The sequence below is a fragment of the Ptychodera flava genome, chromosome 7 (assembly GCF_041260155.1).
Source record: "Ptychodera flava strain L36383 chromosome 7, AS_Pfla_20210202, whole genome shotgun sequence".
NCBI classification, from domain to species: domain Eukaryota; kingdom Metazoa; phylum Hemichordata; class Enteropneusta; family Ptychoderidae; genus Ptychodera; species Ptychodera flava.
In genome coordinates, this window is record NC_091934.1 from 23,722,055 (window position 1) to 23,794,143 (window position 72,089).

The 72,089-nt window shown below is 38.1% G+C and overlaps 2 protein-coding genes across 2 annotated transcripts; both read right to left on the reverse strand.

Moving 5' to 3' along the window:
* Positions 1 to 8,721: 8,721 nt before the first annotated feature.
* LOC139136389 (trace amine-associated receptor 8b-like) lies at positions 8,722 to 9,573 on the reverse strand. Its single transcript, XM_070704113.1, has one exon. It carries the CDS (start codon positions 9,571 to 9,573, stop codon positions 8,722 to 8,724), a length of 852 nt encoding a protein of 283 aa, XP_070560214.1.
* Positions 9,574 to 27,605: 18,032 nt separating this feature from the next.
* Positions 27,606 to 28,640, reverse strand: LOC139136390 (protein trapped in endoderm-1-like). The gene has a single exon (XM_070704114.1). The coding sequence runs from the start codon at positions 28,638 to 28,640 to the stop codon at positions 27,606 to 27,608; it is 1,035 nt and encodes a 344-aa protein (XP_070560215.1).
* Between the last annotated feature and the right edge of the window lie 43,449 nt (positions 28,641 to 72,089).

The window sequence follows — 72,089 nt, forward strand, 5'->3', positions numbered from 1 at the left end:
AACGAAGGTCATGCACACCCGCTAAGGTCACGCGTACGCGTCGCTGTAAGTAGTTCGGTTACAGTGAAAATATAATTCGTATTTTCACTAGTTAAAATATGGGTTCATATCAGTACCGTCTGAACATTAGAAGAATGGCAATACAGGCATAGCATGTATGATAAAATACAATAGCTCTTTGTTATCCCAAAAATATGGGCAATTCTTTGTACGACAGCAGTCAGGTTAAAAAGTTACAAAAGATATACATAAAAACAGAAAAGGGGCAGAATACCCGAAAGCACTATGACTTTAAAAACAGTGGTCGATACAACACATTAAAAACAAAGATGACTAGTCGTTTCTCTTTGGTTCAGTACTGAAATTGCAGTGGAATGAACGAATGTTTTGATCTGTTTGTTCTACTTCTCGGGACCCTATAACGCCGACGAGATGGTAAAATATTAAATTCCTGGTAGAGTGGATGGTGATGGTTTCTAACTATAGAATTGGCTTTGTTTAAGACTTGTTTTTTTTTGTAAAATGTACTGAGACTGGTTTGTTGTGCTCCGATAATTTTACTACAAATGTTTACTATTCTACTAGTTTTTTATTGCACCATACAGTAAGGTTTCCAAACCAGCAATTAAAATGAGTGAAAACTTAAGACACTTTCAATACATGATCTATAAAAAAGCACCAACAACTTTCAGTCACCTTTGAAAAATTCAACTTCCTCAAGAAGAACAAGCGCTGTTAGCATTTACTTAAATCATATTTATGTTGTCCTGTAAGCGCAGCTTATTGTCCAACATAGAACCCAGATATTTGTATTTCTCAACAATTTCCACTTCTTTACCGTTTACAATTGTTACATCAACGGGTGGTGCATCTCTCCTAAAATCTATACACATATCCTTTGTCGTATTACTGTTAAGTTTGAGGAAAGGACTTTTACACCACTTCACAAAATCATCAACCACTGGCCCATGATTTCTTTCATGGTCTTAGAGTAGACTGACTATAGCAGAATCATCTGCAAAGTTTATTATAAATTTGTCATATCTTCACCAAGTTTGCACTTTCAAGGGTCTTCTTTATGGTGTGTTTTTCAGTTTGAAATTTCTGTCATCCACACGAGTTCGACTGCCGTGACATTTGCTTTAATAGTCAGGAGACTGCAACTGAATCTTGCCTGCAACATGATATTTGGAAGACTGTCTTTGCCCATCTGTAGTAAGACGGAATTAATATGAGATAGTGTTTCCCATTGGTAAAGACGCGCCACATGATTGACACTTTTGTGTCGCCAAACAGCATAAAAGGAGGTTACAAACGAAACCGTGGATATTAAGGTTGAATGTGCCACTAGGAAAGATATCGGACTATCAAAATTTTACAATTGTTTTCTGTTCTACAGCCAGTGAGACTCATTTTAAGGCGCTTGGAGAAAGAAACATTTTCAAAGGTTCACTTTTTCAAAAATATATTTTTTTCTCCACAGTGTTAACACAGGGATAGCGGCCATTTGAATTTCAAGAATCGCTAAATGTTATAGGTAATTTGTTTTTCTTTTTACCAAACTTTTGCACTGTCACCCCTGACTATTAAAGCAAATGTCAAGGCAGTCGAACTCGTGTGGATGACAGAAATTTCAAACTGAAAAACACACCATAAAGAAGACCCTTTGAAAGTGCAAACTTGATGAAGATATCTCCCCGTCCATTAAATCTGAAAATGTCACTCGTTGACGTTCTCGGGGATTATTCACTATTAATTCAATTCCTCTAATCCCCTTTTGCAAAAACATCGGTTAATCCAATTGTTAGTTCTCAATTACCAAAATAGTTCCTTATTTCACAATCAATCAACTTTTAAAATGCAGTACTGAGATTAGAAAATGCGACAACATTTCGATAGACAAGACTAAGTGCTTCACATATCCGATTACGTCGATGATATCTTAAACGACTTGATAGCAAGAAAAGTGGGCATAGAGGAATCAATCAGAAACATTTATTTGTAATAAGTATACCCATTTGACAAACCTCATTGATAAAGTCGTTTACATATTAAAATGAGATATTATCCTTGATCTTCTATCTTGGCGGTGCAGGCTTTGGGTGTTTTCGCCGTTCAGTTGTCCGCCCCTCTTAGATCTACAAAGCCTGTTTGGAGCCATCAAATTTTAAGGACACGTCTTACCGTTCAGTGCAGCAAGTAAAACTGGGATGGAGTAAACATTTATTTCAAACTTTCAAAAATGTATTCATTAGGAGTATATAATTGTTAAAATAAGGTATGATGACTGATAGAACAGAGTCTGTTGTGTTCTTTATACCCAAGTTCATGCTGTTGCTCACATATTGGCAGACAAAACGAAACATTTTAATAATTTTGTGATTTCACCCCTGCAAAACAATTAACCTAGCCTCGACTACAGTGTTCCTTTTCAAATATATGGTGAATTTTAAGTCTACAGAAAAACATATGCCACCTTGTTACACCAGAGTTTAGACTTTCACCGGCGGTATCAGGTTTGGAGATCAGGTATGCTTTTCTATAGTGTGCATTTTTGAGCAGTATCCTGCTTATTGTCAACGGAGATCATTATTAAAATTGTGGCTCTTTTCCATGTCCCTTGGGTGTAGTCTATCAAATAATCAAATCTTAAGCCAGGAAGAATAAATCATTTAAATTATACCTCGATTCTTCGGAATCGCCACTTCTACATTTGCCAATTTGGATTTTTATTTGAAAAAATATACTTATATACATATATACTATATATAAACATAAACTTCCACATTGCAATGATTTTAGTGATGTCGGTCAGTCTATCGAGTTTACGCGTCATCGAGACTTCGAATTAGACTTGTGTACGACTTGTAGAACGACCGTCAATAAATCAGTTCTTTCGGGTTTTTTTTTCGTGGTACAACGCAACAAGAGTCGACGTTCAGCGGTGATATCCTTCTTTTAGTGAAGAATAGTGCATCATGGGTATTGATTTGATCACCAGAATTAGACGTTACGGCCGCCAATTATTTCCAAAAATGTTAATCCGGATGATACATCCGGGGATTTGTCCAGCAAGTTACTGACATGTGATAAAGATGCATCGGTTTGAACGAGAAGTGCACCAAAAGCGTAAACAAAATTATCAAGATGGACAAACGAATGTTTTGGTCGATGACAAAGCTCGGTTGGAGGTGTCAGTCCGGAGCCAAATTTACGTACGGTGAAGTTGGTCATGTTCAATGTGTTTTTTTTCCGGCGGTGTGTGCAGCAATTAACAATCGGGCGAACAAAACGGGGAAAGCTCAAAATGTTAGACCCCACCCAGGGGTATTAAAAGACAATAACGACAGTACTGTAATTGTTTAACTCATATGGCATTTTTGTGTATGTTTTACTGTGTATTTTTTATTTATTTTTTTATTTCTTTTGGGAGCAAGAGTAACTGCTCAGGATTTATTTAGTTAACACTGCTTGTATACTATATATATAATGCTCATAATTATGAACAGTTTGTAAACTACCGACTATAAGTCATCAGGAAATGTAACTGGGTGAAATTTTGGTGCAAAATACACACAGACACACACAGACTAAACAAACGACTTACCTTGTGCCTCTGTAGCTTTGGCAAAAAATCCAAAGCATAAATCTCTCTCTCTCTCTCTCTCTCCTCTCTCTCTCTCTCTCTCTCTCTCTCTCTCTCTCTCTCTCTCTCTCTCTCTCCATATTATCAAACACCTCATCAGCTATATTTTGTATATTAAGGCCAAGAATTACTGTTCCTTTATTTTGCTCTAATTCAGCTGTATATTCGCTCATTATAATATGCTTGGCTGGAATCCGGCAATCTGATTGGCTGGAGCCGGGGTTATATTCTCAACAAGAAGACCTGCGCGCCGCGTAACATTTTTGAGCTCGCGCAAATTTTGAACGCCAACTTGAGAGCTTAACGCGCCATAATGTCGAACAAGTCTATGGCTTCAGACTGATTTTGATTGTTAAATTTTAGTCTAGTGCAGCTTGACGAACCAACAAATGAAGACTTTCTGTAAGGGAGCGTTCAGTTTTTACGGCCTGGGGGGGGGCGGCAAAATCTTGTCGCCGGTGTTCAAAAAAATATAGACCCCCCTGCATTTTTTGTGAAAAAAAGATGACCCCCCCTTTGTCAGACGAAAAAAATTGATGACCCCCCCCCCTGAAAAATAACCAAAACCCATATGTCAAAACCATATGTCAAATTTACCCGCATGGTTTGGATTTGAACTCCGGTACGCGGCGCACTTTATTCGTGTAGCAGAGATGCCAGTGCACAAACTTCTCAGCCACATCCATTGAAACGTCTGTTAATTAGGACGACTGTAAGGCAACTTTTAACTTCATTTCCATAGACAACTCATGTCTATGGACATTGTATAAAGTAAACTTTATTGGAGTGGTTCGCCAAAGGCAGCCCTCCGGTTAAGAGAGTCATGGGCCATTACGTAAAGTCAACTTTATTCTAGTGGGCCACCAAAGGTGGCACGCCGGTAAAGAGGGTCGATCATTGCTATTGCATAAAGTAGACTTTACTGGACAGGGCCGCTGAAGGCGCGCGGCCATTACCATTGTTTAGTGCGTGATCCCAGGGGTCCCTCAAAAATGTTTCTAATACAAGCTTCAATTGGTAATTTTACGGTAAGATTGCCGTGGGGAATTACGTAAAGTCAATTTATTGTAGTGGGCCGCCGCAGGCGGCCCGCCGGTAAAGAGGGTCAATCATGGCCATGGCATAAAGTGAACCTAATTGGAATGGGCCGCCAAAGGCGTCTGCCCGTTAAGAGGGTCATGGGTAATACATAATGTATATTTATGTAGTGGGCCGCCGAAGGCGGCCCGCCGGTAAAGAGGGTCGATCATGGCCATGGCATAAAGTGAACTTTATTGTTGGTATTATGTTTTTGAAAATGTGGTGACCCCCCCTTTCCTACCAGTGAAAAAGCGATGACCCCCCCTTTGCGGATTCAAAATTACAATGACCCCCCCCCTGGATTTTGCCGCCCCCCCCCCGGCCGTAAAAACTGAACGGTCCCTAAGCAGCGGAGGCTATGTAACAACAACATAATTTTTAAAAGATTTTTGAGCTTTTTTTGAAGTAAAATTCTTCAAGTTCGATATGTAATCGCGATATCTATGCGTTGCGTAACCGTATTTTATGAATTCAACTGTGCACGCGCGCGTGTTCTGAAACGTTCTATTTTAGAGTTTGTATGAGGCTGGGCGCTCCTGAACTCTCGTTCCAACTTCGGTCCTAAATAACGACATTGTCCACTTGTTTTTAACTTTAGCATATTATAATGAGGTTATAAACGGTGCGCTCGGGTATTTGGTTGCGGATATAAGACCTCTGGGGTGAAAATTAGCATATTTGGGTGAAATAATCACCTCGCTTCGCTCGGTGATTATTTCCCGCCAAATATGCTAATTTTCACCCCAGAGGTCTTATATCCGCAACCAAATACCCGAGCGCACCGTTTATAACCTCTAATTATAAAACCGGTACAAGAAACAGTATATACTGGTTACTCTTCAGTTGAGTTCTTTAATGCTCCCTATGTATTGCTGTATTGCATCGCTTCATCAAACTATTTATTTCATAGTGCCAGTCGATGAAGAGGTATTGTCCCAGTTAAAAACGTACGGCTGAAATACCCTTCTGCGCTTACTAACAAACCCAAAAGGAATGTTTATGGTTGTGTACAAAACGAAATGTAGTAAAGACTTGTGTACGGCAACCGAGGTGACCCACAAAACCATTTTTAATAGTTAAATAGTTCCCAGCTGTCATTTTTGTTTGCATATTAATTTGCAATGCCATTGTGACCTCATTGTCCATTTCATAATATTAAACGCACTTTTATTTTTATGACAATTTTGACTTAGGGGTTTCTTAACATTTTGATTTTCGTTTTGAACTCATTTTCGTTTGCAAAATTCAATTCAATTTTCTTTATAATCTTTGTTTTGATTTTAGTAAGTTTTGTTTGCAAAATAAAATTCATTCTTGTTCTAATTATCGTTCTGTACTTTCGCTCCGATTTTAAAATCAAAGTCTTGTTTATTTTAAATTTTGTTCTGATTTTCACTTCCATATTCATTTTGGTTCTCAAAAATAAATTCGTTTCCTTTTTCGATTTTCATTTGATTTTTGTTCTGATTTTCGATTTGTTTGTTTTTTTGTTCCTAAATTAAATTCACCCTCCTTTTTATTTTTATTTCAACAGACGTTTGTGCTTTTATTTTTCATCTTAAAATTGTATTCACGTTCATCATCATTTTCAACCCTGCGACCATCTGCCAATGTTACTGTCTCATGATATCTTTGCTCCACTGGTCATGACTGTGCAAGTTAATCTGACACCTCAACGTGCGTTTAGTCACTGGGTGCATAATGCGAGAATGCAAGGCGGTATGCACGGTAGCGACCTTTCTGCCTCCATGGTGCCTCCACAATAGCTGGGAATTTATATGACTGCGTCTTTAAATTACAAGGGTCACTCCTACAGCACCATTAACCCTTCCTACCAAAACTTTAGCGCAACATTTTACCAATTTTTGTGATTTTTTCTGTACATTTTGTCATAGTTTTGGACCAAATGGATATCACATTTCATTGACTACAGTTTCTTCTAAAACATTTGCAAAACACCCATTAACGGGGGTATACGTTATAAAGACGGCAAAAATTGGCTTTGCAGCGATTTGGAAGCTGTTATCCAAGTGGTTGGCACGATCTTACCATTTTTAATTAAATAATACAAATAAACTCCTTAAGTTGCTTTGAATAGTGACAATCGACCAATCAGATATAACCTCGCAAACACGCTGCAAGTCAATGCACTACAAAGGCCATACAGTTTGTTGCGGCAGGCGCTGCGTCTGTAGCGATGGGCTCAGTGAAGCTGCAGCATACAAACTCGCAATGGTGCGTACTGGCTTTGCTCGGATGTATTACGCATTGTCGATGTATCACTCTCGTAGCGTAGCTCTTGGCTTCCAAAAAAATGATTTGCGAATCTACAATCCTGGCATAATTGCCGAACTATGGCTGACAAGTGCATAGAGTGGATTGTTCTAGTCAGACCTCGCGTAATATTTACGTAACATTCTAAATACACACGAATTCGAAGTAAACAACAAAGGTTTTACGGTCTTGCCAACGGTGTGACAGTGATCACGAGGGTAGATAAGTCAAAGGTTTGAAAAAAAAATGGAATGAATATGAGTTTAAAAGGTTTAAACGCAATCGAAAGTTAAAATCAAAATGAACATTAAAACGACATGAAAGAATATCATTTTGCAATGGAATCGAAAACCAAAGTGAAAATCAATATGATTTTAATTTCGAAAGTTAAAATTCAAATCAGATCAATAGCAAAATGAATATAAATTAAATTTTTAAAACAGAAATCAATATCAAAATGAATATACAATATGAAATTCATTTCGATGATGAATATAAGAACAAAAAATGAAAATCAAAACGAATCATAACACGGAAATGGATTTACCTATCAAAACGAAAGTGGAAATGGGAAGTACACTATTAGTCAAAATAACTATTGAAAGTGAAGTTAGTTTGTGAAAGACAAAAAGTTACGAAGAAATGCAATCTAATATTTAAATTGAAATGAAAGATAGCGAAACTTAATTTTATGATATGAAATAATTATTTATAACAATGACTTGATGAACGTCCTCTTTTGCCGTACTTTTGGCTGAAAATGTCGGATAAATTTGGAATCGGTCATATTGTTTACAACAAACACGATTTGAATTAATTTGGGATAATAGGATGTTCATATTTTTCAAATATCCCAACAGAGTTAGGTGCTCTATAGCTGAATGTTGCAACATTACGAGTTACTCACAAAAACAAGCGTACAACTTAACAAGAAAAGCTGATAAGCTTACACTTGTAGATTAAACCGATATTACTTCACCATTAGTTCAAATCATGTTAACACAAGTTCTAAACGTAACGCCACTAAGGGATGCCTTGCTATGGATACACTTGTTGTATATTTCTCAAGGGGTAAATATTTGTAGGAAAAAAAAAACAATATATGACATTTTATCTGTGAAGAGTAAAACAGCTTTATCTGTTTGGTATTTGAGATGAAATATGAGGGAAATAGTATTTTTTTTTCTTTACAAAACAAAGATCCTATATATATTCTTCGGATCACTGCATACGCGAAACTAATGCTACACAGTGGTTACATCTCTCTCTCTCTCTCCTCCCCCTCTCTCTCTCTCTCCTCTCTCTCTCTCTCTCTCTCCGATGACGAAACTTAAGCATTATGACGTAATCAGCGAACAACTGCACAAAACGAAATAAAGTTTGTCTAAAACGCTTTGTCAAAATCAACCTCAGCTTTGCAAGTAAAAGTGATCATTGATATTACGCGGAGAAAAGCGGACTTGGTATTTCATGCAGGAATTATGACAGTAGTGAAGCTTGGGTTTGTTATCGTTCTGTGAGAAGAGTTCGCTAGGCCTGAGTTACGTTCAAATTGGTTGTGACTGTACGCAAACTTGAGTCTTCAGCTGCGCTTTGAGGGGACTGTTGTTTTCCGTTGCTGATAACCCTGAAAAGGATCTTGGCGTAAGCTTCCCGGAACCTGGTGTTCATGACGCCGTAGATGATCGGGTTGACGCAGCCGGCTACCAGATACAGAGCCGTCAGTACAGGTGTGTGTCCGGCGGAGCGCTGTGGCTAGTGTCGATCATGCGGAACATCGGATAAGGCAGGTAGCCAAGGAGGATAACCACGAAGACTACGGCGGTCATCTTACAGAGCTGAATTTCGTGCTTGCCGATGGCTGAGCTGCCCTGCCCGTGCTGTTGGATCTTAAGCCTTTTCCGGTGCACGAAGATAAATATGCGGCAATAGAGAACGATGGTGATGAGGCTCGGCAGTGCGATCAATAATACGATCAGCAATAACTGTTGTTTCATTCCCTGGGGTGGGAGGAGGGTGCAGCGGAGAGAGGAGGTGGAATAACCGATCATCGGCGTTGGGCTGACGAAGGACGGTATGAAGATCACTATAGGTAAAACCCAGGCCACCAGTATGGCGCCGACCGTGGATTTGGTAGTGGTCAATCGTTTGTAAGAGTTCTGCTGGACGATACGGAGGTAGCGGTTGAAAGATATGAAAGTGACGTGCCACAGCGAAGCACCGACCAGCCCTGGATTCAGGTAAAAGTGTAAGGCGCATAGCGTGTACGGCAGTCGCATACGGCAGTGGAGGTACGAGTCGAGGATGGGAATGATGACGCAGGTGATGAAGACGATATCTGTGTACGTCATGCTGAGCACGAAACTGTTGGCCAGAGTCCGTAGATTCTTGGTCATCAGCACGGCAAAGTTGACCAGAACGTTACCCAGGAGACCGATAATCACGAAAACGCTGCACAGAACGACCACCAATATCCTGCTCGGCGTTGAGATGGTGCAGGTGTACACCCCCTTGGCCGCCACGCCGTCGCTGTCTTCACCGCCGAGGGTGGAATTCTCAAACGTGCTGTTCATGCTAAAAGCTGGCTGTATGAACTTCTGATATGCTGTATGACATCAATAAATCATCTGTATCAGAGAAAGCAGGTCATCTTTTTTATAGCAGCAGGCAACGGATATATAGTTAATAAGCTGACTTGGTGTTCTCATCGTTTCGCATAATAAAGCAGTATCAATAATGCATATTATTGGCTCATACGTAGAATACGCCCGGGGGATTAGGATCCTCAATTTTTTTACTTGGATTTCTGATCTACAGCTTTTGTTTGCTGATTTGAAAGCTCTTGGGTAATTACAGTTACCACTTTTGCTTATTTTGAGAAAATCAAATTTTTATATTTTTCCCTTCAGTGTTAACAGAAAGATGGCGGCCATTTTGATTTTCAAATATCGGTAAACTGAATTGTGGTAACTAAATTTGCAAGGTGACCTGTGATTTTTATTTTTTATTTGATAAGAGAACTGATGAAAGTTTCATAGTTTTGTTAAGTTTGAGTAAAAGTTTGTCTTTCACATTCGAGGTGAATACTACCAGACGAATGTCGTGCGGTTCTTTTTCTTCGAACTGACCATACACGAGAGCGTTATTAGTTAAATCTTTATTCAAAGTCATCCTCACTTGCCGATAGAAACTGTTTAAATTTACTATATATTCTTGACTATCGTCACGCACTGAGTACATTCGGTGAAATTTACTCAGTTCTAGGGGGTCCCTTAAATCGACCAACCCCAGTCCAAATTATTCCGCACAGATCTTAATATGATGTCACAGACGATTTTTTTGGCGTTTTGAAGCTGGCAAAAATGTAGTATTATCAAAGAATAGGACTGTGAACAGATGTGCCTTATTAACTTTATACCGTCTCTTTTCCTGTAGGTTCAGAGATTTATGCAATAGTCGATGGGCGTCCATTCAAAGTCACGTGACACTACAATTCAATCATTGCCACAATTTATCGAAATCTCATTGTAGACCTTGATCAACAAAGCGGTCATACAGCAAATACTCTCGAAGCCGTATCATTTTCAACTAATTTTCAGAAGATTTCGCCCAAGTTATCAAACTCATCGTCCGTGACGTCGCGAAGCTGTTCGGAGTTCACAGCAGCAATTGGCTTTGTTTATGAACATGACAAAACGCTGAGAAGCTTATCAAAGTATCCGTAACCTTTCGTTTAAGCAGACGGCATGCAATGAACCCAATTTATCAGCCTAGATTTGCTGCCTAACCTGACTTTTTTGTTTGTTTCTTTAAATGATACTATCGTTGCAGTATTTTTATAAATGCCATGATTGACGTCAACAGTTAATATGCAACTATGAAATTATGGGCGGACCAGTAGCCCAACATAGATTGTTTCAAAACCTGATCTTTCATGGACGTGTCTGATTTTGATCGGCGGCAATCCATGGTGTGATATCGTTTAGTCAGGCACCATAGCCTTCTGGTAGGGCCTCGTCAATATTGCAGTAATAAGCACCATCTCTTTGGGGGAGCAATGAAAAATTGTTATCTGGCCCTTGCTATCACTTGTTATTATTTAACTATAAAGCGCCGCCATAACTAAAAGTTTAGAACTCCTTCGTCGTAGCTCTGAATACGAGGCCATCATTTTCGGAACTTGTAGGGTTATTCTAATGCTAACTTCTATCAAAATAAAGAAAAAGCTGTTGGATTTTCATCAATTTCGCGATATCCGCTCATGATTGCCAGATCACACTAGCCCCTCAATGAAATATTTCAATACAAGTAATTGATCAATAGTATCAAATAGATGAAATTGCATACGTATTACCAACTGGTCATTAACTGGTCATAAACTCTTTACTGGCCATAAACTCTGAACAAGGCATACTGTATGTCGTTTGCTCACATGACAAGTCACATGACCAGCCCGGCTAATGGAAAAGGCCTCTTGAAATGCTATTTTCATCAAGCAAAATTGATACTATACAATACTGAGCACTGTAAGTCTGAAAAGTTTGTACGACGCATAGCGATCCGAAAAAGTTGCACGTGCTTTTATCGAAAAGGTTATGGTGCTACTTGTACAATCAATCACGAAATGCTCGCATAACAAGTTTATCTTTTGTAGCGTACACGGCACAAATAAGTAGTCATGTCCCCGAGATTATTGTTTTTCGGTGATGAGTAAAATACTATGTTCGTGAAACCCCAGTGGATGACCGTCTTGTTGGATTTGATCGTAAGGTTTCATCTGCCATCAATCTCAGGAAGCGTCACAAGTTAGTCCAGGCAGTCCATGCATACCTATGTCACATAGATATAGCGCAATTACTGAAAAGAGTCGGGGTTAGATGGATCACATAGCTCAACTTACCGGTGAATCGTATGTTAGGCACGACTCGGACGCACTTTCACGAAAACGTTTGTACAATACCAGCTACCACGTTCTAACTAAGTTTGTTTCCGTAAATTAATGCTCAGCTTTCGATACATATAAAGTTTTGTAATAAACTCATAATATTGGATAGAATAGCGTATTGCGTTACTCTTTGAATGCTTTAAAATATGTCATTTCGGCCATTTGAAGAAAATTCTTTGTTTGCCGTGCTTGGATTTTTGAGAAACCTACCAGCCAGCCAAGGAAAACAACAAGCACAGACAAAAAACACACGTGTATTAACATAGAAGCTCATTTTTATTGGTTCTTTTCGAAAAATTATATAATACTTTTATTTGTTATAGTGTTAACATTGTGTTTGTTTTCTTAATTTTTTCTGAAAACTTGAACGCGTACGGCAAACAAAAAATTCATTTTAAGCGCCTCACCTACAAGTCTATGCGCTGTGTTTGGAAGGTCTGTGGTACAGATTCAAATCACAGGTAAGGTTAACGGTAGGTGTGGAAACGCAGCTGTCTGTCGCGGAGTAGGCTGCGTCTTTGCGGATCATAAAAAGGTCAACCCCGCAACGGACAACTGCGGGTCCGCCTTGTAGGAACCAGATATGAACTGAATTATGCTCACGTGTTTTACAACAGGTTCATTAATAGTAGTACGCTTCACTGAACAATGAGATATATGTTATCACTATATGTAGCAGGGTTTTTTTTAAACTTCGCACAGTACTCTCAGAGTTTAATCACTAATTACAACAATTTATTTAGTATGCGAATGAGCTGTCAATTAACTTGACACTGCTCGATGCTTTATGGGACAATGAGATATCCATCAGATCAACATTTGTAGCACGTTTTATTTAATTAATGCTGTAATTTTAGAGTAATGTCACTTATTACAAAGTTCATTAAATATGCAAATAAACCCTACATTAACTTGACGCTGTTCAATGATTCATATCACAATTAAATATTTATCAAGTCAATATCTGTAGCACGTTTCACCAAATTTTAGTGCCGAAATTTCAGAGTTATATACCTAATTACAAAGTTTATTAAATATGCAAATGAACCCTTAATTAACTTTATACTACTAAATGCTTTACAACACAGTTAGATATCTGTCGTATCAGTATGTGCAGCAGTGTTCATCACATTTGATGCAGTTATTTCGGAGTTATATGACTAATTATAAGACTTCATGGAATATGCAAATGAGCTAATTATTAACTTGACACTGCTCAATGCTTCTCAGTACAATTGGATATTTATCAGATCAACATCTGTAGCAAGTTTCATCAAATTTAATGCTTTAATTTTGGAGTAAAATCACTAATTACAAAGTTCATTAAATATGCAAATGAACCCTTAATTAACTTAACTACACAACTAAATGCTCTACACCACAATTAGATATCTGTCGGATTAGTATCTGCAGCAGATTACAGCACATTTGGTGCAGTTATTTTGGAGTTATATCACTAATTACTAAACTTCATAAAATATGCAAATGAGCTATTTGTTAACTTGACACTGCCAAATGCTTCTCAGTACAATTAGATATTTATCAAAACAATATCTGTACCCAATTTCACTGACTTGGGTGCTGTAATTTCAGAGTTATATACCTAATTACAAAGTTCATTAAATATGCAAATGAACCCTTAATTAATTTCACACTACTAAATACTTTACACTACAGTTAGATATCAGTCGGATCAGTATCTGCAGCAGATTTCATCACATTTGGTGAAGTTATATCGGAGTTATATGACTAATTACAAACCTTCATAAAATATGCAAATAAGCTATTTATTAACTTGACACTGCCTAATGCTTCTAACTATAATTAGATATATATTAGATCAATATTTGTTGCAAGTATCATCAAGTTTGGTGCAGGAATTTCAGAGTTATCTCACTAATAACAAAAGTTCATTAAATATGCAAATGAGAAGATAATTGACATGACACTCACAGTATCATCATAATGTCCTTAGATTGTCATCTGTGAAAAGTTTCATGAAATTTTGTGCAGTATTTCTTGATATATGTCTACACTGTCATTACCGTCTCCAAAGGGAAACCATTGTATGGAAAAAACGATATTGCATAACTTCATTAATATGCAAGCCACACTAACCAAAATCTAATCAGTTCTTGCAAGTAGCACATGGTACCCTTGTATTAAATCTGACTTGAATCTGTTCAGCCGTTTTGAGTTATCGTGTAAACAGACAGACAGACAGACACACACACACACACACTAACACACACACACACACACACACACGGACAGACAGACAGACATCGCTATGACAATAGCCCACGTGTTTACACACGTGAGCTAAAATGGGTAAATTACGACGACCCAACTTGGGCGGGGACTTTAAATGGCAAAATAAACCAAAGTGAAATGTAATTCGGTAAAATGATCCATACTTGCCTGAACTCTGATTTTTGCTCATTCTCTAATTCCTTTTGTGAACAAAATCTCAGGTCAAAGGTCATAGAAAATTCTGAAAAATAATACTTTAAAAAGCTTCTTCTCGAAATTGACAGGGCCTGTGACCTTGAAACTTGCCACATAAGAACCTGGCCCCTATGGTCTAAAAAAAATTTGTAAATAAATTTAATTGATAAATTTTAATAGGTATGAGGTCAACTTTAAAGTTGAAAAAAATCTGAGATGGCCGTAAGAGAAAGGGTCTAAACATTATTGATATGGATTGTGACACATAGGGGAGGGTCACTGTTTTCTGCTAATGGAAATTGGGGAGGGTCACTTTTTTCTTGCAAACACTTTTTAAGGGCCACTATTTTCAAATACACCTGCTCTCCTCCCTATAAATTTGTTTAGTGAATTGCCTCTTAAATGTCAGATCAACTGCTGAATGAGAATTCCTGCAAATGAGCGACGAAAATTCTCTGTTGTCGTGAAATACCGACTGATATTTCAAGCATCGAACAGGTCGCGTATCGGCACGACATAGACAACACATCAGCCCGACGAAAGACATCGTGTAAAGTAGAACTTACTGACAAATATGCTCGAGCTTTGCAACGTCATCGTGAAATTAGTATTTTCTCCTTTTGACATCGAAGGAAATTTGAATAAAATATACTTTCTTTCCGATTGTATTCGTCAATTAATCGAAATTATTTCATCCCTAATTTACCGACTCTTTGTCTTTGTCGATCGATCGAAGCACTTTCAACCTCAATGACCTGTCCTAATTTGTCTTATTACTGTATCGAATACCAGTAGCCTCTTGTGACATGTTCCGGCCAACTAACACACAGAGGCATGCCAGGGCCCATGCAGTATTTTACACTAAAACGGACAATTTGTTAGATTAACGACGAATAAATCAAGTGTCATTATGCCCCCGGCTACACCAGGTCATTCTCAAAATGAAGAGAGATACATACTTAAGACAACGTTTGCCTATTTCAAGACGGAGAAGTCGAGACGCTAGCAATGGTGGTAACCATAAACAAAACTGCTTGAATAATTAACATAACATAATTATGTTTTACGACAATATTTTGTCCACGTTAACCTTTACCTTGAGCTGATAATTTGTATCTTAAAAATTCAATATATTTTTTAAATAATTTCAAATATTTTTCGGAGTAAACTTCAAAAGTTTCCACGAATCATGCCATCATTTTCACGTTAGTCACCTCTGGTTACGTGTTCATAGTAACTTTAGGCAAACCTCAAAAATTCGAAGTTATTTTGTATTTATTTAAAATATACATCACTGTGTGCACTCGTGGGTGGGGAGGGGGTTCAATTTAAAGATCTTGATGTAAGAAAAAAAATTGACCGTCCTAGATTTTTTGAAAATGGAACATTTATGGCGTCCATTTTCAATTCAAATATCGGCAAATCTTGGTTAATTTGTATCTCTGGTAACAAAATTTGCATGGTGACCCCCCAATTTTTATCCTTGATTTTGAAAATGTATGGTTGAAAGATTCCTTGAGAAAAGTTTGAGCAAAAGTTTAAGTCCTTAACTTTCGAGGCGCGTACTGCCTTAAGGTGAAGGACTATCCGTTGGCCGAGAAGTACCATGAAATGCCATCAACCTGCAGGTACAAGTACAATTTAGACAACTGGACATTGACAATTTGATATTGTCGTTTTCTTGAAACCTGAAGAAATGACCATGCAAGAGAAACTATTTGTGACGGTTGTTCTAAATGCTTCAATTGAAGAATTTGTGTAAAGATAGTATGCGTCACAATTCCGTGGTTAGCAATCTTCTTGTGTCTTCAGACATTTGGAAGTCATTATATAAGGGGATTATTCCGTAAAAGGAAACGACAACAACAATAGTTAAGTATTAATGAGCTCCGTTCTTTGAAGACTGAAAGTTGTCAAATTCATGTCAAATTGATGTCAAATTGATGTGTTTCCATGTGATCTATCGCGGTAGTTCGCAACTCGAGGACTGAATTTGGACTTTCAAAATTTTACAATCCAAAATTTCTAGACTATCTCTTTTGAAGCTCGTGAAGTGTATGTATCTTTAAAGTATCGATAAATATATTTCTTTAGAACCAAATTTTGCAGAGTGCTCCCTGATATTTACTCCTGATTTCAAAAAGCTAAGCTTAAAACTCATAATCTCAAAATGTATACCAAATAAAAAGTACTGAACGATGTAATATTATAGGTTATCTTCTGTTTTGTCTAGTAGGCATTGCAATATAATACGCAGAATGGATCTGCCCGAAAGGGTGTTTTATCATTAAATGATAATCACGTCATATAGAATAACAAAAATATTAGATTTCTTACTTATAATGATAAGATGGTTTTTCCAGGCCTTTTAAGCAAGTCAACTTTCATTATTGTTTAGTTAATTCGGGAAAGGTAATTGTTTTACGAGTATTAGTGATCTTTGCAGGTGAAATGGTGGTAGTTACAACAACGATACAATAGGCTTGATTGCTTCAAATTAGCCAAGACGGTGGAAACATACGTCCAATCTTTAAAGACACTCAGTTCAAATTACGCATGAGAAGGCGATCAGGCGTAGTATATGTTTAGCATATATTGGTTCAACGTCATAGGTAATGAACTTTACAAGAAACTTGTGCCAGCGTTTGTTACAGACGGAATCCTCAGTACACTATGTGGTATATTTTAAGCCCAAGACCGCATCTGTGTCTCCTCTGACTTAAAACGTGAATTATCAAGTTTCGTCGTCGAATTTAAGGGGCAAAATAATATACGATCGACTAAAGGTGGACGCCTCGTGATAAAGAAAACAGTAGGATACAAAGTAAAGAAGTCCCAAATATATAACGTTCACAGTAGATTAAAACTTAATCGATGGACGGAAAATTATCAAAAAGATGACATAATATGCAAGATCTTATTTGTCATTGAGTAATGTGGTGACATAATGCAAATACTAAAACGGTATAAATGAAATTATCTAGTCTATTAAAAACGTACTTTGACCGGGAAATGAAAAAATTCTCTATTGTAAAATGAGTATTATTTTGTATCTGTGTCATGCGCACCAGAGCGCCATTTAGCTCAGACGAAAGCTCTCGCCTGCTGTGAGTTTTTCAAGATATCATAAGTCCCTCAACTAGCATATGCAAGCATGTACTCCCCAGCTGGGAATACGGGAAAGCCAACGACCAGCGTTTCATTTTTGGAAACCATTGGCCACCAAAATGCAAACTGCTGGCAAACAGATCTGAGTTTGTTATCAATTTCGCAAGATACGCTCATAATTTCCAGATCACGAAATCAAATCTTTACATTATTTCAATATACGGGATGGTATATTAATAAAAAATAAATCAATGAAATTGTTAAGGTATTTACAAACTGCAGACAGTTTTCATCATCGCCGTTTGTTCACATGACATGTCACATTACTGGCAAAGTTATGAAAATAGCCTCATGAATGATATTTCGATAGAACAAAATTCATTAAGAAGAAGTTTGTATGACATAAAAAATTCGTAAAAGTTGCACATGCGTTTCTTAAAACCGATCATGAAACGATGCGATCTTAATTGAGGCGGGCAATGCCTTGCCCTTTTCTGATTTCAAACATTTCATATCGATAATCATGAAATACTAGCAAAACAGCAATTTTTATGAGTTTGTGACACAACGACGTATACATCACCTCGAGGCTGTAATGTTGCGGCTATTGGTAAATTAAATGACAACAGACTGATTATTAACCATTTCATTCGATCCAATCGTATGGATTCAGCTGAAATAAACCCCAGGAAACTACGCAAGTAAAATGATCAGTTGGGCAGTCAACGTATTACATATAGTACTCAAAAGGGATCACATCTCTGACGTAAATCGTCTTCCCTTGCTCAGTGAATGGCATGTCACATTCGATGTCGCTTATATAATCTTACAAAAAACTCTTGTACAAATATTATGGCATCTAAAAGTTTTTGTTTACGAATTTCATGGAATCTACCAGCCAAAAAAGGTTGGTTTGCTGTCTTATACTATAAAGCACCTCAGATTGCACTGACAGTGTTGGCAGCGTCTCGATTTAGACAATATGTCCAGTTCGTCTAATGCCAATGCGTCAACGCAAACCACTGTATACTCGAACGAGTACGGTATATACCTATCATAACTCATAACTTATGTTCACTCATGTTATATCTTGGTTTAATGAAGAATGCTTTCCAGTGGAAAAACCCCTGTCGCAAATTATTCTATGGCACTATGATACTTATAAGTGACTTTGGGTACACTCTGTACCCCTCATACAGCCAGATCACATATCAAGTTTGAGGTGAATTACACAAGTGCTTTGTTAACTACTGATCAAAGTCTCAATATTATCAGTGAACTTGCTGGGTAATTAGCAAGCTTTTCTGTCTTGATAACACGGATAAACTCTGTAAGAGTCTGAAAGAAAACAAATGCAAGGCCAAAAATTCTATAAAACAACTAAAGTACCGACAAAAAAGTCGAAAACAATACACAGTCATTAACATTTAACAACAGTGAGCAACCAAGTCCTGATAGCATTATGTTCCTAACCGTCATGTAGAAAATATAAAATATCTCACTAACTTCTCAAGACATGTGCTAGTTGAGTTCAAGTTTTAGGCAAAGCGTCACATGTTGCAGGTGCTGGGTATGAGTCCTAGTAAGGCTAGCGGTCACAATCGCCTGGTCAACAGACTAAATGCCACTTGTATAACAACTGTTGTAACACTTAACACTTACCGCCACTTGTATAACAACTGTACTTAACACTTAGTGTTACTGGTATAACAATGACCCTAACACTGAACACCTACTCCTACTTTTATAACAACTGTCCTAACACTTAACACTTACTCCTACTTTTATAACAACTGTCCTAACACTTAACACTTATACTTACTTGTATAACAACTGTCCTAACATTTAACACTTACCCTTACTTGTATAACAACTTTCCTTACACTTAAAACTTTACTGCTACTTGTATAACAACTGTCCTAACACTTAACGCTTACCTCTTCTTGTATGACAACTGTTCTAGCGCTTAACACTTAGCCCTTCTCGTATAATAGCTATTCTTTCCACACATGCATAACGATGTCAGAACACGGGTTGGATAAAGCTAGTGGGAGTAAAGTGGAAATCGTGCAAAATTGTGACCAACCTTTTAAATTATTTCTCCCTAGGGTTCAAAGCCACAATTCGTAAACTTTTAAATCCCAAACTTATATCATCCCTTTTAGAAGGTAACCTTTGACCCATTTCCACAACTCCGCTAATTTTTGACGTAATCAGTTTGTGGGCATACCACATCTGGAATGTTGCCCTCTTCTGTAATGTTGCAAAGCCGAGTCATCCAAACACACCAATTTCAAATTGCAGACCTCAAACCACCAACAATAAACACTGTCATAACAGCTCACATAATACGGACTGAATATAATGCCATTTAAACCAAATACTGGCACAACGAAATCACAATCAGGATCACAAAGGAAGAGGAATTGTAATATTGAACAGAACAGATTAAATGTAACATTTGTGGCACAAAAACTTAAACATCACGTACCCCGAGGCTATTATTTTGCGGTTATTGGTAAAGTTAAATTACAACGGACTGATTATTATCCGTTTTATTCGATCCGACCATATGGTTTCAGCTGAAATCAACCCCAGGAAACGACGCAAGTAATCTGGCAGCATGTATCCCATCTCTGACGTAAATCTTCTTCGGTTGCGCAGTGAATGGCATGTTACCTGCGACACGGCTTATACTCTTACAAAAAAACTTTCGTTCGATGGCATGTACGTTATAAGTTTGTGTCTATGAATTTCGTGTATGTATCTACCTGCAAAGGTCGGTCTGCCGTCTTATGGTACATATAAAGCACTTCAGTAAACTCATAATAAACTAATTATGTTATACAGAATAACGTCTTACATTGATAATTTGATATTGTAAGCATTTTTACATAAAAATCATGTCCCGTGTTTGAAAAGCACATAGCACAGATTCAAATTCATATGACGAGTGTGCTTTGTAATGACAAGGGAAGTTTAATCTAGGTCTAAGCTTACTTACTCGTAAGTATGATCTGAACGCAGAAATTTGCAAATGGGCAGAAAAGATCAATGATCCCTTAGTTTGGTATCAAATAGATAGTAAACCACGATTTCAAGAATCAGTAGTGTGCACGATTTTCATCGATGGTTGCTCTATCGCGCCGGTGTCCTAGGCGACCTATCTGGGCACATGCGCGTAGCCAGGGATTAGTGCGCTCTCAACAGTTGAACTCGCCGAAACCATGACGTCTGTCGTGCAACTTATCAATGTCCCTTGCGTGAAGCATTCATTTTGTGCTTGTATTTTTATGTGTTTGGCAATACTGTAGGGCGGCAATAATCATCATTACCCTGCCGGGACTCCGACAGAGCATCTGCTACAGGTGAAACATTAAGTATACAATACAATACAATACAATACAATACAATACAATACAATACAATACAATACAATACAATACAATACAATACAATACAATACAATACAATACAATACAATACAATGCAATACAATGCAATGCAATGCAATGCAATGCAATGCAATGCAATGCAATGCAATGCAATGCAATGCAATACAATACAACACAACACAACACAACACAACACAACACAATACAATACAATACAATACAATACAATACAATACAATACAATACAATACAATAAATACAATACAATACAATACAATACAACACAATACAATACGATACAATACAATACAATACAACACAATACAATACAATACAATAGCTCTTTGTTATCCCAAAAATATGGGCAATTCTTTGTACGACAGCAGTCTGGTTAAAAAGTTACAAAAGATATACATAAAAACAGAAAAGGGGCAGAATACCCGAAAAGCACTATGACTTTAAAAACAGTGGTCGATACAACACATTAAAAACAAAGATGACTAGTCGTTTCTCTTTTGGTTCAGTACTGGAATTGCAGTGGGAATGTTTTGATGTTTTGATCTGTTTGTTCTACTTCTCGGGACCCTATAACGCCGACGAGATGGTAAAATATTAAATTCCTGGTAAAGTGGATGGTGATGGTTTCTAACTATAGAATTGGCTTTGTTTAAGACTTGTTTTTTTTTTGTAAAATGTACTGAGACTGGTTTGTTGTGCTCCGATAATTTTACAACAAATGTTTCTATTCTACTTAGTTTGTTATTGCACCATACAGTAAGGTTTCCAAACCAGCAATTAAAATGAGTGAAAAACTTAAGACACTTTCAATACATGATCTGTAAAAAAGCACCAACAACTTTCAGTCACCTTTGAAAAATTCAACTTCCTCAAGAAGAACAAGCGCTGTTAGCATTTACTTAAAATCATATTTATGTTGTCTTGTAAGCGCAGCTTATTGTCCAACATAGAACCCAGATATTTGTATTTCTCAACAATTTCCACTTCTTTACCGTTTACAATTGTTACATCAACGTGTGGTGCATCTCTCCTAAAATCTATACACATATCCTTTGTCGTATTACTGTTAAGTTTGAGGAAAGGACTTTTACACCACTTCACAAAATCATCAACCACTGGCCCATGATTTCTTTCACGGTCTTAGAGTAGACTGACTATAGCAGAATCATCTGCAAAGTTTATTATAAATTTGTCATATCTTCACCAAGTTTGCACTTTCAAAGGGTCTTCTTTATGGTGTGTTTTTCAGTTTGAAATTTCTGTCATCCACACGAGTTCGACTGCCGTGACATTTGCTTTAATAGTCAGGAGAGTGCAAATGAATCTTGCCTGCAACATGATATTTGGAAGACTGTCTTTGCCCATCTGTAGTAAGACGGAATTAATATGAGATAGTGTTTCCCATTGGTAAAGACGCGCCACATGATTGACACTTTTGTGTCGCCAAACAGCATAAAAGGAGGTTACAAACGAAACCGTGGATATTAAGGTTGCATGTGCCACTGGGAAAGATATCGGACTATCAAAATTTTACAATTGTTTTCTGTTCTACAGCCAGTGAGACTCATTTTAAGGCGCTTGGAGAAAGAAACATTTTCAAAGGTTCACTTTTTCAAAAATATATTTTTTTCTCCACAGAGTTAACACAGGGATGGCGGCCATTTTGAATTTCAAGAATCGCTAAATGTTATAGGTAATTTGTTTTTCTTTTTACCAAACTTTTGCACTGTCACCCCTGACTATTAAAGCAAATGTCAAGGCAGTCGAACTCGTGTGGATGACAGAAATTTCAAACTGAAAAACACACCATAAAGAAGACCCTTTGAAAGTGCAAACTTGATGAAGATATCTCCCCGTCCATTAAATCTGAAAATGTCACTCGTTGACGTTCTCGGGGATTATTCACTATTAATTCAATTCCTCTAATCCCCTTTTGCAAAAACATCGGTTAATCCAATTGTTAGTTCTCAATTACCAAAATAGTTCCTTATTTCACAATCAATCAACTTTTAAAATGCAGTACTGAGATTAGAAAATGCGACAACATTTCGATAGACAAGACTAAGTGCTTCACATATCCGATTACGTCGATGATATCTTAAACGACTTGATAGCAAGAAAAGTGGGCATAGAGGAATCAATCAGAAACATTTATTTGTAATAAATATACCCATTTGACAAATCTCATTGATAAAGTCGTTTACATATATTATCCTTGATCTTCTATCTTGGCCGTGCAGGCTTTGGGTGTTTTCGCCGTTCAGTTGTCCGCCCCTCTTAGATCTACAAAGCCTGTTTGGAGCCATCAAATTTTGTAAGGACACGTCTTACCGTTCAGTGCAGTAAGTGAAACTGGGATGGAGTAAACATTTATTTCAAACTTTCAAAAATTTATTCATTAGAAGTATATAATTGTTAAATTTTCAGATGCTATGTAATTACAGCTTGTTTCACATGTAAAAATAAAAAATAAGGTATGATGACTGACAGAACAGAGTCTGATGTGTTCTTTATACCCAAGTTTATGCCTTTTGCTCACAAACATATTGGCAGACAAAACGAGACATTTTAATAATTTTGTGATTTCACCTCTGCAAAAAAATTAACCTAGCCTCGACTACAGTGTTCCTTTTCAAATCTATGGTGAATTTTAAGTCTACAGAAAACATATGCCACCTTGTTACACCAGAGTTTAGACTTTCACCAGCGGTATCAGGTTTGGAGATCAGGTATGCTTTTCTATAGTGTGCATTTTTGAGCAGTATCCTGCTTATTGTCAGCGGAGATCATTAATAAAATTGTGGCTCTTTTTCATGTCCCTTGGGGTGTACTCTATCAAATACTCCAATCTTACGCCAGGAAGAATAAATCATTTAAATTATACCTCGATTCTTCGGAATCGCCACTTCTACATTAGCCAATTTGGATTTTTATTTAAAAAAAAATATACTTATATGCATATACACTATATATAAATATATACTTCCACATTGCAATGATTTTAGTGATGTCCGTTAGTCTATCGAGTTTACGCGTCATCGAGACTTCGAATTAGACTTGTGTACGACTTGTAGAACGACCGTCAATAAAATCAGATTTTTCGGGGGTTTTTTTCGTGGTACAACGCAACAAGAGTCGACGTTCAGCAGTGATATCCTTGTTTTAGTGAAGAATAGTGCATCATGGGTATTGATTTGATCACCAGAATTAGTACGTTACGGCCGTCAATTATTTCCAAAAATGTTAATCCGGATGATACATTCCGGGATTTGTCCAGCAAGTTACTGACATGTGATAAAAGATGCATCGGTTTGAACGAGAAGTGCACCAAAAGCATGAACAAAATTATCAAGATGGCCAAACGAATAGTTTGGTCGATGACAAAGCTCGGTTAGAGAGGTCAGTCCGGAGCCAAATTTACGTACGGTGAAGTTGGTCATGTTCAATGTGTTTTTTTCCGGCGGTGTGTGCAGCACTTTAACAATCGGGCGAACAAAACGTGGAAAGCTCAAATGTTAGACCCCACCCAGGGGATATTAAAAGACAATAACGACAGTACTGTAATTGTTTAACTCATACGGCATTTTTGTGTATGTTTTACTGTGTGTGTTTTATTTTTTATTTATTTTTTTGTTTTCTTTTGGGAGCATGAGTAACTGCTCAGGATTTGTTTAGTTAACACTGCTTGTATATGTAATGCTCATAATTATGAACAGTTTGTAAACTACCGACTATAAGTCATCAGGAAATGTAACTGGGTGAAATTTTGGTGCAAAATACACACAGACACACACAGACTAAACAAACGACTTACCTTGTGCCTCTGTAGCTTTGGCAAAAAATCCAAAGCATAAATCTCTCTCTCTCTCTCTCTCTCTCTCTCTCTCTCTCTCTCTCTCTCTCTCTCTCTTTCTCTCTCTCTCTCTCTCTCTTCTCTCTCTCTCTCTCTCTCTTTCTCTCTCTCCATATTATCAAACACCTCATCAGCTATATTTTGTATATTAAGGCCAAGAATTACTGTTCCTTTATTTTGCTCTAATTCAGCTGTATATTCGCTCATTATAAAACCGGTACAAGAAACAGTATATACTGGTTACTCTTCAGTTGAGTTCTTTAATGCTCCCTATGTATTGCTGTATTGCATCGCTTCATCAAACTATTTATTTCATAGTGCCAGTCGATGAAGAAGTATTGTCCCTAGTGTGTATTGCGAACCAGTTAAAAACGTACGGCTGAAATACCCTTCTGCGCTTACTAACAAACCCAAAAGGAATGTTTATGGTTGTGTACAAAACGAAATGTAGTAAAGACTTGTGTACGGCAACCGAGGTGACCCACAAAACCATTTTAAGGTCTTAAAGTCACCCTCTTTCTTATTTTTATTTCAACAGACGTTGTGCTTTTATTTTTTATTTTAAATTATATTCACGTTCATCGCCATTTCAAACCTGCGACCATCGGCCAATGTAACTGTCATATGATATCTTTGCTCCACTGATCATGACTGTGAAAGTTAATCAGACACCTCAACGTGCGTTGAGCACTGGGTGCTTCATGAGAGAATGCAAGGCGGTATGGTAGCGACTTTTCTGCCTCAATGGTGCCTCCACAATAGCTGGAAATTTATATGACTGCGTCTATAAATTACAAGGGTGACTCCTACAGCACCATTAACCCTTTCAGTGCTCTTATTTTTCTTGCCAAAACTTTAGTACAACATTTTACCAATTTTTATGATTTTTTCTGTACATTTTGTCATAGTTTTGGACCAAGTGGATATCACATTTCATTGATTACAGTTTCTTATAAAAAACTTGCAAAACACCAATTAACTGCGGTATACGTTATAAAGACGCAAAAGTTGGCTTTGCAGCGATTTGGAAGCTGTTATCCAAGTGGTTGGCACGATCTTACCATTTTAATTAAATAATACAAATAAACTCCTTAAGTTGCTTTGAATAGTGACAATCGACCAATCAGACATAACCTCGCAAACACGCTGCAAGTCAATGCACTATCACATAAAGGGCATACAGTTTGTTGCGGCAGGCGCTGCGTCTGTAGCGATGGGCTCAGTGAAGCTGCAGCATACAAACTCGCAATGGTGCGTACTGGCTTTGCTCGGATGTATTACGCATTGTCGATGTATCACTCTCGTAGCTTAGCTCTTGGCTTCCCCTAAAAATTGATTTGCGAATCTACAAACCAGGTATAATTGCCGAACTATGGCTGACAAGTGCATAGAGTGGATTGTTCTAGTCAGACCTCGCGTAATATTTACGTAACATTCTAAATACACACGAATTCGAAGTAAACAACAAAGGTTTTACGGTCTTGCCAACGGTGTGACAGTGATCACGAGGGTAGATAAGTCAAAGGTTTGAAAAAAAAATGGAATGAATATGAGTTTAAAAGGTTTAAACGCAATCGAAAGTTAAAATCAAAATGAACATTAAAACGACATGAAAGAATATCATTTTGCAATGGAATCGAAAACCAAAATGAAAATCGATATGATTTTAATTTCGAAACTCAAAATTCAAATCAGATCAATAGCAAAATGAATATAAATTCAAATTTTAAAACAGAAATCAATATCAAAATGAATATAAAATATGAATTTCATTTCGATGATAAATATAAGAACAAAAAATGAAAATCATAACGAATATGAATTAAGTTTTAATTTTAAAACACGGAAATGGATTTACCTTTCAAAACGAAAGTGAAAATACACTATCAGTCAAAATAACTATTGAAAGTGAAGTTAGTTTGTGAAAGGCAAAAAGTTACGAAGGAAATGCAATCTAATATTTAAATGGAGATGAAAGATAGCGAAACTTAATTTTATGATATGAAGTAATTATTTATAACAATGATTTGATGAACGACCTCTGTTGCCGTACTTTTGGCTGAAAAATGTCGGATAAATTTGGAATCGGTCAAATTGTTTGCAACAAACACGATTTGAACTAATTTGGGATAATAGGATCTTCATATTTTTCAAATATCCCATAGCTGAATGTTGCAATATTACGAGTTACTCACAAAAACAAGAGTACAACTTTAAAAAAAGCTGATAAGCTTACACTTGCAGATTAACCGACATTACTTCACCATCCAATTATCATAAATTAGTTCCAATCCACATGTTAACACAAGTTCTAAACGTAACGCCACTAACGGATGCCTTGCTCATATGGATACACTTGTTATATATTTCTCAAGGGGTAAATATTTGTACGAAAAAATAAACAATATATGACATTTTATCTGTGAAGAGTAAAACGGCTTCATCTGTTTGGTATTTGAGATGAAATATGAAGGAAATAGTATTTTTTTTCTTTACAACACAAAGATCCTATATTTTTCGGATCACTGCATACGCGAAACTAATGCTACACAGTGGTTACATCTCTCTCTCTCTCTCTCTCTCTCTCTCTCTCTCTCTCTCTCTCTCTCTCTCTCTCTCTCTCTCTCTCTCTCTCTCACACCGGTGACGAAACTTAAACATTATGACTTAATCGACAATAAATGCACAAAAAGAAATAAAGTTTGTCAAAATCAACGTCAGTTTTGCAAGTAAAAGTGATCATTGATATTACGCGGAGAAAAGCGGACGTGGTATTTCATGCAGGAATTATGACAGTAGTGAAGCTTGGGTTTGTTATCGTTCTGTGAGAAGAGTTCGCTAGGCCTGAGTTACGTTCAAATTGGTTGTGACTGTACGCAAACTTGAGTCTTCAGCTGCGCTTTGAGGGGACTGTTGTTTTCCGTTGCTGATAACCCTGAAAAGGATCTTGGCGTAAGCTTCCCGGAACCTGGTGTTCATGACGCCGTAGATGATCGGGTTGACGCAGCCGGCTACCAGATACAGAGCCGTCAGGTACAGGTGTGTGTCCGGCGGAGCGCTGTGGCTAGTGTCGATCATGCGGAACATCGGATAAGGCAGGTAGCCAAGGAGGATAACCACGAAGACTACGGCGGTCATCTTACAGAGCTGAATTTCGTGCTTGCCGATGGCTGAGCTGCCCTGCCCGTGCTGTTGGATCTTAAGCCTTTTCCGGTGCACGAAGATAAATATGCGGCAATAGAGAACGATGGTGATGAGGCTCGGCAGTGCGATCAATAATACGATCAGCAATAACTGTTGTTTCATTCCCTGGGGTGGGAGGAGGGTGCAGCGGAGAGAGGAGGTGGAATAACCGATCATCGGCGTTGGGCTGACGAAGGACGGTATGAAGATCACTATAGGTAAAACCCAGGCCACCAGTATAGTGGCCATTGTGGATTTGGTAGTTGTAAGTCGTTTGTAAGAGTTCTGCTGGACGATACGAAGGTAGCGGTTGAAAGATATGAAAGTGACGTGCCACAGCGAGATACCGACCAGCCCTGGATTCAGGTAGAAGTGTAAGGCGCATAGCGTGTACGGCAGTCGCATACGGCAGTGGAGGTACGAGTCGAGGATGGGAGTGATAACGCAGGTGATGAAGACGATATCCGTGTAAGTCATGCTGAGCACGAAGCTGTTGGCCAGGGTCCGTAGATTCTTGGTCATCAGCACGGCAAAGTTGACCAGAACGTTACCAAGGAGCCCGATGATCACGAAAACGCTGCACAGAACGACCACCAATATCTTGCTCGGCGCGGAGCTTGAACAACTATGGTCTTCATTTCTTACGCTACCAACGTCTCCACTGCTTGTATTCTCGATCGAGATATTCATTTACGAACGATGTGTATACGAACGTGAGCTCAAACCATCGAAGGTAGGAAGGATATAACTCAAACTCTTTTGTGAGATGATTTTGAGAGCAATGTAGATTTCTTCCATTTCATTGGCTGACAAACATTATATGCAAATGTACGATATACTTTCATAATTTATGCAAACAAATTGAGTGCTTCGTCACAACGGCGAGCGAATTGTAAGAATGATGTCGAAATGCTTATTGTGAGGGTGACTATTTTGTAGCAAATTAAAGATACCAAAGAAAATGTCGCAACTCACAACGAGGGACTTGATAGTGAAAATCGTAATCCCTTTCACTGCTGTGATACTTTGGCTCGTAAAATGATAAGTGAATTACTTTTCGAACTACTCTGACAAAAGGGGGCGGGTAAACGTGATAATGAGATTGACTATTCGCGCTTTTTTGCTGCGAACAACCGTCAGAAATGAGATTGGTTGCATAAAAAGAGATTCGAGTTTTTGGTAGTCCCGGAAAAGTGCCCTCTATACGGCGAAGATTGCAAATACGTGAAACGTAGTAGAATCACTCTTAATTCGTGTAATTTGAAACTTTACATCGATTAGAATTTAAGAAGCACGTCTCGGTAATTAAAACACACCGGCATTCAAATAAGATATACAAGGCTTACATGTAATAGTTTGTGCCCATAGCCTTTAGCGTTTTGATTTCAAGTTCGAACTGTTCCAAAACGTCGTATACTAATTACCGACAAGCCTCCCTCTCGGGCCGAGAAGTCTGTACCTGAGTCTGTGGGCACAAGATCCGAACCTGATGAGTTTTCCCTGTATGATCACTAAGTTACCCAAAATGCAATAGCGCCCGAATGCTCACGAAAATTGCTTGTGCGTGAGTAACTCAACGCAAAGTGGAGTCTGAGACAAACTAATATACGGCTGTACGTACTTCTTGTGTCTCCTCGAAACGCGTACTATATTTATATTCGAACTATATTTTGTCATTTTAAGCGTAACATTATGAAGCAAACACGCGTACAATGTGAGGATGTAAGCTGTAAGATCAAAATGCATAGAAAAGCGTCCATAATATCGCTAAAATGTTTGGGTTTTTTTAAAGGTTACCCATTGAACATTTTAGTCCGTGGGCTGGAGGGGCCCACCCTGCAACCCCCCCCCACATCCCTACTTCTTGGGTATTTTTTGTTCTTTAGGACCTGCTGAACAAGAAAAAAGATGTTAACATTGGATATTTTGGGATGCACTACCTATCTGGGCTGTTTTTTGATTTGCATGTACCGCAAAAAATGGCGAAAAATGGGTAGGGGTAGGGGGTACTATATCCTCCCCTACATTGAGTAAACTAGTATGAAATAGCACAAACCATACATTTTTGGAAAGCTGAGATTCTGCTCTTTATGAGAAACACCAACTTTAGCAAAATTAATTTGTGTACATAGAATAGGACGACTTTAAAATGAATTTTTTTGACAATTTTAAAATTTTTTACCCAAAATACCATGTAACAATTGTGATTTACTTGTTATTAAGCAAAATTTTGACAGCTTTTTGTGTTTGAATTATTTATTCCACATATTAAACAAGAAAAAAAGTGTTAACATTAGATATTTAACTATACACTACTTCTCTTGAGTCAATTTTGAATTGCGTGTATCTGTATGGGGTGTGCAAAAGCTAGGGGTAGGGGTACAACATTCTTTCCTTGATGAAGTAAACTGGCTTGAAATGCCATATACCTTATAGTTTTAGAAAGCTTAGATACTGGTCTTTCTAAAATGCATAAAGTTTTAGTGAAAAAATATGACGTCATAGAATTGGATAACTTTAAATCAATTTTTTCTGGTAATTCAGTATTTTTAACCGGAAGAAAATACGATAACTATTGTTTCCTCCTTATGAAGCAAATCAAACACATTTATGGATGTTATTTACTAATTGCAATGTGCTGAAGAAGAAAATAAATGTCAAAATTGGGTATTTACCATGCATTATTGTCTCTAGTCACTAAAATAGCAAGTTTTGCTACATTGGTATATCGTGAATGGGCATTTTATTGTTATGCAAAGAACTAATGCACAGCCTTAAAAAGAAGACTCGAAAACGTGCACACATAGTCATATTGCCATTTTCTCCTTCAAGTAAATAGATTATTGACGACTGTCTATTGTTATAATTAATTTTTAAATATTTTTCTATAAAATAATTTTGTTTAAGGCGTATTTGGAAAATTGCCTATGCCTCCTTATCTTACTTTATATACAGCAAGCATTACTAACAATCTGTTAGGCCGACGCTAGAGGGGGCGTCTACGTGCACCTCCCCCCTCACCCCACAGGATAACAAACCTGTAATTTTCAGAAGCCTTGGATCTCTAGCATAAGAAATGGGATTTTAACAGACAAAATATAGGGACTCAATAGCTGTTACGGTCATGTTTTGAAGGGTACCACAAAATCACGATTTTGTGACCCACGTGGATTTTGTCAAACCTGTCTTCTTGTACGTGATCTGCTGAGCTTACTGTTTAACATGACCTTAGTTATGGGGTATCATTAGATAGTTAATTTTTTTTTCTTGAAAATGGTATATAGCAATATGCAATATCTTCTACAGTTTTCATGAAAAAGGACCATAATTTACCCCATACCCCAAAGTTTTATGTCACAAATTACTGTCAAAACTAATCTAAATTCCACCAATTATTTACCTATACATAATACAAAAGGCAATACTGTTTATTAACTTTGTGTTATTTGCTACAGGTACATGTTAGAAACTTGGAATAAACTTTTAACAGAAAAAATATTGGGATCCTGTAGCTGTAACAGTCATATTTTGAAGGGTACCGAAAAATCACAGTATAACTGACTCGCATTCGTTTTTGTTAAACCTATCTTCTTGTAAGTCTTCTGCTGAGCTTATTTTGAACATAACGAGGCCAATGGGGTACCATTAGAAAGTTAATTTACTCTTCTTTAAAATGATATGTTGCAATATGCAATATCTTCTATAGTTTTCATGAAATAAGATCAAAACTTACCCCATACTCCAACGTTTTATGTCGCAAATTACCATCAAAACTAATCTCAAATTCTACCAATTATTTTCCTAGACACATTACAAAAGGCAATTCTTTGTATAAAATATATTTTATTTGGTACAGGGACATGTCAAAAATATGAGTTAGACTTTAAAGAGACAAAATATTGGTATTGAATAACTGTTACTGGCATGTTTTGAAGAGTACCGTGAAGTCAGAGTATTACCGACTCGCATATGTTTTTGTTAAATGTGTCGTCTTGTAAGTTTTCTGCTGAGCTTACTTTTTAGATAGCCTAGATTATGGGCTGCCATTGGAAAGACAATTTATTTGGCTTTAAAATGACATATTGTAATATGCTATATCTTCTATAGTTTTCATGAAATAGGACCAAACCTTACCCCATACCCCAAAGTTTTATGTTGTATATTACTATCAATACTAGCATTTAATTACGATAAATTCTATAAAAAAGAAAAACTTTGTATAAACCTATTTTATTTGTTACAGAGACATTTCCAACTATGAAAGATACCATTAACAGGATAATTATTGTGATTTAACAGCTGTTAGCATCATAGTTTGAAGGATAGGAGGATATATGTTGCTGAAACCCATGAAATTTTATTAACAAGTTTCCATGAAATTTATCTGCCAACCTTTATTTTATCCGTAACGCAGATTATAGGGTATCATTACAAAGCTTTTATCACTCTTTATTTTAGCATATGATTAAGTGCATTATCATCTGAAGTTGTAATGAAATGGCAAAAAACTTACCCAGCCCTTAGTTTTATGTGCAAACTACATCTGTTCGAAAACTTTGCAGTTTGCGAATTTGGGATATGGGGTAAGTCTGGTCCTATTTCATGAAAACTATTAAAGATATATCATATTACAATATGTCACCTAAAGGCAAAATAAATTTTCTTTCCAATGATAGTCTCTAAGATAGGTTAGAGTAAAAAGTAAGCTCAGCAGATGACTTACAAGATGACACATTTAACAAAAACACATACGAGTGGGCAAGACTGAGACTTTACAGTACCCTTCAAAACATGACAGCAATAACCATTCATTCCCAATATTTTGTCTGTTAAAAGTCTATCTAATATTTTTAACATGTCTCTGTAGCAAATAAAACAGATTTCATACAAATCATTGCCTTTTGTAGTATGTCTAGGTAAAAGTTTGGTAGAATTTGAGATTAGTAGTGATAGTAATTGCAATATAAACTTAGGGGTGTGGGTAAGTTTTGGTCTTATTTCCTGAATACTTAAGAAGATATTATATATTACAATATGTCATATCAAAGAAGAAATAATGACCTTTCTAACGATACCTCGATAGCCGGGTTATGTTAAAAAATAGGCTCAGCAGATGACTTTTAATAAGACAGGTTTAACCAAACGTATGCGAGTTGGCAATACTGTGAGTTTGTGGTACCCTTCAAAATAGGACTGTTACAGCTACAGCATCACAATATTTTTTCTTTTAAAAGTTCGTTTCAAGTTTCTAACATGAACCTAAAGCAAATATACTAAATGTATTACAAATCATTGCCCTTTATATTATGTCCTGGTCAATAGTTGTTAGAATTTGAGATGAGTTTTGACGGTAATTTGGAATATAAACTTTGGGGTATGGGGTAAGTTGTGGTCCTATTTCATGAAAACTATAAAAGATATTGCATATTGCAATATATTATTTTAAAGAAGAGTAAATTACCTTTCTAATGATGCCCAACTTGCTACATTATGTTAAAAAGTAAGCTCAGTAGAAGACTTACAAGAAGACAGGTTTAACAAAAATGTATGCAAGTTGGCAGTACTGTGATTTTGCAGTACCATTCAAAATATGACTGTTACAGCTAGAGCATCTGGATATTTTTCTGTCAAAAGTTTATTTCAAGTTACTAACATTTACCTGTATCAAATAAAACAAATTTGATACCAATCATTGCCCTTTGTATAATGTCTAGGTAAATAATTGGTAGAATTTAAGATTAGTTTTGACAGTAATTTGTGACATAAAACTTTGGGGTATGGGGTAAATTATGGCCCTATTTCATAAAAACTATAGAAGATATTGCATATTACAATATGTCATTTTAAAGCCAAATAAATTGTCTTTCCAATGGCAGCCCATAATCTAGGCTATCTAAAAAGTAAGCTCAGCAGAAAACTTACAAGACGACACATTTAACAAAAACATATGCGAGTCGGTAATACTCTGACTTCACGGTACCCTTCAAACATGCCAGTAACAGTTATTCAATACCAATATTTGTCTCTTTAAAGTCTAACTCATATTTTTGACATGTCCCTGTACCAAATAAAATATATTTATACAAAGAATTGCCTTCGTAATGTGTCTAGGAAAATAATTGGTAGAATTTGAGATTAGTTTTGATGGTAATTTGCGACATAAAACGTTGGAGTATGGGGTAAGTTTTGATCTTATTTCATGAAAACTATAGAAGATATTGCATATTGCAACATATCATTTTAAAGAAGAGTAAATTAACTTTCTAATGGTACCCATTGGCCTCGTTATGTTCAAAATAAGCTCAGCAGAAGACTTACAAGAAGATAGGTTTAACAAAAACGAATGCGAGTCAGTTATACTGTGATTTTTCGGTACCCTTCAAAATATGACTGTTACAGCTACAGGATCCCAATATTTTTCTGTTAAAAGTTTATTCCAAGTTTCTAACATGTACCTGTAGCAAATAACACAAAGTTAATACACAGTATTGCCTTTTGTATTATGTATAGGTAAATAATTGGTGGAATTTAGATTAGGTTTGACAGTAATTTGTGACATAAAACTTTGGGGTATGGGGTAAATTATGGTCCTTTTTCATGAAAACTGTAGAAGATATTGCATATTGCTATATACCATTTTCAAGAAAAAAAAAATTAACTTTCTAATGATACCCCATAACTTAGGTCATGTTAAACAGTAAGCTCAGCAGATCACGTACAAGAAGACAGGTTTGACAAAAATCCACGTGGGTCACAAAATCGTGATTTTGTGGTACCCTTCAAAACATGACCGTAACAGCTATTGAGTCCCTATATTTTGTCTGTTAAAATCCCATTTCTTATTCTAGGGATCCCAAGGCTTCTGAAAATTACAAGTTTGTTATCCTGTGGGGTGAGGGGGGAGGTGCACGTAGACGCCCCTCTAGCGTCGGCCTAACAGATTGTTAGTAATGCTTGCTGTATATAAAGTAAGATAAGGAGGCATAGGCAATTTTCCAAATACGCCATTAACAAAATTATTTTATAGAAAAATATTTAAAAATTAAATTATAACAATAGACAGTCGTCAATAATCTATTTACTTGAAGGAGAAAATGGCAATATGACTATGTGTGCACGTTTTCGAGTCTTCTTTTTAAGGCTGTGCATTAGTTCATTGCATAACAATAAAATGCCCATTCACGATATACCAATGTAGCAAAACTTGCTATTTTAGTGACTAGAGACAATAATGCATGGTAAATACCCAATTTTGACATTTATTTTCTTCTTCAGCACATTGCAATTAGTAAATAACATCCATAAATGTGTTTGATTTGCTTCATAAGGAGGAAACAATAGTTATCGTATTTTCTTCCGGTTAAAAATACTGAATTACCAGAAAAATCGATTTAAAGTTATCCAATTCTATGACGTCATATTTTTTCACTAAAACTTTATGCATTTTAGAAAGACCAGTATCTAAGCTTTCTAAAACTATAAGGTATATGGCATTTCAAGCCAGTTTACTTCATCAAGGAAAGAATGTTGTACCCCTACCCCTAGCTTTTGCACACCCCATACAGATACACGCAATTCAAAATTGACTCAGGAGAAGTAGTGTATAGTTAAATATCTAATGTTAACACTTTTTTTCTTGTTTAATATGTGGGAATAAATAATTCAAACACAAAAAGCTGTCAAAATTTTGCTTAATAACAAGTAAATCACAATTGTTACATGGTATTTTGGGTAAAACATTTCAAAATTGTCAAAAAATTCATTTTAAAGTCGTCCCATTCTATGTACACAAATTAATTTTGCTAAAGTTGGTGTTTTTCATAAAGAGCAGAATCTCAGCTTTCCAAAAATGTATGGTTTGTGCTATTTCATACTAGTTTACTCAATGTAGGGGAGGATATAGTACCCCCTACCCCTACCCATTTTTCGCCATTTTTGCGGTACATGCAAATCAAAAACCAGCCCAGATAGGTAGTGCATCCCAAAATATCTAATGTTAACATCTTTTTTCTTGTTCAGCAGGTCCTAAAGAAGAAAAAAAATACCCAAGAAGTAGGGATGTGGGGGGGGGGTGCTCGGTGGGCCCCTCCAGCCCACGGACTATTTGTATATCGTCCGTTTGTGTTTATAGATATATGCAGGAGTACAGGAGTGATATTTGAACGCAAAAGGGAGCGAAAACCCTTGGGTGCTTGGTCGCCATTACGAAATATTGCTGCTGATGTGCAGCATTGAATAAGCTCTTTCTCTGATTGGTCCATTGTCACTATTCACAGCGACTTAGGGAGTCTGTGTGTATTGTTTTAATTACATTGGTAAGATTCAGCTACCCAATTGGATAACAGCTTATTCAATGCTCAAAACTAGAAAACTTGAATTTCCACAATTCTTTTCCGATGTACCACTTGTGGGGGCTCATTTTAAAGCTCCTAAAGAAATGAAAACTTTAACCGTTTTAGTTTTTCGAAAATCTAAAATTTAATTCCCCCCCCCCCATAGAGTTAACACAGGAATGGCGGCCATTTTGAATTTCAAATATCGCAAAATGTTGAGTAATTTGTTTCGCTTGTTCCAAACTTTGCATGGTGACCCCCGATTTTTAATGTTGATTTGGTAAGCGAATGGTTGAAAGTTTCATTCAGGAAAGTTTGAGCAAAAGTTTAAGTCTTTCACTTTCAAGGCACCTTAATACAGATGTTGGATGACAAGCGTTTACCGCGACAATTAATATATTTATGTGCTGTATACTATAAAGGATGGACGGCTTTGTGCTGTATTTGCCCTCACGTCGTTGCTGTATTAGAATTAAATGAAACGCTTAGAAACGTATCCTGATTTCTTGTTAGGTTACTACGCTTTTATGTACAAAATCCTCTTACATGGTATCAAGTAAACAGCAAAGTTTGTAAACACTTTAAACCAAATTAGTTTTTACCACACTAATAACAACTTACTAAAATATCCTTTGAGCCGCTTCACTGACTGTCATATCTCTTCACAAGATGACTTCTCCGAACGCACGTTCTGACTGAGAATATGTCTAAATGTTCGTCATACGCTCGAGGAAGAATAATTTCTCTGAAAGCGTCGCGACTTTCTCAGACCCAATGTAACATTGAAGCAAGGACAGTACCCCGAAGAGTTCTCCCTTTCTGAAAAGATGCGCACCTTGCCCTCCGGTACCACTGAATGTCAACTTTTGACGCAAAATGCGAAGCCGCTAATGAGTTTTTTGAAAGTTTAAATCTCGTATTTCATATATATTGAAGACCTGGAATAAACCATTTGGGTTGAACCTGATGGTTTTTTTTGAAAATGACCGTGTTACTGTTTATCCCTTTAGCTAGCTATTAACAGGGAAAATAGCGACTGAAGTTTGTGACATTTTCACTGCTTTTATAGCATATGGATAGAAGAGCCAAGTCTTGCAAGATCAAAACGTGCAAAAGAGCCTCCTGTTTTGAACCAAGTTGTTTTAGTTTCACGAACTGCATTACCTATGGGCATGCCTTAGTCTTTGCGCACTCTCTAATGGACGATGCGATATTTACCAAGATGTTTGGTATCTGTGACGTCGAAAGATTTGTTAGAAACTTTTTATTCTTCGGCAAGTGCCAAAGTTTTAAATGAAGTCCAATTCTTCAGTCAAGAGACAGATAACAAGACATCACAGGCTGGAGACAATATTAAGGTAGTATGCGCCTCGAAAGAGAAAGACTTCAACTTTTGCTCTAACTTTCCTGAATGAAACTTTATTGCTTCAATTTCGTAATCACCTCACCACTAACACGGCAGTGTATGGTGATTGAAGTTTTAACTTTCAACCATTCTCTTACTAAATCAACAATAAAAATCGGGGGACGGGGTCACCGTGCAAAGTTTGGAACTAGAGAAACAAATTATCCAACATTGTGCGATATCTGAAATTCAAAAAGGGCCGCTATTCCTTTGTTATAACTATGAGGGAAAATTTATGTGGGGGTTTTCGAAAAAAAACTAAGAAGATGAAAGTTTTTCTTTCTCCAAGAGCTTTAAAATGAGCCAAAAAGTGGTAGATCAGAAAAGAACTGTGTAAATTTGAGAGTCCGACTATCTGTCCCCGAGGCGCATTCTACCTTAACAACAGTGTGTTACCTTATTGATATCATATAAGTCACTGTTACCCTAATGAAGTAAATTTATTTCAATGCAGCCAAAATTGTATGTGTTATTTGCCGAGACAAATATTCATCGGTTTCGGGTTAGATAGCACAGTCGGGGCCTGTGCAATCTTAGTACGTACCTGCAGCTCTAGGATTAAAAAGGGTAGATTGCACACTAAAGTAGGATGAATGGTAGATTGACTTCAGTCGCGCGGCTATTCTCTGCTGCAGTAACTGGCTGGCCTACTAGATCAACGCAACAGCCTGCCAGAGTTTTTTATAATCATCTCACCACTAACACGACAGTCTGTTGAAGTTTTATTTTTCCTTCAGTTTCCTCTCTTTGATATCTATATGCCCACGGACTTTGGGCAAGTCTAGAAGAATGGGTATTTCGATTTCATATTCATGAATATTTGGTCATGCAACTTCCAAGAATTACTTTTATCCATAAATCATACTGAATGACCCTACATCTCTGATGTGTTGCAGATTAGTAATTAGTCCGAAAATAATACTTAATTATTTTTTATCTAATTAGAGTCCTTGATTTCCTGAAAATTGGTATTACCTTTGTTCTTTGTGGGTTGTGAGTTCGAACACGATTGAAAACACCGTATTTTCTACCCTGGGTTGATGGCTCTTCTGGTGGACAGAATTGTCACCGAGGCTGTCTTTCGCCCAGTTTAAGAGATGTATTCATTGCATGTATAGGGTTCGTGTCGATGTGTGATAGTGAGACGAACGTGAGTGCTGCATGAACTCTACAGCGTGTGGATGGGTCGCAGGCAGAAAAATGTAACGACTTAGCCCCGTTATTGAACCACTCTTTTTTGAGAGTTGGGATTTGGCTGAGCTGTTCTGTCTGTTGTTTCTCCACTAGGTGACTGGATACCGTAGATTGTGAGTGCGAACCAAATTGAAAACACCGTATTCTATCGACTGCGGATGGACACTCAAATGTTGCCGAAATCACCGATGTTTCACCCCAATAAATTTGTCGAATAAATACTAAGACTTTATGAAGCCACCGCCCATATCAGTAAAAAAATTAGAAAACCAAAATCACCACTGCGTGTTAATAAATTGGCAATGTTGCCACGAACAGAGTGAATGAATAGTGAATATATCTGAAGGTTGACAACTTGAATGCTGTGCATGAAATCGAATACAAATTTGCATCGATAATAATAAGGCGCGTCTTTTTTGCGCACTGCTTGGGGCGTCCATTGGATAAATTGGGTGTGTCGCTTTCAACCAATCGATCTCGGTTAGGCCGATATCTCTTACACGTATGTGCACACAACCGCAACAGAAGAGCCACTCCGGCAACCAAATAAAACACACTGATTGTGTTTATTCTCAATGCAATGTAATGTTTACCCCTTGGCAGAAGTTCTTTATGAGTCCAGGCAAAAAAGCTAACAGCAGATATTTTTGATAAAATAATATCGTCAATACGAGAGAAAGAAAATTATTACCGCGCGTACGGAGTCAGCGCGGATAAGGGAATGATTGACAGGCAGTCGTATGAACACTGTTTGCGACTGATCGAGAGAGAGAGAGAGAGAGAGAGAGAGAGAGAGAGAGAGAGAGAGAGAGAGAGAGAGATTGTGTGTAAGCCCTGCAGGTCCATTTATTGGTCAACAAGTTTCATCTTTGTTTGGCCTTATCGAAATTTTAGATCCGTATTAGACGATTTCTTGCAAGGGTTGAAGGCTGATTCATCCACTACGATGTTTTCAAATATAGAAATATAGATGGTTTTAATGAAAACGATTCACACGAGGCACGATTTGGAAGACCAACATTCGACAACATAAAGTAGGGCGCACCATAGTTTTCCCTATAATGTCTGGTGGTTAGTTACATGTAGATAACAAGACACAGGGGCTTTTAAGGTATATGTAGTATGCGCCTCGAAAGTGAAAGACTTAAACTTTTGCTCAAACTTTCCTGACTGAAACTTTCGACCATTCTCTTACTAAATCAACAATAAAAATCGGGGGTCACCAGCAAAGTTTGGAACTAGCGAAACAAATTACCCAACTTTTGAAATTCAAAATGGCCGCGGAAAAATTTCAATTTTGGATTTTTGAAAAACTATTTTCTTTGATCAGGAGCTTTAAAACGAGTCCCAACAAATAGTAGATCAGAAAAAAATTGTAGAAATTTGAGAGTCTGACTATATGTCCTCGAGGCGCAGTTCTTTCTTCGCCCATGTGTCATCAAAACATTACACGCTTATATTGATTGTTGACAACATGCGGCAGTAGTGTCTGCTGATAGAAAACGGGCGGACGTGCAGCCTCTCTGATTGATCGATAGCTAGACGGATATGATGCATAAATGTAACATTTCCCGATAGCTTTTTTTACCATACGAGGAGACATTTCACAACAAACAGACAACATTCAAAACTCTATAGAAGCCTTGCCATAAAATTGTTGCATGTATTTACCAGTAATTAAATATTTGCGATGATATGCTTCGGGAATCATCCAGTGATGATGTTGACGCCGTTAATCGGTAAACCTTAAATGACGTCAAATACCGCGTTTCTTCATCATGCTGTGTGAGCTGTCAATTTTGAACGGTCTTACGATGTTAATGTTGACGTTCAAATGGACGACCATTCGGAGTTTTGGTGAAGCTAGAAGAACCAAGCAATGTATCTGCTATTTCAGTCTATCGGGCCGTGTGCACCATAAGAACATGACGTCGTTTAGTTAACATCTCCCGTCCCTTTGCGGATGACTGGTATTTATCGAGCGAAAGACCATCAAAGCTTTATTTCCCGTGATGAAAGTAGCTGTCCCCGTTCTTACTTAGTTCTTTCTTCGCTAAGCAAAGGAATCATACTGAGAGCGACGAAGTAAAATATCAATAGTGACGTATACTACCGATTTTTTCAAATTTCCGAAACCATGGCAACTGATCGAACAACCAAGTTAGCCGAGATTGTTTACTCAAAACTCTCACCATGCTCCTTGGCTGCCGACTGGTAATCTCACGTGTGCCTTAAACCTCAAATGTCAATTCTTTCCGATACGATGGTTTTTACCTTGGCGAGCATGCAGCCATTCAAGCCCCGGCTAAGTTCTCAAAGTCTGCGAAGCACAAATACGAAGTGTGGTATTTCAACAGATGGGTCCGGAGGATACGTCGAGGGAGAAAAAAGTGAATGAACCAGCGATTTGATGTAAATCCATTAGCTTTAACGAATTTTACAAATGCCTTTAAAAAGTGATGCTACTTTAAAACGTGCTATTTCAACATTCTTTTTTTCAACCATATAACATTCCAGATTAAGGTTTGCCTGATTTTTGTGCATGTTGTTTGCAAATCGGAGTTGGTTGTAATCACGTCGAAGGCCTTGTCATCATTAAAATGTCAATCAACACTCGTGTGATACAAAAAAAAAACAGGTCTGAAAGAAAATTACACCTGAATCAAACCAATTAATAGTTTATTGTGATATTTCCCCATCGCGTAGGGTTTCTCGATAATCTGTCATTCTTTGTACATGATGAGTTCTGATGATATTGTGCGAACACGAGATTTTTGATTTGTTGTTTTTCTTCAATTCAGAATGAATTATCTTCTAATATGGATTTAGTTGCATGATCAACAGATCTAAGACGACAATGATGTATGCAGCTCTCAGATCAATGTCTCATTAACATTCAGTATACAGGAATTATATTTCCCTGATTTTCAGACAAATTGCAGGCTGTAATAAAACGGTTGCCTTGAAAATACTTTAGCCTCTATGATTTTGTCGTTTCCTGTCAGTGACAGCGCATAAAGACTGAGTTGCAAGGATTAAACTTGTCCGGTTTAATCTATCCGCGGACGACCATGGGATATCGTCGACCGTCGGAAAGCCTGAAAGTCGTCAGGAGAACGTTGTACTGAAAAAAAATACCAATCATTTAGTTCACGTCTAGCGCCCTCAGGCAATTTAGCAATATCACTCCGCATTTCATTTGGCACAAATCAACGGCATCGCGATACCTCAACCATTGTCTTAAATCCGTGGAAAAGGCAATCATATGGCGTGGCTATACAGGTACCATTTCGTGCTTTGAAGGGTCCAATTTCCTCGTTTTTCCTAACCCATACAAAAATTGCATTCCCTGCGAAGCACCATCTTGAAAAATATAATGACGTAAGGGGGCCAATTTGACGCAGAAAAAAATGTTAAAGCTCGCTCTTTTAAAATGCTGGCTACTGTGGCGCAATGCAATAGTAGAAGCGAATCGTCCCACTAATCAATATACAATTTTTGCGTTGGAGCCGTGGTCGCTTTGATCAACATTTACTGTACCAAAGATCAAATTATCTAGAGTCGAAATAACAAATACCGTGCCATTTACGAAAATTTGACTGACTTCTTAGCTTTTTTACCGAATACCGAAATTGAAGCACGGTCAACAACAAACGAACGTCACAAAGAGTAAAAATAAACGTCGTTCGTGTAATTTTATAAGAAGCTTGATTTTTTGTTCGGTCTCTGCAATTACACGATTACGGTTTCGTGTGCGGCAATAAAATGATGCTAATGAAAGCTAAAGAGAATACTTTTCATATCACAATTCGCAATTATCCCATTTCTCCAGAATTGGTCGGTTCTTCTGAGAGCATTATTAGGAGCCTACGAATGCCGTACATTTCAGTGAGCAGGAGTAAGACGAACATGTCTTACCGAAACCTTGGTGCATGTCATTCATTATTTGTGAGGAGAGCGTCGTACTTGTAGATGTTGATCAACTTTGCAATAACAGAACGCATTGCGCTGTAATTCTCACCCACAGAGTACACCACTCAGCCTTCTAAATGACATGGAAGTTCCAAAATCTTTCGAATTCAACGAAGGGGGCACAAAAGCGCAGAATTATCTAATTTACGTAGTTTTCTAAATGGCATAAAAGCGGAGATATTACGGTAAGACGCAATATTTCATCCCTTTGTTCGTGGGTACTTTGCCAGCTTCAGGGCCAACGATCGTGATTCCGTTCCAGAATCCGCAAGACGGTGTGCGGAAGTTATGACGGGCAACACATTTTCCGATCCGAAGCAAGCCTTGTTTGACTTATTCTTGATAAAAAATGTGCGCGCTATTGAACGGCGGTAACTCTAGCTTCGACAGATGATTTAACCCAAGGTTAAACATTACAAATGAAACGTTTTCAGCTAAAGAGCTTTGATTGCTCTATCGTACAGGCACTAGAAATTTTCCATCTATTTCGTAAAACAAGAAAGTAAATAGTATTTGCCAAGAGCATATATAGCCTTTATGAGGGCTTTCTCAGCAGCTGCAGATTTGTCACAGTCTCCTTTGTAGAGTGTAAAGTGCGCTGTCTGAGTTGATTTGGAAGTATCACATTTGCAGTATACGGTTACGTCGTCTGTATTCCAAACCACTATTTGGTATCGAGCGTTGGATCTTGACATTAAGCAAACGTGGCAAATTTTGCGTGCATGGAAACGCTCAATCCGTTACTCATAGTAACATATGGTAACTCGCTGCAATACAGCTGAACATTTGAAAAAATCAATGCTCATCCGTTAGCATGATAGTTGGCTTCGATTTGTGGCAAACGTTAATGATAAAATGAATATTGCCAATGGAGTACTGATATAAACTTTACAACTGACTTAACTTTAGGAAGAACAAACGGCATGTCACGTGGGCTACAGCGTCCGAAACAAGATAAACCACTTCTTTAACTATGTGCAGTGCGTTAAGGTAGAACGCGCCTCGGAGACAGATATTCAAAATCTCAAATTTCTACAATTCCTTTCTAATCTACCACTTCTGGGGCTCGTTTTAAAGCTCCTGGAGAAATAAATTTTTCTCCGTCTAAGTATATCGAAAATCCAAAATTTAATTCCCCCCCATAGAGTTAACAAAGCGATGGCGCCCATTTTTTGAATTTCAAACATCGCAAAATGTTGAGTAATTTGTTTCCCAAGCTCCAAACTTTGCACAATGACCCCTGATTTTCATTCTTGATTTGGTAAAAGAATGGATGAAAGTTTCACTGAGGACTGTTTGAGCAAAAGTTGAAGTCTTTCACTTTCGAAGAGCATATTGCCTTAAAGGGATGGGGTTGTTAAAGGGAGGTTAATATGGACAAAGATGATGGGATACATTGTCGTTTGAGAAGGATCCATTTTGTGGGTCCCATACGCACTGCCGCTGACAGAACGATACCCTCCCTTTAATCGTAGCAAACAATCACAGAATAAGAATTAAGTGACACATACAGATTGTTTTATGTCAATTTCTACCGGATTCTCAAGTTATCAGATGATTAGTCCGAGTCCATTACATGCGTCGATCAGATTACATTTGCTTCCAGCAATACCGCGCTGCTTTATTTACCCTTTATCACGTGACGTAGAAATCCGGTCCGGTACTCAATGCCGGCGATGAGATATACAAAATACTGGGTGCACACTTTAGCAAGCGCTACATGACAGTCCCTCCATCACGCGAAAGTGGCTGTACGCAATAATGAAGGAACTAGTTGAATTCTATGATTGCAATCTGTTTTTCCTTCCTAGTGTCGCTGTTCTGAACATTTGTTGGGAAAAGAACTGTGGAAGTTCAAGGGAACGTACGTACGGATCAGGAAAACGAAATCAACTTGAACCTGCGGTCTGGCGACAGTGCAGAACTAGTACAAACGTCTACACGGAAGATTAAAGTGCTCAAAGGGGCAATTTTAAATCCCATGAAGTAGCTTGCTTCTCCGCGTGTCAGTTTAGCACGGACTAATGCGTGATGGTCGCTCGCTTCACTTTGAAATCTCGTTTCTCAGAATTTTACATGGTTGCCATAGTGGCCATAGACGACCGACCATAAGGGACCGTTCAGGTTTTCCAGGAGGGGGCTGCAAATTCAGAAGAACTATTTTAGTTTCTGATTTCAACTACAGTTCCTTGTTCTACTTCCCGAAGTATGTTGAGATACGCAGTATTAAGGTTGTCAACTCAGCCTGTATATGTTTTAGACTGCATTGTCATTGTTGACAAGTAAATTCTAGAACGGACTAGTATACAAACGTAAACAGTAACCGCAGTAACTCTACCCGCAGAGGAACTGTGCAATAAATAGCATGTTTTGAACCAGCGTGGGGGTTAGATCGAAAACTTGCAATCGACATACGAAACAAAACCATAAATAATGTCAAAAATTAAAGCCACTGGCTCTTTAAGGCGCTGTTATATGACACGTCGAGGTATTTCCTTCTTTTATGAGCAATGTCATAAAGCGAAGAATAATATGACCGACCATTTGTATAGTTCAGATGTGCAGAGAAAAAAGCGTGTACTTGGAGTAAAGAGACTGCCTGTTTTGTTACATAAATGACAAGCTATAAGCTAAGAAGATGCAGAAATGTGTCAAAGCAACCCATTCTGTCTCTACAATGTCAAGATCTAGACAGAAAGGTGCATCAAACACAAATAGTTTTCTCGGACGCGGTGAATTATTTGGCCAGGTCTGTAATACTGAGGCGTGGTCGTACTACAAATGACAGCTGAGAAAAGTATGTATTTCCAAAAACGACTCTTTCGAAAATCTGGCGACCCCTCCAGTAGTCAATGAAAAAGGCAACTCCCTTCTTGGTCTGGAATTAAAGATGGCACATCCCAATCAACCAGATTTTGCTCTGCCCCCTCACTCCCCCGCAGAAGAAGTGAACAGTCCCTAAGAAGCAATGATCGACACGTTGTATGATGGTATTTCTTACAAACACCTGGGCCATGTTTAAATGTGAATCTCTGTCTTTCCCAAGTCGACACAGTTTAGCTCAAAATAAGTATGATAGACAGGAACTAAGATTCTCTGGTCTTGTCGAGCCACGATGGATTTGCTCGGTCACAGAGCATTTACGTGAGTTACACGTCATTCCGCGTCCTATATGTTCACTACTTAAGCTGATTTACGTAAGCGCTCTATAGCTAGGGTCAAATTTCGGTTTGTAATTACAAAAATTTGAGACCTTCTGAGAAACCATATGATGAAAATAGTCATTTTGACATTTCGGTACCGGGCATTTTCCGTTGCACATTCTTATTACTTTGATCCCTGTCATACGCCATAATACGGAAAGTAGGTACAACAGTATTTCAGATTAAAAGATGTGCAGTTATTAAGGTTGACCGGAGGGGGGGGGGGCAGATAGTCGAACTCTCAATGCTGTACAATACTAGTACTTCTCCTATAAACTAATTATGTGGCCAGTCTTACTTTTTGTGAAATCAAAAGTTAACACAGGGATGGTAGCCACTTTGAATTTCAAGAATCGCTCATATAAGGCGATTTGACCCCCCCTCCCCCCGGTTTTTATTTTTGATTTCAAGAGGGGACGATCATTTAAAGTATCCTTACGGAAAGTTTGAGCAAAATTGTAAGTCTTTCACTTTCGAGGCGCGAACTTCGTTTTTAACTTTGATGGTGCGCACTGAGGTCACTGAGGTATAGTATGCACCTAGAAAGAGAAAGACATAAACTTTGCTCAAACTTTCTTCACTGTGACTGTCAACCAATCTCTCACAAAATCAAGAAAAAAATCAGCGGTTACCGTGCAAAGTTCGGTACTAGAGAAACAAATTACCAAACATTTATACCAATATTTGAAATTCTGAATGGCCTCTATCCGCGTGTTAACTCTATGGAGAAAAAATAAACTTTTCGATTTTCGAAAAACTGAGACTTTGAACAGTTTTCTTATTCCAAGAACTTTAAAATAAGTCCCTACAAGAAGTAGATCAGAAAAGAATTGTAAAAGTTTGAGAGTCTGAATATTTGTCCCCGAGGTGGATTCTTTTAAATATGTATGATTAGTGTAACTTTAATTATTATTCAAAAGCCATGGATTTACATTGAAATGAAAAGGGATACCGAACTTAAGAAATACGTATCAAGCCATTGAAGTATTAACTGTGCGAAAGAGTTGAGAACATCTTGTTAAAATCATATGTCAAATCTGCGGATCAGTGGAACGATCGTCATCATAAAAATCTAGCCCGTCACATGAAATATGAAATGAAGATAAACAAGTGACACAAGCATAAATAGGTCGTTAAATGATTATTTTTAGCATGCGTTTCACAGATGTGTACGGCAGATAAACAATATGTTCATGAGAAAAATAATCTAACCGTTACAACGAATACAATGTATGAAGTGAAATTATTAATTTTAATCTGAAGTGCTTGTGAATTTTATGAGGCACGCTTTCACTTTCCAAGCTGCGAAAACGTACCGTTTTTTGGCCACCTGCCACTTAGTGGAGGGAATGTGGTACGACTAAGGTTATCGCCAGCCTTCCCAATTGTGCGGTAACGCAATCGAGGGGATTAATATAGAATACAATACGACAGGGTACTGTCCCGGAGCTTGAATTGGAGTAAACGTGTTGACATGCGAACGGAACGTTTGTTTTCGTGGGATTGTTGGTGTTAAGGTAGACCGCGTCTCGGGGACAGAGGGTCGGACTTTCAAATTTTTTCAATTCTTTTCTGATCTACCACTTGTGGGGGCTCATTTAGGCTCTTGGAGAAAGAAAAAACTTTCACCGGCTTAGTTTTTCAAAAATCTAAAATTTTATTACTCCCTCATAGAGTTAATACAGGGATGGCGGCCATTTTGAATTTCAAATATCGCAAAATGTTGGGTAATTTATTTCGCAAGTTCCAAACTTTGCATGGTGACCCCTGATGTTTATTGTTGATTTGGTAAGAGAATGGTTGAAAGCTTCAGAAGGTTTGAGCAAAAGTTTAAGTCTTTCACTTTCCAGGCGCATACTGCCTTACATGTAAATGAGCACAGCGCGTTATCGCTTCGGTACGTGTCACGTTTCATGAGACAGAGTCGACAGGTTGGTAGAAGGCCATCCTGTTTTCAGGGCTACTTTTATGAATAAATTACTAGATGACGAACCTGTTGGTCTATAGTATGTAAGATACTGGTATGCTGGTATCGGTCCAGTATGTTCATGTGTGTGGGATATTTCCAGGCCCAATGTGGCTTTTCCACCTAAAAATTTTGCTCTCCATGGTCACGGTCAGATCATATTCACAAAACCGCGGTTACCAAATCACATAGAGGGACATGTACAATCATGGAACGAGCAAGTTAATCGAGAGCATTGGCGCCCTCTCGCGAGTGATGGTGAAAATCTTTCGCCGAATTACAATGAGCTCCGTTCATACCTGCTTTGCCAAGTACCGAAAACCCAACACATTTTACAGTGATTAAATTCTTACTGTCATGAAAAAGTCCAATTTCAAACACATCGTCAGTTTGTTTATTATCTTTTGTAATCTGACTATTAAGATAGGGGACTTGATTAAAATATAACAAAAATAGCTCTTGTCATTATTCATTTTAGATCCATATTGGTGGTATTAGTTAGTAAGCCAAACAATAATGATGTTTTTTTCTTACCAGAATTTTGATGTAAATCGGAAGAAAATACCTTACTCCATTGAATTAGGGTAGAATGCGACTCGGGGACACATATTGGAATATTTACCATTCTTTTCTGATCTACCACTTTTTCAATTGGGGCTCATTTTGAAGCTCTTGTTATCATAAGAAAACTTTTAACCTTCTTAATTTTTCGAAAATCCTAAATGTTATTTTTCTCTATAGAGTTATCATAGGGATGGCGGCCATTTCGAATTTCAAATATCGGTAAATGTAAGGATATGTGTTTCTCTGGTATCGAAATATCATTTCATGACAAACCCCGCCTTAAAAAAGCTAGGTGCAGAATAAGATTGAAGCACTGTTATTCTATTTTATTGTGACATTTAATTTCTGAATGTTCTTCCGTAAAAGGATTTTAATTGTATGAACATTCAAGTGATTTGCTAAGTACAGGAGATGCCATAGTTACATTTTCAAACTCTGGAGGGGCAGCACATTTTCAAACACTGGAGGGACGGTTTTTCAAAATAAAAGAAACATTAGCGAAAAGTGCGCAGTCAACATTGTTTGACAGGTTCTCTGCAATGAAAAAAAATTACCATTTAAGTCTCTTGCAATGGTTCATACTTTGAAAGTTTATATTTTTCAAAATGGCTGATGCCATTAAGTCTTTTTAATGACCTTGAACGCTTTTGCAATATGAAGGCAATAAAGAAGACCGGCGTTCACGCATTGACTTGTCGACAAATGAAATGTCATTTTGATGTGTATAATAATTTATGTGCCGCTTGCTTTAAACTGGTTTTACGACAAGGAATTGGATGAATTAATCCATCTTGACATTTATTTTATCTGCTACTATTAATTTCAAAACCAGTCGTTGACATCTGTTGACCCACTTAACGTGCGACGTATGTCATTGCCGACCGGCTTTGAATTTAAAATTGTCAGTGACTTGTCACCCACACTTGTCAATTTATTCACGTTGGCTATGTGGATTTAGATTAACTGCCAACTGGCGCATGACTCCCATTTTAATTTTTTTAAAGAGAATCGTCCGAAGACATAGTTTTATTAGCGTTTGTAGTGTTGTTTATTGTCGAACTCTTTTCCGTGTTCTGCTCATGTGATTTCATGAGAGGAGTTTAAACCGCCTAGTTAGATACTCTTATAAGTTATCAACGCATATTGACAATGAAACGAACAGCTTAAAACATGAAGAAAATGGTGAAACTGTAGAGAGGAAAGCCCCGCTTCTTTCCGGTTGAACTTGTATCTGAACTTGCTCGAACACTTTTGACAACGGCTGATAAAGCGGACTAATAAATCTATTTATATTTCACTGTCAGTAATCTCAATTTTCAATATCCTTGACCTTTTAACTTTTAAGAGTGAAAAACACGAACAGAGCGTCACTTTCATGGAAACATCATACTTTGTTTTGATTGATTGATCTAGAGAGATTGTGAAACCGTGAGACAGACAGACAGACAGACAGACAGACAGACAGACAGACAGAAGGGACAGAGAGAAGGGAGGAGAGACAGAGATAGATGGAGACGGAGATAGGAAAGCAAGGAGACTGGCAGAGAGAAAGAGAGACAGGCAAGCAGATCATATAGACAAAGCTTGAGGGAGAGATAGAAAGAAAGAGAATATGTAGAAAGACGCAGACAGGTGCGATCATCAGCATTCAATAACATAGACCATGAGAAGACCTCAAAATGTCGTCAAGAAACACTATAGGTCTAATATATACACTTTTGCATACACAATAAAACCATGAAATAATCATGCGAAAGCATCACTGCATTTCAAAAAGAAATGGAACGTATGTGACACCACATTGTCACGCCCACGACAAAATTTGAGAAGCCGATCATATTACAAGTTCCTATCATTTATGTTCACATCCGTCACCGGTGTCCCTTTTCTCAGGCGTGTTACCGTGAATAATTTATTGTTTCGTAGAGTATAAATCGAGAACTATTATCGACAGGTGATTGATTGCCTATTCGTTGACTTGGCAGTGGCAAAAAATGAATAACAAGATCCTTAAATTGTGAGTAGCTCAGTGCCGCAGGGTAATTTCGAAACCTGTTGAGGCATTGATTTCAAGCTTATGGCGAATAAATTGGAAAATGTTGGCTAAATAGCAAAACATTCCCTTAAAATTAATGGCATTCATCATGTTGTGTCAATATCGGCATTCGACCGATAACATATCGAATGTCTTCCGGTAAAAGCGTCGGAGAGATCGGGGACCAGTCCGTCGTATAGCATTGAGGTGCCAATGATCCAGCGATGTATGTCAGGCTGTTAGGTGTATCCCTGAGAAAAATTACAGTAACACATTCGCAATACTTTCGTTACTTTAATGACATCAAACAAGTTTTGATGCAGATCTTTTTTTCAAGTTTCGGTATTTATAAATCGGAAATTTCCAATATTCTTTTGTCTCTGAAAAGCTAATGTTATAGATTGTATTTGACGCTTGTGGGTTCGATTTTCTTATTTTCTGTGCTTGGTTTTCCGTTATCGTCTTTGTAGTATTGTCTTGTGGTTACTCGTTTTTATATATGAATACAGGTATTGGGTTTTGCGTATTGGATGCCATAATAAATAAACAAATGAGCAAATAACTAAGTTAATAAATAAATAAGTAGCGAATAAATAAATAATAAACAAACAAAAAACCAAAGTACTAAAGAAACAAATAATCAATCAATCAATAAGATAATAAGTAAATAAATTAATAATACATAACTAACTAACTTGATAATTAATTAATTAATTAATTAATAGATAATAAATAAATAAATAAATAAAAAGTACATTTTGATAATCTCATTATCTCTCAAATGGATGTTGAAACAGAAAGACTGCTCTCTGGAATACCTCTCATTTTATACAGTGTGCCATTTGTGTTCCAACTTTTGTTCACAAATACTGTCAACGATAAGAGCAGAGATGACGCTCATGGACACTTGCCATTCGGAAAAGACTTTCGCAGTTATTGTAGAAAAAGAAGATGTGTTTAAGGTAGTATTCGCCTTGAAAGAGTAAGACTTAGACTTTTGCTAAAATTTTCCTCATGGTTTTAACCATTCTTTTACAAAAATCAAGAATAAAAATCGGGGGTCACCTTGCAAATTTTGGTACTAGGGAAACAAATTACCCAAGATATTTGAAATTCAAAATGGTCGCAATCCCCGTGTTAACGTAATTCTAAGGACAAAAATAAATATTTTGATTTTCGAAAAACTAAGACGGTGAAAAGTATTACGTTGAAAAGTATTCTTTAAAATGAACCCCAACAAGTGGTATATCATAATAGAATTGATAAAATTAGAAAGCCCGAATATCTGCCAAGATATGGCCCAAATATATAGCGCGTTCCACCGGAAGAGCAAACGAAAATACTGGAAAATATATATAATTCCAATAGAACTTCGAAATTTCTGAAAACCATGTGAGTCAGCGTATAAATTTCGTGAAATTTAGTTTGACACAGCCCTATAAAAAAACAAGTAATGTGCAAAATGTCAAGTCAAAGAGAAACGTGGTATCGTCAGTGGCGCGTCAAATTGATTTACAAAGCACACTGATGCACGCATGACCCCAACCTTTGACTGAACCAAGGCACTTTCGGTTCAACGATCTACTTGAAAGTCTCAATTCTGCCGTTTAAACAAAAATCGTCTGAGAGTCGACAACGACCGATAGGCGATCAGAATTGCGCAAACGGCGTTAAAAAAAGAAGCAAACCTCAATTATGTGCGAGATCTTTATAACAAAACCCCTCGCCAACTCTCCCGTGACGCGCTCTCCTTGACTCTAAAATGGAAAATGTCACAGAGATTAAATCGCTGCCAAAGACTCCCAAGAAAATGTTCTCGTTGCGAGTCATCGTCTGGGTAATGACGTGCAATGTTTAGCGTAGCAAACACGAGAGATTGCATCTTTTCCATTCATCTTCTAATGTTTCGGTCATGAAGATTACCTATTGAATGTATACGATGCTTGAGACCTAACTTCAAAAAAAAAAAGAGAAAGGAGATCATACGACGTTACCTGGATACATCATCTTGGAAAGGAAGCCGTACTTGAACTTGGAGTCCTGTTATTCCGATTTAAAATAATTACGCTTAACACGCTACATATATTTACGCGAGCTTTTATTGCACTTTATCGCAGTATTGATGGAGTATTGTATTCCCAAGGAGAGACAGATATGGTAGATTTTTTATTGTTGGTCTGACATATTTAGGACATCTGTAATATTACATTTGTATAGGAAAACAGGCCTACTTACCGACAAAACCATCCTTGGCAGGGAGTGACTGAGGAAGTATGCGCCTCAAAATTGAAAGATAAACTTTTGCTCAAACTTTCCTCGTGGAATCTTTCAACCAATATCTTTCAAAATGAAGAACAAAAATTGGGGCTCACCGTGCAAATTTTGGTTGTACAGAAATAAATAACCCAAGATTTACCGATACTTAAAATTCAAAATCATCGCAATCCCTGTGTTAACTCTATGGAGAAAAATTAAATTTTCGATTTTCGAAAAACTAAAACGGTTATTTTTTTTCTTACACCAAGAGCTTTATAATGAACCCCCACAAGTGGTATATTAGAAAAGAATTTTAAAAGTTAGGGAGTCCGAATATCTGTCCCCGAGGCGCGTTCTACCTTAATACCATGCCGATCGATGTCATCGGTTAATGCTTCAAAACGGCTTCCCATGCAAGAGTTCCCTCTCATTGAAATATCGACACTATAGACATATATAAAGGTTATACTTCAAACCAAACTACAAACAAAGTAAAGCAACAAAAAAGCTGCAGCAACAACACCCCAGAAACAAACAAAAAGTCGAAACACGAAATTAAGTGACAAAACCCAACCAGATAATAAAAATATTGGACACCTGTCTCTGTTGCCATGCAAATTCTACGGTGAAGAACCCTATGTTAGAGCTTTTATGTTGTATCAGTATGGTAGCTTTGGTGATCACATGTGTGAAATGAAATGTGAGATCGCTTAATGCATCTCTAAATTAGTCATAAAAGAAGAGACATATTTACATTTAGTGTATGGCTTGTATAAAAATAAATTCGAAATTAAGACTAAATAAAACAAAAATATTGTCAATATTCCTAGAAACTGGAGCATTAAAGGTATACAGTCACCTGCAATATAAATATGCCCATATATGGTCAAAGGGGCGTTCCTTGGTATTTAAAATACCCATGTGAGGGCGCTGTTTTTAAAAAGCTGCCACCCGCTTAAAATCTGTGATTGGTTAGATTTTCTCTTTCAACGGTAACTGTGGCAAACTGGACTGGCACTTTCTGTAATGAGAGTTTTCAGTTTTCCCATCAGAGGTTCTTCTGAACTGATTTCCCCCTTTTTTAAAAGCAGGGCTCAGAACTCCTCATTTACTTATTCGACCCAGTCCTTGTAGTAAACATGAGATGCCCGGAAGTACAATGAAACAACTCATGCCTCAGCCTTTAGAAAATATAGCAGTGCGACAATTGCCTGTGAAACATGTAGTACGTGGTCACTGAACCTTCCTTCAACATGATTGGAACCTCAAACATTCGGTAGCCACGATGGCGCTACAAACCATCGTGGCTTCTTTCTGTACAATCCACCAATATTTAGCTTTGTGCTCTGTGCATCTCGAAAACTGAAAACATTTAGGTTTTGGCACGAAAAATCAGGACTGTTGTTTGATAGCAGTATTTTGATTGGTGGTGTCTGTACTCCACAGACACCTAGTTCTGCCGAGCATACGAACTGCTGACAAAATAACTCAAATTGCGACCATTTTCTTCTACTAACAGGCAGGAGGCCATCAGAGATAATACCCTGCTCACGGGAGCCATTTATGAAGAAATGTTAGCCTGGCGGACACTGTAAAACTCGATTTCGATTTCCCAATGCTCAATACGCATTATCCCTTGAAATTTTTAATTAAAACCTATCGTTTGACACTCCCAAGGGCCACTGCAAACTCTTAACCCATGATCAGATAAATCTCGCATCCACTGCACCTCGCTTTTCAGACTGACAGGTGTTATCGATTGTATAATCCTGAACCAATAATCGGCTATGCAGCGACTATCTCAAAGGGGGCCCGAACGTCACTGGAATTCGCAACATGAAGTACACCAAACATGGCAAACTAATATTGAATTCATCTGATACTTACGCCCGCATCAGACAGAATATATAATTTCGAAATATTTAAGGATATATAGAAAAGACATAATTCGGAACTTTCATGATGTGAGCACTAATCGAGCGCCTTTAAAAGATATATGTATAATCATCTCTGCTCATTTGAAGAGTTAGGGAAGGTTCGACAATATGTTTCCTTAATCTAGTCGACGAAACAGTCAACAAAAACAGGTGAAACCAAAAACGACTGAGGGCGTCCATGTGATCTTGATTAGATTAAAAGCAAAAAAATGTTTTAAAAGTTTAATACTGCAATATAGCTTGCAAAATGTCATTTAGACAAATCCACTTTTTGTCCCATTGTTTTCGTCAGCCGAGATTTACATCACGATGAAAGAATAGGGGCACCACAGTCCATAGACACAACGATTTTCAAAAATTAATCCCAGAGTGCTTTTCATCAATGAAGGAAGTAAATCTTGTATGTTCAGGAAAGGTGTGTTTCTTCAGATCATTACTTTTACAATATTGGAATAGGGAAAGCCAAATGACTTTAACGTTTATTTTCTGGAATCGAATATCAATGACTGCGCTTGCTTGCTGCATACCAATGCGGTACTTGCTGAATTCGTCGAAAAAAGGATTTGGTTTCAAACGTTGAGGCTGCGCTAGAAGAAAGATTGAGAAAATTTGGCAATTTTTCGTCTTTACTTTGTACTTTGCTATAAAAAGAATTATATTATATATATATATATATATATATATATATATATATATATATATATATATATATATTATGTATGTATGAATGTATGTATGTATGTATGTATGTATGTATGTATGTATGTATGTATGTATGTATGTATGTATGTATGTATGTATGTACTTTGTTGTATATATATATATATATATATATATATATATATTTATATATATATACATATATATTATGTATGTATGAATGTATGTATGTATGTATGTATGTATGTATGCATGTATGTATGTATGTATTATGTATTATGTATGTATGTATGTATGTATGTACTTTGTATATATATATATATATATATATATATATATATATATATATATATATATATATATATATATATATATATACATATATATTTAAAAACTACCTACTGTTGATTGACCAATCAGAGTGCTCAATTCAGGGTGTTTTATTTACTCATAAAGCCTTGGTCACCAAATTCCAGAAACGAATGACAGCGCCGTAGTAAAGTACTGTCCAATCAAAAGTGAACATGTCATATTCTGTAGACATCTGGTACGTTTTAATATTCAAATTTGGTAACACCGCGGAAACCAGCTGCAACACAAAATCTGCTGTGCCCTAGGGCATTTATATAATGTGCCCTAGGGCATTTGTGGGATGTTCCATTACATTGGAAGGCTATTTCACAAACAAAAATTTTAATTCATATCCTAAACATGTTACATTGACAAAGGGGACGGTTGACATAAACACATTGAAAACGAAAATATATCAGTTAGGGGCGATAGTTTTTAAGTCGGATAAAACCCTCGTACTCAGGCTCTTCTGGTATATAAAGTCCAACCCTACGATAAAATGTCTCGGCCTGCGGCCTCGACATTTTATCGTTGGGTTGGACTTTATATACCAGAAGAGCCCTCGTACTCGGGCTTTATCCTATACATATATTTGTACTATGTATATATATGTGTGTGTATATACATATATGTGTGTGTGTCTGTTTGTCTGCCTGTCTGTCTGCAAGAATATTTCTGTACAGTAAAAAGTTAAAGATTATTAGCCATGATTTTTAATCAGTATCAATTTTAACTGATTTATCTCTCGAGGATGAAATTTCATTCGCTATTCAGCCCGAGGCACTACTTTTTATAATTGCTTTATCTAAAGAGTTAGTTTTCTTCTAATTCCCAAAATGGTTTCTGGTCAATTGTCAATTGGTATCGTATTCTCATTCTACATGTAGGTTATAACTGATCTGAAAAAAAAAATGTTAGTGGATCCAACATAAACGTGTTGTATCTTTAATGAATATTTATTAAGTATGCACTCAGAAGTAATTTGCATGAGTTCGAATTTGTTTGATTTTTTAAAATTTTTTTATTAACAATCATAAGTCATCCGGACAAATTGTTTTTGTACAAGAGTAGTAAAATAAAGTGTGGTCAACTGTGATTAATAAGAATTTTACCACTCCCATTTTATTCATTATATCTACATGAAGCGAAGGAAAAATTAACCATCCATGTAACTAAAGTGTGACCCTGACCTATATACGAACTCACGCACGCTGCGCACAGTGCATTGTCCTGAACTAAGCGGGGAAATTCCCTGCTGAGCATTTTATACACGTTCCGAAGGTGTACGGGAAATTCCGTGTGAGTCATCACCATCAAACTAGCCTATATAAAGGAGCCCCGTTGTCAGTCCGGCCGGCCGGTCGCGGAGTCTAGCTGATGTTGAACACGAAGTTCCTATCGGGGCGAACTTGTTCACCTGATAGATAAAATTTTAGTAATTTCCTCTGAACTTAAAATGTGACGGAAGACCATTACTTCAAATAATATGAGACGTTTCAGATGAATGGTACTGATATCTAAAGTGTTCACTCTTTTATCTCTACGTACAAATGTAGTTCCTAAGTCGTTCTCTATTCTATTCCACCAACAAAACATTCAATACTCATTTCCCCTCCCCGATCTTTATCAATACTTATGATAATATCACAAGTTGTTCTGTTATCTGTTTTCATAGCATAATATCAACCAAATCGTCAAATTCATCTCCAGTAGCTAACTTTACACATCTAATGAGAACTGTACCATGTTGAAGTATTTTCATATTATCAGTCATCTGTTGATTTACTGTCTGTAAAGTGAGAACAGCTGCCTCATCACCGACACTTTTAAGACCCAGTTTCTTTAAAGTTGTGTCCCAAAATAATCTAACTGGAACTCCGCTAGCTGTATACGAGCAATAATTCTCCCCCTCGTTTATCCACCTTCTTAGTGTATTATCTGCCTTCATTATTGTATTAAGAGGACTAATTTTAAGGTGAATTGGTATACCAAGAAGTGCAATGTATGGATTTGTAGGAGTAAGCCAACTACGAAAATCTAACAATTTATATTTGTTTACATTGCTATCAAAATAAATCACATTCGGAGTTCTGGTGGTTCAGCAACACCTCCTGCAATTTCACTATCCAATATATCTAAGATGTTACGCGGCACATTATAAGGCATGAATTTCTGACTAGCCGAATCCCATGTCAGAGCAAAAGGAGTAGAATCATTCGAAGCCTTTGTGGCGTCAATTACAGTTTCATCAATGTCTTTAAGTTCGGAAAATTCTACAGCATGCTCGTGGGGTGGCGCCGCGGCATTGGCTAAAACGAAATATTTTCGCGGTCTTTATAACGAAGGACGTAATCCTTATTATGATTAGCAGCCATCTTAGTATTATTGTTAACTTTAACATCACTCAGATCTTCAAGCTCAAGATTTTGCATACGAATTGTACCTAGACCGAAGCCACTTGGATCAGACATACTCCGTAGGGACCTATATACAGTGAAAATTAAAATAATACCTTGTAATATACAATACACAGTCATGGCTTCAGCTATAGGAATGACAGTTCTCGGTGCTGTATTAAATGCAACGGCATTCACAGGAGGAAATATTATCGGACAAAAGCTTTCTGGTAATGGTGACGCTCTTATTGAAGAAAAGGTCCGACATGATAAAGCATTAGAAAATTGAACATGATCGCAACGTCTGGTCAGAAAAAAGATTACTACAGGCTGACTGGGAAAGAGAAAATCAGGCAAAGGATGCACATGCTGCGGCAGAATTAAGAGATACAGATGCAGAAATCCTGGAAGAAGCAGAAGCGGTGCAAAGCAACTCTACGTCAAGTCCAGCGCAAGCGTTAGCGCAATTCTCAGATTATTATCAACCCAGTCCTGAGCAAAAGAAATATGAGATGATATATATTGCTGGAGGATTGGTCGTGGGATGGTTTATCTTCCGATAGGGTTACACCGGCCCCGCTTCGGGACTACAATAATTCAATACAAAAGCTAATTGGCCAGTTATTGAAATCGATCATGTTCCCATCCTGATCTGTTATCCAGATACGCATTGAATTCATGTAATCTCCCCCTTTTCTCAATGGCATAGAAATTGCTCCGTTTTTAAAATCGTAAGTAACCTTTTCACTTATTTCTCTCGTATCCCGGATGGGAAGTATTTGTAAACAGTTCGATACTTTCCCCTGTATGTATCCTCCGGAGGCACCCGAACCAAATGAAACATAATTTCCAGTAACATCGACTACATCTGAATGAACTATATATTTAGTGACTGTTAAGAAATCCACTTTCTTCGGACTCATAGTACTTTTTATAACTGGGTTGTCCTCAGGTTTATCTGAAAAGCCGACGACGTTGGCGAAGCTACCTGTAGCATTGAAATAAACTTTAACATCTTTAGCCAAAGTTAGATAAACATGGTTTGTCGGCAGATGTTTTCAAAATTAATTTTTGCTTCAACCCGATTGCTTTGTTTAACGTATCGATATTGTAGTTACCTGGACGTATTGATTTAGTCTTCTTCGGTTGGTCACCTTCTTGATATTTTATTACATTATTCGTCGATGTTATGTTATGCCATGAATTATATAGTCCGCACTCTAGCAGTCTTATCTTCGTAAACTGTGTCGTGTCAATACAAGGGTAAAAATTAACAGTAACAGGTTCACCTGTTTTGCTTTCAATCCAAATGATCATCGTTGTACGTTGTATGTATATATTACTAAGTATAAATGTTCGATGAATATATTATTATTCCGAAGGTGCCCATTACGAAGTATAAGGTTCTGCAGGAATAATATTTTTCTGTTCAAGGAGATCTTTGGTCGCTACCGCGGCAGCAGTCGCACCGCCTAATTTTGCCAATCGAGTCAAATTTGGACGACTTGGATCGCCAACCTCTATTTCAGAAATTTGCTGGAGATCATAAGATATCCCATCGCAAGTCCTGCGATTACAATACCATCGTACATTGTGTTTACAACTGTTTTAATATCCATGATTGCTGACTAGTATATAAAATAAAAAATAAAAATAAAAAATATGGGGAGTTAATCCATCTCATACAATGTAGAGGAGCTGGGTCTCCCTCCCCCTCCCCCTCCCCCTCCCCTCTCGGAACTGTTCCGGATGGAGCTGCTACGTGCTCTGTTTTTTTCGCTTTCTGTGGAGGATCTTTCCGGACGGAACAATAATGTCGAGCACGCCCCCAATATAGCCCTAATGCAGTCAATGAAACTCCCACAATTCCTAAAACAAGATAACATTTATTATACCAGCGTGAATTATTATCACACTGTTCTTTCATTGTAGGCGGTAGGTCTGCTACCGCATCGCTCCCCCCTCTCCCCCCCTCCATTGCTTTTAGTTTCTTCTCCCTGTTTTGCCTGTTCCATTCCGCTAGTCGCTTCCCTGAAGCAACTCTCCCTGGATGCTTCGGCGGTAACGTCACTTTCTCTATGTTGCGCTGTGTCGGAGTCGGCGGAGCCGTTTGCGGTGTGGGGGTCGTCGGCGGGGCTTCTGACGGAGTCGTTTGCTGAGTCGGCGAAGTTGAATCCATTTATTTCAGGTACTATATTAAACCCGATTTTTTTAAAATTTAAATGTTTACCCGTAATTAAACCGGTGGAAATTAGAGCAATCAGGGGCCCCACTGTGTACGCTATCCGTCCTGATAATCGTTTTATTTCACTGTTTAGAATAAAATCCTTTTTAAGATCAGTGGCATAGTTATCTCGATCATCGATTGGAACTACCTGACTGATTGCGCGGGCTCCTAGATCTATGAAACTTTGAGTGATGGTATCACTTATAAGAGAACTGTATTTCGCTTCGTACATTTTGAAGGCTTTAACCACCGTTTCATCTTTCCATTTTTCTACGTCAGCAACTGTAATCTCCTTACCAAAAAATAACTTGCTTTGACCACTTGCGATGACACAGAGTATTTTTTCACGTTTGTCTCTATTATGGATTGATTATTGTCCGAAGGCGCGAAGGTGCCGAAGCCCCTTCGGAATGCGCTGCCATATTGCCGCTGCCGATGACTTTATTAAATTCTCCATTGTTTGCAGTATGTTATCTATTCTTAGTAAAAAATAAAAAATTCGTTTAAACCTGAATCCGAAATAAAGTATTAACATAGTCTGGAATGTTAGTACCCCTAACAGAACCGTACCGATACGGTAGATGGATTCCGACAGGGATTCCGGGAAAATTCTCCTCCATTTAAATCTATATGTATATAGAAACACGAATAATGAGTACAGACTTATTCCCAGTTGCTTTTCAATTGAATAAGACGAGCGTACCGACAGTACAGCATGCTGATATTCCTTCCAAACTGGACGGGGGAATAAAACCTATTCTCATGGACTTAGAAATATATGTAACGCCGACAGATAAATTTACTTTTCATCCCGGGATGTGTTCAAAGATAACGTAATCACTCATCGATCAGCGAAAGAAAGTAATGTCTGGCTGGGCAGTCCAAAGATGAAATACTGGGACCAGCAACTGAATTTCGCTGTATGGTGTAGCACTACTGGTTGTGGTATATCATTCGCCCATCTCTTCGATAAGAAATTTCCTCCGCAAATACGATCATTCTGCCGTTTCCATGTATACTTTTACAATACGTCGTATCCTTCACGAAATGGGCGTGCACTTCCAGACGATACCCCCACCTTCAAAGCGGGCGACAATCCTACAATCTCGTCCAATATGAACTTCTATGTACAGAATTTGGAAATATAAGTCCAACGAAGTCCGACTTTCGTTATCGAAAAGGTCAAAATAAAGGTCTTGGTTATGGTTATGAATATTACACTAATCGTGGTCCCGTTCGACAGCCAAAAGCGATATACAACGGTCATGACTTTTTCCTCTCCGCCGACGGAGGCGTTTTCTATACACATACCATTTTTGGAAAGAAAAAACATGTACTGCCCGACAAAGACAGACCACACTATTATTTCTTCCGAAATGATGGATCGGAGGGACAATACAATAGTTTCATTCCTCTGAAGGGAGACTCGGGACTAACAAAGGCCGGTCTCGCCCGCCTCAATGAAAGCCTTGAAGCCTACGTATATTGCATACTCGGCGCACAAGCAAATATTCGCAGTACCATTGTGGGCGATACTGGCAGTGCAGAGCAAGTCCGAAAAGAATTCGGTGTTCTCCTCGAAGATGAAATTCGTAATACCGACAAAGTAATTAGTTATAGGCGATATCAAGACACAATAATGAATACTGGTGTCAAACTTGATATGGCAGTCTCACCAAATTTACTTCTCTTACCGTCTGAGATGGTCATTCTTTCGGGCCCGGCAATCTCAGGTTATAATAATGAATTGCAATACGCAACAGAATCTATGGTCTTCGGGGTGAACGGTGATATAAACACGGAAGTTCGAGAAAGTGCTGTACACGAGATGGAAGGAGGGGGAGGGGGAATCCTGTGAAGTGGCAGGACGAGCCGGAGAGTCACCTCACAATGACACGACTCGGGGGCCTCCCCTCCCCTCCCCGGAACGGGCAGCATCTGCAGACCCTATTCACGAATATGGTAAAATTGGTTTGTTATCTTTAGCAATATTCATTACTATTGTAGGTACTGGAATAAAGTCACTAACTATATAGTTCATTCAGATGCTGTCGATGTGACTGGGTTTCATCTAACTCGAACCAGTAACTTAAAAGAACTAGAAGAGATTCATTAATTTACAGTATATAGATCCAGAGGAAATGTCAATATACGTAACCCCACCATTCAACATGATTATAACTGGACCGACATATTCTGGCAAAACAGAATTTATGTTGGACCTCCTCACCGGTCCGTACTTAAGGAAATTCGAATATGTGATATTCATTTGCCCAACATTCATGAATAATAAAGCGTATAATAGAAGATTCATTTTCACCGATGATAATGTGTTTATATTTCCAGTCGGACTCGATGCAGTGGATGATACATTAACCTACGTGCATAAAGAATGGGCTGGAACGAACACTTTAATAATCCTCGATGACTGCGCCTCGTCCAAAGATATGAAGAAGCGCAGTAACGTTTTAGTCCAACTTGGTTTCAGCGCAAGGCACGACGGATTATCTGTCTGGGTTCTGACTCAACAATATACTAGTATTAGTAAACCATTCAGGGAAAACATACAGATGTTAGTACTATTTTACACACCGAACAAGATAGACAACAAAACTATTATAAAAGAATATGGAATGGAGGTGTCAGAACGGGAAGCCGTGGGCCTAATCAAGCAATTGAAAAGTAGGCCATTCAGTAAACTAGTATTTCGTTTACGGAATCCGTACGACATAAAATTATTCGTATAATATAGCAATTATGGAAGCTGAAGCCGAAGGCACCCCCGAAGGAACTCTTAGAGAATTATATTACAACCCGAAAACTGGTTTGGAGGTGTACAAAAATTGTATGACGCAGCACGGGCCAGCGGACTCCACGTTACTAAGAAAGAGGTGCAGGACTGGTTAAAAACTCAGCTAACTTATAATCTACATAAACCGGTACCTCGTTCTCATGCTACGGGCGGCCGACGCGTTTTTGTAACATCGATAGACTCACAGTGGCAAGCAGACCTTGTGGAATTCCCTGCAGCATTCGCAAAAGAGAATCATAACATTCGATACATGCTAACAGTAATCGATGTACTCAGTAAATATGCCTGGGCTAGGCCAATACAGTCAAAAACGGCCGATGACACTCTGAAGGCACTACAAGATGTGATTAAGAAATCTGGAGAAGACCCGACAAACTTCAGACAGATGAGGGGCGGGAATTTACTAATCGAAAATGCAGGGGTGGCTCCAGGAGGTGGGAATTCATGGTTTCACACCTACAGTGACAAAAAAGCTAGCGTCGTTGAACGTTTTAATCGGACCCTCAAGACGATGATGTGGAAATACTTTACATACAGACAGACACGTGAATGGCTTTCTATTCTACCCCACCTTCTTGAGAATTACAATAACACCGTTCACGGAAGTATCAAAATGAAACCCAGGGACGTAACAGAGGAGAACGATTGGCAGGCATTTTATACACTATTCGGTCCTGAGTTGGCAGCCGGGGGAGCCAACCCTGAATTCAAGCCGGGGAGACGTGTCCGAATTACAAAATACAAGACCACTTTCAAGAAAGGATATTTACCAATTGGACAGAGGAGATTTCGTAGTTTCAAAAGTTGTGTACGCAGCTGGCTTGGGAACGCCACCAGTTTACAAAATAAAAGATCTGAATGGAGAGGAAATACTCGGCACTTTCTATTCCGATGAACTTCAGAGCGCACCTTCAGAACGCGACGAGCTGTACAGAGTAGAACGAATTTTGAAGACGAAAAAAATTAGAGGAAAGAATATTTGAGAAAAAGAAAGTTATCCGAGAAAGAAATATTATCTGATAAAATGGAAAAGGTTATCAGAAAGTTTCAATAGTTGGGAGCCGGAGGAAAATGTTATTAGTACTACGTAAGTACTTCGTAAGTTCCTGTGCTGGTACTACGTAAGTACTTCGTAAGTTCCTGTCCATGGTACTTGTCAAGTACTACGTAAGTACTAACGTAAGTATTTACGAAAGTTATTCAATAAGTACCATGGAAAAAGTCTTAATTTCTTGAAAGCCGAAAGTGTCAGTTTACCACCCCACTTCCACCCCCCACCTGGCCAAGTATTTATCATGTACTGTCGTAAGTAATGTTCACTTACTGCATCTTTTTCGGCCGTATGTGGATGAGGTGGGGGCCCCTCAGTTCCTGAACATATTAAGTTTGCAAGATCTTCAAAACGACTTCTCATGTTACCACAGTCCGTTCTTTCGAGTCCCCCTTTTTCAGCTTTATCGATAAGTTCTGGTTGAAGTATAATGTACACAACTGACATAGCCATAGACAAGTAACTTCAAAGTCCGGTGTTACAGAACCGTAGGGTTTCATAATGTCAAGTGCTCGTAGGTCAAACGAAGCATTATAAGCACACACAGATTCACAAGCGTTAAGAAGTTTGTGTAGGTTCTTGAGTGAGACTCGAGGTTGTTCTAGTTGTTCTTGACCAGGTGGGAAGTACGCTTTTTCAAGTTCCTCCTCCTTGAAACCGTCTATTAAAAATCCCTGGCTGCCGCCGCTCCATGCAATTCAAAGTCAAAAGCTCGTGGATATTCTACTGGTCCGACTGTCTCGGTATCAATTGTTGGATTAAGTATATTCTTGAGAACGAGGGGGGTAAGAGCGTTCCGAATTACCAAACATGGAAGTCTGTAGTCGTGGCAAATTTCTAAGAAAGTCTGTTTGAACTTGTTGTGAATCTCTTCTAGTTCTTCTAAGGCGGCTATTTCGTACGACCTGGCTCGAGTCAACACATTCCGCCTGCAATAATCCCAAGGCATATCTTTGAATATGATAATGAAACTGTGTAAATGGTCAAATGCTCTAGAAACAATCTTTTTTTCTTCCCACTCCGTGGAAACGCCCCGGATTCGAGAAAAAGTCAGATGTTGAATTATGGAAGAGTCACAAATAATGTAGTGTTCTGAAGGGAGGGGGGTTTCCTCCCTCCTCCTCCCAGCCTGACATTGTAAACTAAGCGTATGTTCTATAAACTGGTTCTGAAAATCAGCAATCGAAACGTGGCGCCCATTATAAAAGTCGGCAATGTTGCTGGAAAAACTAGTGTCAAATTCTGGTACGTGATACGGATCCAAATTTATTGCATCGTAACTCTACCACTTCCAGTTGGTCCATTTATGAATATGTATGACATTTTAGGATACTATATCATAGAAAAAATTTTTTAAAATTATTTTTTATTAAGATATATACGATAAGACAATGACAATCCTTTCTATTTCAACTGCAATAAAAATACTTGAAACCGGAGAAAACATCAAAATTGATGATGGAGGCAAATTAGTATTTGGTGAATATGTAGATCCTTTCATATACGTAGACAGTGAGCTAGAAGTAGTTTTCAACATCGGACCTAAATATGGTTCGGGAGGAGATCCAGCTACATGTGATGGGGTGTGTGTCAGTTGGCAACCGAGTCTTCAAAAGTTTACTGATTTAATAATATTCCGTACCCTAGGTGAAAGTTTCGATGCATCTACTGCTAAAAGTTATGCTCTAAGCCTGGCCGCTCACTCCAAGAAATACTACTGGATTTTACAATCCATCTAAAGTGTATCAGAAGCGAGGGAGCGGGGCGCAGCCGGGCATGAGGTATTTAAATTTCAGTTTAAAAAGAGGGAGAGGGAGAAATCACGATTTCGCTACATGTATTGATATGGTTCAAGAAATTGACTGCGGTTTTAAAACAGTGAGTCCATTGCATTACCAGTCCGAGAAAATCCTGCTATTGTACCTCGTAATATCAGGAAAGGTAGTAAGATAGAATTCTTAGCATTTAAACCGCGCTTAAGTAAGCGTGCTCTTTCTTTCACTGTTGAGAGATTAATATTTTGTGCTGCGCCTAATAAACCAGAAATTCAAGATGCGGAAGAAATAGTCGACTTAGAAAGATTAGGTGAGATATATAAACAAATAAATGCTGACAAAAATATTATAGTGGATTTTGATGACCTATCATAGAATAATTATTTTTCATTTTAAAAATTTTAGGATAGTATATATCATAAAGATTATTATGGCCCGTCGATTACATACAGCATTCAAGGGAGCAGTTTTACAAAAAAAATTTCCTGAAGTCAAGCGAGTCAAGGATATCGGGGAGCTGGTGGATATTGAAGGTATGGTCAAGAAAGCCATCGGAACGAAAGATGTACTCTGTTTATACTGAAATGGAAGTAAATTATCGGATCCGAAAACTGGTAATACACAAAATCGTACATTGCCTGTTAAATTAAAAGATACATACACAAAAGATGTAAGAGGGGCGGATGTGGGGCAACAATTAATAGATCGCTACGATCGTATGCTTGATACAATTGAAAATGTTGAGGGTTCTGGTCTCGTTCTCGAGGAGATACTTAATTTGAAGTAATTCTAGTAGAAGTTTTACTCGGGGCTGGCCCGGGGGCTGGCGCAGTCCAACTTCCCAGATGGTTAAAAAATAAGCATTGTGTTAGCGATCTGGTGCTACCTTCGGGCAGCGAGAACTGTTTTCAATACGCCATCGTAGCAAGTTTAAAGTTGGCCGACCCCCGAGTTTCGTGAAAAGAAATGTGGTCAGGTAAGGAGAAAATGGAATACGTACGCCCCAATTTATGGCTGACTACTGTTGGGAGGGAATACCCACGCCCACGCCCGCCGATATGACTGTATTCAGGCGCTTCGAGCAGCAAAATCCGAGCGTCAAACTTCAAGTATTTCAGATCTACGAGAATGATCCCGATCCGTCCGGCATAAATGTGTTATATAGTAGCTGTAGCGGAGCCGAAGGCGGAGCCCGTTCCGAAGGTGATAGGAATCAAATAGCAAATATCTTACTGATAGTTGGCGAAGCCCGAAGGTGCCACTTCATACCAATTACTGCGTTAAATCGCCTTCGTAATTCTCGTACTAATCGAAAGAATGAGCGCAGAAGGAAGTGTATTTGCCTGGTTTGTAAAAGAGGTTTTAAGTCAACAGAAGAATTAGAAATACATCAGGTGTACTGTGGAACAGACGACGCCCAGCCAGTTTTTCCTAAGGAAAGTGTGTCAATTCGAAGGACATCGGAAGAAGGTCCCCGCCCCCTACGTCGTCTATGCAGATACTGAGGCAATTATTGAGAAGGGGACCGGCCGGCACATTCCAATTTGTCTTTCGTATGTTATGGTGGAACGGGGGTGGGGACCTTCGGAACGAGGCCCGGGCCGACCCACTGTTTATGGTAAAAGAACATTCACAGGTCTCTCCTGTGTTACAGAATTTCTAAAGGATATGAAAGAACGGGCCGAGTATTATTCGAAATCGTATTATTGGAAAATAATACCGATGAGGGATCCTTCTAATTACCGGCGCGACGGATGTGATCCAGTCTGTATTGCATGTGGAGAGCCGGCAGGATACCGAGTAGTGAAGGAGGGGGCGACTTTTTATTGCGAGGGATGTCGACCGTCGAGAACCATTCCTATCTACTTTCACAACCTCAAGGGATACGATGGTTCTTTTATTTTGAAAAAGTTACATGAAATAGATGATGGTCCCGGACAAGAGCCAAATTTAATAGCTAAGACGAGCAATGGTGGAATTATGGGTCTCTCGAAAACATTTATTTTTAGTGGCTCAATTGTTGTCGATGGGAAGAGGGAGATAAAGAGACGTTTATTTTCTATAAAGTTTATGGACAGTGCTCAGTTGATGATGGGGTCATTGGCGAAGTTGGCAAAAACTGTGCCGGAGACCCAGGGTGGACGGCGGCGCCACTTTCATACCCGGACATTCAAAGGGCGAAAGGTTTCTTCCCCTACGAATATTTAGACTCGGTTGACAGACTGGGAGAGGGTGAGCTCCCGGAGAGGGGGAATTTTATAGCGAATGACGGAAGAGGGGATTTCAGAGTCTGATTACGAACATGCATTAAGAGTATGGGACGAAGTTGGATGTAAGACGATTCGTGATTATATGGAATTCTATTGTGAGACTGACGTTCTACTTCTTGCAAATATATTTGAAAATTTTCGTGACACATGTTTAGAAGCATATAAGTTAGATCCAGCCCACTATATGTCAGCGCCCGGCTTGACATGGGATGCTATGTTACTTTACACGGGTAATAAATTTGGGCTCATTCAAGATGCTGAGCAGATGAATTTCGTACAGAGGGGGATTCGAGGCGGTATCAGCCAGTGTAATATTCATTATTTACAGACAAATCATCCTGCGGCCGGCGCCACTGGCGGGAATTACGATCCAGAGAAGCCAGTGACCGAAATAAAATATCTCGATGCAAACAATCTCTACGGCTGGGCAATGAGTCAGGCAATGCCTACGGGCGGACTTCATTGGATGACGATGGAAGAGTGGGAGGAATGGGCCGCCGAGGGGGGAGCGGGGGGCGGAGCCGGCGGAGCGTGGGGACCTGGCGCCACCTTTCCACCAAGTTTTCTAGAAGTAGACTTAGAATACCCAGCCGAATTACATGAAGAACACAGCGATTTGCCATTAGCACCGCATCACTATGAATTTCCGAGGCAGGGCGGTCGACTGATTACAAGTGTGATGGATAGAGAGTCCTATGTCTTACACTACAAGTTGCTGGAATTCTATCTTCGGATGGGAATGAGATTGAAAAAGATTTATCGGGTGCTTGCTTTCGATGAAGCTCCATGTCTCGCGAAATATATTGACTTTAACACTAAAATGAGGACAAAGGGGAGGACAGATTTCGAAAAGAATTTCTATAAGCTGATGAATAATGCAATGTTCGGTAAGACAATAGAAGATGTTCGAAAGTACAGAGACTTTAAATTTGTTTCGGACTGGAACGGTACGGATAGTGGCCGTAAAAAGATTCAGAAGTATAATCCAAAGATGAAACATATAACTTTCATAACTTCCGAAGAGGATGGCGATTCCTGCGACAGTGCCTACTGGAACTGAAAACGGATGAGCATAGATATGTAAAACCAGTTTTCATCGGCGCCGCAGTACTGGAACTTTCTAAGCTGCTTATGTATGAGACGCATTACAATTACTTTCGGGTCAAGTTCCCTGGAATACGATTAGCCTACATGGATACTGACAGTTTTGTTTACAGTGTGCCAATACCCTCCCCGGACCCGGACGTAACTTTCAATGATATAGTCCGAGAAGATGTTGAAAAGAATGGTGAGAAGTCTATATATGATACTAGTGGGATGAGTGGGGCCATGGTGGCCCCCAACTTTCCGAAGATTAATAAAAAAGTGATAGGTAAATTTAAAGATGAGTTGAATGGTGAACCTATTCTTGATTTTGTCGGCATACGCTCGAAAGTGTATGCTTTTCGAACTCCCGTTTCCGAGACGAAAAAAAATAAAGGGGTGAAAGATGTTTGTGTTAGAAAACATTTGAACTTTGAAGATTATAAAGATCTATTTGAAACTGGGAAGAAGCCGGAGCCGGCACAGTTTGTACAGTTTGTACGGAAAAAGGCTGGAGAAATCCGTAGTGAAAAGCGTAGTAAAATCATGATGGCGCCAAATGATATCAAACGTGTGCAGTTATATAATCCAGACACGGGCGAATGGCTGGCAGAAACATGGCCGATAGGACGGACGACGGGTCATGGTTAATATTGTAAAGACATTAATCTACTATTTTCAATAGAGACCAGGGCATCACTGATAACATAAATGTGGGCAAATATATTATCATTGTGAGCGTCATCGCCACCCCACGAGGCATCTTTCTTCAGGATCTCAAGTTGAATTCCGTCCTTTGTGTTCATTACTTTTAAACCATTTCCATGAAACTCAATATCTTTAAAGCTACGCAGATCGATAAACAGACAGAATTTATTCTTCAAATAATCGGCCTCATCTATATCAATTTCACACCAATCTTTATCTTCAGCAAAATACCGTCGCACCTCTCGCCAAAATTGTCTTGGTATCATCTTCTGAGCGTACACTTTATTTGCAATGCCTTCGATTGATACAGACACAGATTCAATGGAGGGGTTAAAGAAAAGTTCACTGTTCAGTTCTGTCTGATTCTGATTTTTAGTGAAGAGTATAGCGATACCTCTAATGCTACGTCGTGGTACATTTATATTTTCATTGATAACCGTGTCCGATTCTTTGAATGGGATTGTTCTAAAATAATGTATATGCTCGTAAAGGTAACTTTTTCCACCGTTGTAATAACCAGCAGTTGACCTCGCGAGATCGAGGTCAGAAATTGTCTCGTATTCCATTTGAATGTTTTTTATTTATAATTGGTTGTAACAACCTGATTACTGACAAGTAATTGGGGGGCGGGTGCCAACGTAATTTCCCATTCAATATGACTCCCTAACGCTTTTGGATATGCAACTCCATGACCTGTTATGAGGGGGTGAGTGAGACGAATAGCATATTTTGTTTATATGTGTCGAAAAGTAACTTATCGCCCACGACGTTTTGATCTCCATCGGTCGAACCGCTTCTTAATTTTCTTAGATTTTCGTTCTGAATTCCGTACAGTGTCATGTTAGTTCTCTCCTTTTTATGTTTGAAGAGATCGCGATAACATTCAATAAGGTTATATTTATTCAAATCGAAAAGTGTCTGACCCTCAAATGTGAGTTTCATACGCTCCACCAAATTTTTTGCAACATTTTGTACTACTCGGTTATATTCATCTCCCATTACTTCGAGATCAAAAACCAGGTCGAAAGTATCTGGAACTAAGAGTACTCCGCTTTCTAACTTCGGACATCGTATGATAAGTGTCTGGCCTGGATCTGCCTCACTTGGATTATGAGCAATCACATGATGAGTTCTTTCTGACTTCGTTCCATTCGGTATTCGGTTGGTGAAAGTCGGTGATAATGTTCTATCGTACCCCATTTTCGTGTAATGTATATAGTAGAAGAAAAAAAGAAAATTAATCACATCTTTACGTAAATATTTCCGTCTGACTGAAAGATAAATCGATTGCCTGTGTCGCGAATCAATCGAAGAACCCAATATTCTTGTAGATGATGAGCCTCTTGGTCATCCTCAGTATCCTGGAATACAGCTATGAATTCTAGTCGCTTAAAGAAGTTAGTCTTTTGACATTCCTTCACGAAAGCTAATATGTTATGATATAGATTATCATCTTTGAGTCGGACACCTGGATTTGCTCGAAGTATATGTCGATTTACTCGTCGGAGTTTGCACCATTCCAATTCGACAGAGAAACCAAACAGGTCTTTATTTTTAGAAAGAAACTTTGCAATATTCTTTTCACCAAACATGTTGATGCCGTAGGGGAGTGTCATATATTAATACATAATTTTATTTATAATGACTAATGTTAAACCAGTTAAAAATATCCATAGCTGTTCTCCGACAAATCCGACAACCGATCCTGCTGTTTTTAATAGAAAACTGACGAGGGAACCGATTAAACCTGGTATTGCAGCAGCACTTTTTGCGGCCAATGTTTTTAACCATTCGCCAAATTGCTTTACAATTTCTTTCGCTTTTGTATATACTTTGGGCGGACCTGAACCAGACCCGCCAGTTCCTGCTCCTGCTCCTCCTCCTCCTCCTCTAGTCACAGCCAGGGCAATTGTTGATATTGTCATTCCAAGGGCAGTCAGT

Coding starts and splice junctions, on each gene's coding strand:
- LOC139136389 (XM_070704113.1), bottom strand. CDS start 9,573: ATGAACAGCACGTTTGAGAATTCCACCCTCGGCGGTGAAGACAGCGAC.
- LOC139136390 (XM_070704114.1), bottom strand. CDS start 28,640: ATGAATATCTCGATCGAGAATACAAGCAGTGGAGACGTTGGTAGCGTA.